Source organism: Camelina sativa, chromosome 19, assembly GCF_030686135.1.
Source record: "Camelina sativa cultivar CO46 ecotype springtype chromosome 19, ASM3068613v1".
In the NCBI taxonomy this organism is placed as follows: Eukaryota; Viridiplantae; Streptophyta; class Magnoliopsida; order Brassicales; family Brassicaceae; genus Camelina; species Camelina sativa.
Window position 1 is genome coordinate 25,702,986 of NC_141898.1, and position 70,268 is coordinate 25,773,253.

At 38.7% G+C, this 70,268-nt stretch overlaps 5 protein-coding genes, 1 long non-coding RNA gene, 2 other non-coding genes and 1 pseudogene across 16 annotated transcripts; 5 read left to right on the forward strand and 4 right to left on the reverse strand.

The window, feature by feature from the left end:
* Positions 1-377: 377 nt before the first annotated feature.
* Positions 378-3,497, reverse strand: LOC104767154 (casein kinase 1-like protein 5). 2 transcript variants are annotated; one of them, XR_015591223.1, is made up of 14 exons: positions 3,107-3,486; positions 2,985-3,025; positions 2,799-2,868; positions 2,543-2,691; positions 2,341-2,436; positions 2,181-2,251; positions 2,035-2,096; positions 1,856-1,919; positions 1,692-1,776; positions 1,438-1,575; positions 1,261-1,343; positions 1,103-1,166; positions 932-1,020; positions 378-854 (listed from the first exon to the last, which is right to left on the reverse strand). XR_015591223.1 is itself a non-coding variant. In XM_010491190.2 (14 exons), the coding sequence occupies exons 1-14, from the start codon at positions 3,180-3,182 to the stop codon at positions 627-629; spliced, it is 1,305 nt and encodes a 434-aa protein (XP_010489492.1). In that variant the 5' UTR covers positions 3,183-3,497; the 3' UTR covers positions 378-626. The 2 variants fall into 2 exon arrangements, 1 of the variants encoding a protein (XP_010489492.1); XM_010491190.2 differs by having other exon boundaries at positions 1,438-1,564; positions 3,107-3,497.
* Positions 3,498-9,802: 6,305 nt separating this feature from the next.
* Positions 9,803-12,730, forward strand: LOC104767155 (nucleosome assembly protein 1;2). Of its 2 annotated transcripts, XM_010491191.2 has the most exons (12): positions 9,803-10,019; positions 10,118-10,161; positions 10,371-10,466; positions 10,606-10,698; positions 10,941-11,028; positions 11,134-11,195; positions 11,284-11,468; positions 11,554-11,731; positions 11,820-11,863; positions 11,950-12,163; positions 12,266-12,283; positions 12,385-12,730. In XM_010491191.2, the coding sequence occupies exons 1-12, from the start codon at positions 9,974-9,976 to the stop codon at positions 12,451-12,453; spliced, it is 1,137 nt and encodes a 378-aa protein (XP_010489493.1). In that variant the 5' UTR covers positions 9,803-9,973; the 3' UTR covers positions 12,454-12,730. The 2 variants fall into 2 exon arrangements, with proteins under 2 accessions (XP_010489493.1, XP_087358418.1); XM_087502292.1 differs by lacking the exon at positions 12,266-12,283 and having other exon boundaries at positions 11,950-12,180.
* A 139-nt stretch (positions 12,731-12,869) lies between these two features.
* Positions 12,870-15,724, forward strand: LOC104767156 (DNA repair protein recA homolog 3, mitochondrial). Of its 6 annotated transcripts, none has more exons than XM_010491194.3 (8): positions 12,870-13,198; positions 13,431-13,488; positions 13,685-13,902; positions 14,064-14,151; positions 14,240-14,412; positions 14,516-14,662; positions 14,750-14,884; positions 15,071-15,724. In XM_010491194.3, exons 1-8 carry the CDS (start codon positions 13,142-13,144, stop codon positions 15,488-15,490), a joined length of 1,296 nt encoding a protein of 431 aa, XP_010489496.1. In that variant the 5' UTR covers positions 12,870-13,141; the 3' UTR covers positions 15,491-15,724. The 6 variants fall into 6 exon arrangements, with proteins under 6 accessions (XP_010489496.1, XP_010489494.1, XP_087358415.1 ...); XM_010491192.3 differs by having other exon boundaries at positions 12,903-13,198; positions 14,240-14,421; XM_087502289.1 differs by having other exon boundaries at positions 12,903-13,198; positions 14,258-14,421.
* Positions 15,725-16,169: 445 nt separating this feature from the next.
* Positions 16,170-21,148, reverse strand: LOC104768193 (cytokinin dehydrogenase 2-like; annotated as a pseudogene). The gene is made up of 5 exons (XR_015591224.1): positions 19,767-21,148; positions 18,780-18,908; positions 17,523-17,806; positions 16,566-16,833; positions 16,170-16,473 (listed from the first exon to the last, which is right to left on the reverse strand). The product of XR_015591224.1 is annotated as a cytokinin dehydrogenase 2-like (transcript).
* Positions 21,149-24,609: 3,461 nt separating this feature from the next.
* On the reverse strand, positions 24,610-24,716 carry LOC147921020 (small nucleolar RNA R71). The gene has a single exon (XR_015591907.1). It is a non-coding gene; the product is annotated as a small nucleolar RNA R71 (small nucleolar RNA).
* A 12,543-nt stretch (positions 24,717-37,259) lies between these two features.
* On the forward strand, positions 37,260-37,764 carry LOC147921021 (uncharacterized). Its single transcript, XR_015590779.1, has 2 exons — positions 37,260-37,409; positions 37,515-37,764. It is a non-coding gene; the product is annotated as an uncharacterized LOC147921021 (long non-coding RNA).
* Positions 37,765-39,009: 1,245 nt separating this feature from the next.
* Positions 39,010-39,612, forward strand: LOC147921022 (uncharacterized). The gene has a single exon (XM_087501347.1). It carries the CDS (start codon positions 39,010-39,012, stop codon positions 39,610-39,612), a length of 603 nt encoding a protein of 200 aa, XP_087357473.1.
* Positions 39,613-48,261: 8,649 nt separating this feature from the next.
* LOC147921023 (small nucleolar RNA R71) lies at positions 48,262-48,368 on the reverse strand. Its single transcript, XR_015591810.1, has one exon. It is a non-coding gene; the product is annotated as a small nucleolar RNA R71 (small nucleolar RNA).
* Positions 48,369-49,402: 1,034 nt separating this feature from the next.
* LOC104768194 (uncharacterized) lies at positions 49,403-52,137 on the forward strand. The gene is made up of 4 exons (XM_087501348.1): positions 49,403-49,949; positions 50,069-50,822; positions 50,946-51,669; positions 51,718-52,137. The coding sequence occupies exons 1-4, from the start codon at positions 49,403-49,405 to the stop codon at positions 52,135-52,137; spliced, it is 2,445 nt and encodes an 814-aa protein (XP_087357474.1).
* Positions 52,138-70,268: the final 18,131 nt, after the last annotated feature.

Sequence of the window (70,268 nt, forward strand, 5' to 3'; positions counted from 1 at the left end):
TCTAGAAACAAGTCATGATATCTTTTTATCCAAGAGATTAGTATTACACCAAAAAAACAATATTTTAATCTAACATGTAAGTAAGAGGTTAACGAGTCATAAATTTTGGACTCGGACATGAAATCAAAACAATTGTCTAATTGTATGATACAGCTTTAGTTACTAATTTGTCAAACAAATTCGATCGATTTGATGAAAGTTTTAAATATCTTCTTAGAAAATTTATTTGCAATCTTTTTATTTTATTTTTTAACAGAGTTTAATTTTCAAGATATGAAGGCAAGGACTACAACTAGTAATTTAATTTCTATCCCCAGTTTAAATTTATACCATTCCAGAAATTTTCATTTTCCATGAAACCACATTAATAGAACGAATGGGGCTAAAGGAAGATTATCATAGAGAAGGAAAATTCGAAAGGTTTCTCTATACAAATGGAGGAGACAAATGAATCTTTGAAGAATCATACTTTAAGTACTTTTGGTATATAAATCTATATCTCCCTGTCTCTTATATATCAATTCTCTAACTGTGAAAATAGGCTTTCTTCAAAAGAATCATAGACAACGTCATTGGGACGAGCATCAAGTGAATACCAGTTTTGTTTTATAGCTTCTTGTATGAATTCAGTCAGAGAGCTTTGCTTTGGTTTCAACATCGTCTCCATTTGAATGTGGGGCTGCTGCTGTCTCATCGCCTGCATTGTTATTGATCCGCAAACCATCAATGCCTTTGAGTGCCGTTTCATAGTTTGCATTGTCACTCCCGCCACTGAATGGTTCACGGCTACTCGAGTCCACAACTCGTCTTGATGATGATCCTTCTGATCGACCCAAGTTCAAGGATCCAAGTAGCTGAGAGATCACAATAAACATCCCGAATCAAAATATGGTACCCGGGATGGAAAAAAACAGCATGACAAGAAACTTACCAGCTTATCCTTTGCAACTGCAGATTCATTTACAATCTTGTCTTTCTGCTTCAGGGTAAAATCCGGATTTGTTCTCTGGTTTGGGACATCTACAGCAGACAAACACGCCTTAGGTATATACACACACCTATGTGGCTGCATTTTCTTCTTAATAAGCATTCAAAAGTATACCTGGACGCTTCTCAGAATTGCCGACCGCAGGGTTTAATCCAGAACTAGTTCCAACACCACCATCCTGACAACAGAAACATAAAAAATCTTGCATTATTCATCTGTGTTTGTACATGTATCATGGACGTCTCCCAAAATTAAAAGTATCAAGAGTGTACCTGGGGACGAGGTTGAGGGTTTCCAGATTGTGATTGCTGATACTTAAATACTGTCCAGTCAAACACAAAATCAAATTGAAAACCTGGATAAACAAAATACTCATTTGGTGTCAACAAATGCTTCTGTATGAATTTTAATAGCCTGATAGAAAGAAAGAAGAGATAAAATGAAATGACCTTCACGAATAAAAAGGTTGCGGAATAGTCTCTTCAAATATGCATAGTCTGGCTTATCATCAAACCTAAGTGAGCGGCAGTAATGGAAGTAGGACGCAAACTCTGTTGGATGACCTCTGCATAACGTCTGCAAAGACACTGATGCAAAGTTAAGAGTATTATCTATGATCAACCTTCTCTACTTCATAATCATCTCTTAGTACATGGGACTTGTATAAGTTTCTAAAAGTGTTCACCATACAAGAAGAACTTACTTCGATGGAGGTTGAAACCTTCTTTTCGCTGATCTTATCATATTTCTGTTTCTTGTTCCCAGCTTTCAGTCCCTGCCATGGGAGACTAAAAGAAAACAGGATATAAGAGATGGATTGGGAGACAAGAAGTGGGATAGAAAGAAAGGTTACTCAATGACTCTCACCTTCCCTTGAGGAAGTACATGAGGATATAACCAAGCGATTCTACATCATCTCTCCGACTTTGCTCTACCAAATGTGTATAAATGTACATATGAACATAAAGATTGAAATAAGAAAAAAGTAGCCAGGGGAAAGAGAGAATAAGATCCGTGATTAATCAGGAGGGTTTATAGAAAGCTACCGATCCCTAGGTGAGTGTTCAAGCTGGCATACCTAGGAGTCCCAATTAGACTTTTATTCTCCCTGAAGCATGTATACGTAAAATGTATGCATAAATAAACCCGAAGTCAGAAAAAAATCAGAATCTGACATCCAAATATTATGTACCTGTATGGGATGTGTCTATGAGTTGAGCTGTCTCTGTATTTCTTAGCCAAGCCATAGTCTATGATGTATACCTAGAGAAAGAGACTAAATAAAGTAAGATCCCAAAATCAAAGTTGAGACTAACGAAAATATCATAACAGAGTTTATAAAGAAAGATAACCTGATTTGCCCGTCTTCCCAAACCCATGAGGAAATTATCCGGCTTTATATCACGATGAAGATACGACTTAGAATGGATGAACTCGAGACGATTGATCTGACAGAAAGGTGTACAATAAAAGGTTCATGGAAAGAAACCTCAGCACTGAAAGAGTTGCATTGTTAGAAAAAGAGAATGGCATCAATCAATGAAAAAGCATTACCATTTGATCAGCTAGCATAAGAACAGTCTTCAAGCTAAACTTCCTATTGCAATAACCAAACAGGTCTTCAAGGCTAGGACCAAGCAAATCCATCACTAATACATTGAAGTCACCCTCTGTGCCATACCATTTCATGTTTGGAATCCCAGCTACATCATTCAACGAACATACACAAGAAGATGAATAACCCTAACCCTCAATAAACTATATATAATGAATGAGAATCCAAGACCACAGGGAAACATTGCATACTTACTTCCACCCTGAAGAACTCTATAAATCCTCGACTCGTATGACAATTGTGGATGCGCAGTCTTCACACTCTCCTGCGCAAAAACCCAAAATTAAAAAATCGAGCTTTATCATGATCCAAACCCCAAATGTTTCAAGTCAGTTCTCCAAAATGGGGACTTTTATACAGATTTTGAAACAACACACTCACAAGTTTAATAGCAACCTCTTCGTTAGTCTGAACATCAGTTCCTGCAATGACAACAGTCTCAAAAACTTAGTCTTTACAGACGAAGTAATTGAAAGGTATATAAGAGGGGGAAACGAACGAACCAAGGTAAATCTCTCCGAATGAGCCGCTCCCAATTTTGCGGCCAAGGCGGAACTTATTCCCAAAACGAGGTTCCATCCCCAATTGGAAAAGACCCTAACTTGTTGTGCTGTTCGTCTTCTACTATGTTGAGCCGATTTCAAACGCGCTGGAGAAAGTGAAGTGCAATAATAAAAAAAAAACTAAAGAGGGTTTCACAGAGTAGGTGAAATAGGGGAGTGCGTAGGTGAGGAAATTAGTGAGATTCCATGGGATGGGAGCTTTGGTTGGGCAACAAGAAGAAGAAGGAAGAAGGACCAAGGAAGAAGAAAACGCTGCGCGTGTGCGTGTGTGTCGCTTAGCCTGTACATATATTTTTTATTTTATTAAATAGGTCCGATATATTTTCATCCCGGGGAAAAAAATACTGAATATATATATATATATATATATATATATATATCTAGTTTATTTATTTTAAGGTTATTTCGCTAAAAAAAATGCATTTACCTAAATTCCAAAAAAAATATATATATATATATATTACTCAATTAATATCTGAAGGAATCTGAACCTTCATGGCGGCAGGGATGTTTTTCTCATATATTATTATTTTTATTAAATAGGTCTCACATATTTTCATTCAAAGAAAAAATAATACTAAATTAATATAATTTTTAAAAAATAATAAGATCTTTTGCTTTTACATTTACCTAAATTCTTTAAAGTTTTTGTTGTAGGTTATAACACATATGTATTATTGTCAAACTTCATATTTGCTTATTCTTTTTTAACATTTCAGCTGATTTTTAAAGATCCGCAGTTGAATAACATGTAATTTTGAAAATACCTCAAAATCTTCTAAAATATGAAGTTCTATACATTCTATAAATAACTGAAACAACAACTTGTGGTTAAAACTTTTTTTCACAATACATAGCATTAAATTTGATGTCCGAGTATAATCCACAGAGAAAAAATGGTGCAAGTGATTGAAGCGATGGTTCATGTGAAGTGAAGGGATGGTTCAAAAATATGAAAAAACTTATTTTGTGTATATTGCCAGTTAGCGTAAAATATGTAAACAAAGTTTATAATAATATGTTTTGTAATTTTTGATTGCAGAAATATAATAGCAAACAAATTTTCGTATTTAATCTAAACAATAAATGAATAATGTCAACTTAAAAAATTTGAGGGATTGGAAATAAATATATTATATGATTCAATTCAGATATATAATATACTTGCACCTTTTTTTTGCTCTGTAGATTATCCACCGCGGAAGTTCATTCCTAAACAAATCAATGAAGAAGCCAAGTAGGTTTGTAGTTGCTCATTCCTAACAAATTTATGAAGAAGCCAAGTAGGTTTGTAGTTGCTCATTCCTAATCAAATCCATGAAGAAGCCTAACTTTTTATGTCCTTGTTTTTGTTTTGTGGAGAGTCTCATATTTCCTCATCATCTTGTGCCTCTTTTTCTTCTTAGTTAAGTATGTTAATGAGATTCCTTCACAGTTTCTCATTACAATCCAAATCGTAGATTCATTAATTTTTGATATGAACGATTAAAAAGTTGGTGATGTGGTGTGTTTCTCTGTTTATATTATGCGTTTTTGGAGAGAGTCTCTACATCAAATCTGACCTTTCCGCTTACTATATGAATCTGAACACACTTCTCCTAATTCCAGCTGGCCTTGTCTGTGCATGGGGATGGACCGAATGTGGTCATCGTTGCTCTGGGAAGGCAGTGCCTTATCGTTCACTTGTGCCAACTCCTCGAGGCTGGTCCCATCCATGGCCGCCTGGTCAGCTTCCTCACCGACCAGTCGAACCATTTAACCCATTCCACTCCCCTTCCCCTGGTTCTCGGAGATCTTAACCTCCTTCACGACTACTGCACCGATGCTTTGACGCTTCTAATTCCACCACAAATTGACCCACTCACATTTGCTGATCTTTCTCAGTTACTCGTCGGAGCCGGCCTTGCTCTTGATCCCATTGTTGCTACCGGAGATTGGGGACAATATCCCCTAACGAACCAGCAGATGCTTCTCTCCGTTTGCTCAGCCCACATATCCTATCTCGCCTAACTCGCCCACAACAACAACTGAAATCGAAGGGTGAGTAGTTTCATCTATTGAAAGTGAATTTGTAGTAGATCCCAATTTCCTTTGATCATGTTTTTTTTATGTGTCTTTGTTGCAGGGAAGTCTAGGTGGAAGTATGGAATGTTTCCTGTAGAGTCATGTCTTGAGCTCCATGTACCATATAAACACCTTTGTTTGCTACTCCAGTCTGAAACTGTGTCACAAGCTTGAAACCTTTATTACATATTTGTTTAAGTTTTCCTTTAAAACCCTTGAGACTTAATCTCCTGTAACCCTTTTCTTGTTCACTTGAGTTTAAACTCCCATTGATCATCTTGATGCCTTCATTGTCTTGCAACCTGTCAACACAACACAAATCTCATAATCTTCACCTTGAACTAGTTTACTTCAGCTCATGAACTCTTTTTCAGTCACACACTTTTCCCTCTGATTCTCTTGCTAGCCTTTATGGTTCAAATTCGTGAACTGAGACATGAACCAAAAAATTTACTTAAACCAATCACAGAAAACTGAATAATCTTAGCTTTTTAACTTGGAGCTCTTGATTCACATTGTAAACAATCTTACCAACCCGATTGTATAACCTCTGTGTAATCTGAGATCACAACAACGTGATTATCCAATCAAACTTGAACATAACCCTTGTTCAACTCTGTCCTGCTAAAACAGAAACTTCATCGGCAGTTTAACTCTTAACTGCATTCTTTAAACTTGTCTCTCATCAACAAACTTGTGATGATCTTGAGACATTTCTGTACAGCTACTTCCACATCAAAATTGTGGGAGCGAGCAGGGTAGAGCTCTGGGGAAGAGATCGTATGCTCTTGGAGACTAAGGAGAGGGAACAATATTGAGATTTGGAGATGCGAGCCAAACAGTTCAAAACTATATCATCCGGAAGTGATGAAAACTTGTTGTAGAATTCCTCCTCTTCTTATTCTTCTTGTTCTCTTGCGGTGGCTGCTCTACAACGGTGGTTGTTAGCCTTAGGGACTGTTATTGTAGATGTGATTTCTAAATCTATATAGAGTTTTAAATAATGGAAATCAAAACATATGGATTTTGAAATAACATGTTTTATCATTGGATTTGAATCTTTATATTTTACACTTTCAAATCCAATCAAATCCATTTAAAACATAACGTGGATTTTGAAATCCAAAAACAAATCATTAAAATGAGTAACATGGGATTTTAACAAGTATTTGTAAATCATATAACCAATAACACATAATTTTGATAAGTATTTTAAAATCAATTATTGAATAATACATGGTTTTTGTTTAGATTTCAAATCCATTAAAATCATAGAACCTATAACCCCACCTTAGCTTTCTTCTAGGTCTTCTTAAATACAACCCCGTCGCCATCAGATCTCATCAGATCCATTAAATTTTAAGTGGTATATATACTATAAGAATTAGTTTATATCTACGAGTATATATAGTCGACTGGACGGAGCTAAATTTTCTGATATAATTTTTTTCAAAATTGCAAATTTTGATTTAAATACATTGAAAAAGAAATAAATAGATTTTTTATTTTGGGAAAAGTGTCCAAGAAAATCATTTTTCTGTTAATTCTCATAAATACCACTAAAATGAAGTTCTTTCCCCAAAAATAGAACTTTTATTTTTTCTCTTCAAAAATAATACTAAATTGTTTTTTCTAAAACTACTACAAAATTAAACTAAGTTTTAATATTAAAATTAATCCATAAATCCTAAAAACTAACCCTACCCCTAATTAAAAACTATACCTTATATGTAAAATTTTCAACCCAAACAGAAAAAATTATACATCCTTAAAAATCAGTAATTTTTTTTTTGTGTTTGTGGTATTTGGAATTTTTTTTTTGGTTGTACTTTTGGGAAAAAACTAAAAATGTAGTATGTTTGGAAAATAAAAAAACTAAAATGTAGTATGTTTGGAAAATAAAAAACCTTGAATGTGGTATTTGAATTCCTCTTTCCTCTTAAACCCTATTTTCTTATTTACTAGATAAGAACCCGCCCGATGTGCGGTTTAAAGTTTTGTAAATAAAATTAAATTTAACAAAAATATATTAAAATTTGTTGTATATTATTTATAAATTTTATTTTTGCTATAATATACTGATTTATATCCATTTACAAATTTTTTATTTATGTTACCATTAAAAACGTATTTTTTACACCTAAATATACTCTATGTTACAAATATATTCTTTACCACCACCTACAAAATGTCTGTATGAACACATTAAGCCAACTATTTGTCTTTTTACTTTCACTTTTACTTAGTTTTTTTAATTAATAAAATTATTGGCTCAAAAAATATTTCGAATAAAAAATATATTACAAAGTATACTAATCAATGATGTATTATCACAATAGTATATGACCAACCGTGGAGAGAACCTCGGCTCCGCCTTCTTCCCTTGTAGAGAGAATCTTGCGTCCAACCTCCTCCACCATGGAGAAAACCTTGGCTCCACCTTCCTCTCTTGGGGAGATAACCTTGCGTCTAACCTTCTCCACCTTCCTCCTTGGAGAGATAACCTTGCGTCCAACCTCCTCCACCATAAAGAGAACCTCAGTTTTGCCCTCCTCATGTGTGGAGAGAACATGTTCACTTCTTTTAGCTATCTCAAAATAGTTTGCTCCGACAACCAAAGAAACTAAAGATCCTTTTCTAACGTCATAAAATCTTTTGATAGTAACTAATGTTAAATGTTCCAATATATTCGTGGAAGTGTCTTTGACACACCATGATGTAGCTCAGAAAATATATTACATAGTATACTAATCAATGATGTATCATCACAATAATGTATGATCACCATGGAGAAAACCCCGTCTCCGCCCTCCTCCCTTACGGAGAGAACCTTGCGTCCAACCTCCTCCACCATGGAGAGAACCTTGGTTTTGCCTTCCTCCCTTGGGGAGATAACCTTGCGTCCAACTTCCTCCACCTTCCTCCCTTGGGGAGATAACCTTGTGGCCAACCTTCTCCACCATATAGAGAACCTCGGCTCTGCCTTCCTCCTATGTGGAGATAACTATTCACGTCTTTTTGATAGTAGCTAATGTTAAATTTCCCAATGTCTTCGTAGAAGTGTTTTTAAAACACCATGATATAGCCTATGTCTCTGTAATGCCCCAACCGCCACCTTGCTTAGTGAGCCCATGTCCACTCTCAGTCCATGGCCCCACCTTCCTATGTGAGCCCTATATATATTTCCGGCCCGTAGACCCACCCATATTCGATGGCCGATTTGTTACGTTTGGGAAGTTTTAAAAACTTGTTTACCGACCCTACAAATCAACAAATGATATTTTCCTGTGTTTTGTCCTCACTCGCACAGTTCCGACAATCACTTCCAGGAAGGTCGGTCACCCATCATGAAGTTGTCTCACTCTCAAGACCCTTGACCGAAAAGATAAATGCATTTTGGTGACATATGTGGCCAAATCAATTCTTTTAAACCTTTCCGCAAACCAGGATGTCACAGTCTTCGAACTCCTATGGATCTATCAACAACGATTTATGTTTTTTCCAATCTATCTACCTATGTTTGTTGTAAGCTTATGTTTAATTTGCCTATTTTATCCATCCATTAGGTTGATGAGCTTCGACTCGTCATCTCCCTTTGGGATTAAATGAATAATGGTAACAATTATGTTTGAAAAAAGGGTTTATGAAAACAATATAACAATACTACAATAAATTTTAAAATACAGTATTAGGAAACGAAGACGCATATATTAATCTTTTTTTGGGTCAATATATTAATCTTACCTATTCCCAATTGAAAAAAGAGAAAGTAGGAGAAAATTTTGGTTTAAAAAAATAAGAAAAATTTACCATCCCCTTAAAAATATTTCCCAATTAAACAAAGTTGAAAGCACTGTTTTTAAATAAATTATTTGTGTTAGATAAAAAATATGAGACGATTGATGTTTATATAGAAGTGAATATTTTCAAAATTTAGAATTAATAATTAACTGTATATTTTCCTTAATCCCTATTTCTATTTTTTTGTAAATTAATAAATTAAAATTAAAAATAAGTAAATAACATTATAATTTCAAATTTTATGAATATATATATATATATAATCTCCTTATAATTATTTTAAAAAACTTTATATTTTTTTTTAATTTTTGATAGTTATTAATATTTTAAAACAAATATTTTATTTTTGTTGTAATCAAATTCCTCCCTTTAAATATTAATTTTACACATGTCAAAATCTCAAATTGAAACTTGACACATGTCAAAATCTTGTTAATGGCTAACCTTTTGTTTTTATTGTAATCAAACTTTTTTTATTAAATATTAAATTTTATACATGTCAAAATTTCAAATTGATAATTTGACATATATTAAAATCTTGTTAGTGGCTAACTTTCAAAAACCAATAAAATTCTTTATTGCCATATAATTAAAATATATCAATTAAAAGTAAACTCAATATATTCTCATAATATATGCTATTATTTAATGGTTGTTTGGTTTTGGGCCTTGGCCATAATGACCAAACACGGCTTTGCTCTTTTTCAGTTGAAACATTAATTAACCCAAATAGACAAATATAATAAAATAAATAAAGATATTGTCGCCCTTATAAAAAAAGTGTCCAGTTAATTCGGTCTGGTCATTTTCTCAAAGCCCTTTTTAATTTATTATATATATATATATTTTCTTTTCCTTCTCTATTTGTCCCCAAAAATCTAGGGTTTTAAGGTTTCTTATCTTCCTCCTCCTCTTCCTCCGCCAGATTCTTTTCTTGCGAAGATGAGCAACGACAAGGACAGCATGAACATGGCCGATCTCACCGCCGGTAACATATTTTACTCTAGACCGAGGCCTTAGGTGGGTTCTCTTTTCGTTCTCTTGATTTATTGAAAAAAAGCTTCTCTTTTTGTGTTTTGCTTGTAGCTCTTAACGAGGAGGATCGTGCCGGGCTTGTTAATGCTCTTAAGGTCAGTTTTTTTTTTTTTTTAATTTCACGATATGATTTGGGTGTTATGACTAAATGGAGATTGGGTTTTAGGGATTGATTTGATTGTAATAGAATTCGGATTTGGTTTTTTTAGGGATTGTCTCTGCATCTTAACTTGATGGGTTTGTAAAGTTTTGTGACTATTGATAGCTATTGTACTTAGCTTCCTGATTTGTGTGTTTGCTGCAGAACAAGTTGCAGAACTTGGCTGGACAACACTCAGACGTCCTTGAGAACTTGACTCCGACAGTCAGGAAGCGTGTCGAGGTTCTAAGAGAGATCCAGGTTAGTAAAATTTTCAGCCTTTTAATTTGTAATCTTTGATTTTGTATTTTGTTTAGATTGCTGTTGTTGTGTTCTGATGATATTTGGTGGAGTGAACAATTGTTTGATTCCTTTTTGTTTTTGTATGAAACCTTTGCAGAACCAATATGATGAGATGGAAGCCAAATTCTTCGAAGAGAGGGCAGCTCTAGAAGCTAAATATCAAAAGCTATACCAGCCTTTGTATACCAAGGTTTGATAACGGTCTTTGATTCTTTGAGCTGCTTTTGGTCTTTAATTTCCTATTATTAGACTATCTTTGTAATACATGACACCTCAACTGCTGAAGGTTAAAAAATATGACTTCTCTCTGTTGGTACTTTCGTGAATCATTAGGGATGCATGTTCTTTACTTTTTTTTTTGTGTGTGCATCATTCGTGATTATAACTAATGGTGATGGTTTTCCTCTTTCCTAATTCCCCAATCACATACAGCGATATGAGATTGTAAACGGTGTGGTTGAAGTTGAAGGCGCAGGGGAAGAAGTAAAATCAGAACAAGGAGAAGAGAAAGCAGCTGAAGGTAATTTTATCAATTCTTACTCTGAAGTATGTTTATTTTATTAGTTTCTTATGATGATGATGAACACATGGCTTTTTTAAATGATATACAATTGTCTTTCTTCAGAGAAAGGAGTGCCAGATTTCTGGCTTATTGCATTGAAGAACAATGAAATTACTGCTGAGGAGGTTCGTTATTAGATCATTTCTTATTCTTTTTGGGTAATGAATTTGCGATTCTCCTTATCCTTATGTGTATTTTTTTCCATGGCTTTAGATCACTGAGCGAGATGAAGGGGCTCTCAAGTATCTTAAAGATATCAAGTGGAGTAGGGTTGAAGAACCAAAAGGGTTCAAGCTCGAGTTTTCCTTTGATCAGAACCCTTACTTCAAGAACACTGTCTTGACTAAGACATATCACATGATTGATGAAGATGAGCCTATCCTTGAGAAGGCCCTTGGGTAATCTTTTACTTTATTTAGTATATGCTCTTTTTAATTGTGAAGGCGAGAGAGTCTTTATTGATTGTTAACTGTTGTTGTTCAGGACTGAGATTGAGTGGTTTCCTGGCAAGTGTTTGACACAAAAGATTCTAAAAAAGAAGCCAAAGAAAGGATCCAAAAACACTAAGCCGATCACTAAGACTGAGGACTGTGAGAGTTTCTTCAACTTTTTCACTCCACCTCAAGTTCCTGACGACGATGAGGATCTTGATGATGAAATGGTATGTCCATCTCCCGTTGCAGTTTAACTTTTGATTCAGTACATCAGATTGTGTTAAACGTATATCTGATCATTGAAATCTTGCACAGGCTGATGAACTCCAAGGCCAAATGGAACACGACTATGATATCGGGTTTGTACCATTTTATTTCATCTTCAGATCTCTTCACTTAATTCCTCAGTCAAAAGATCTGAATCTACCCGCTGTTTATCCTGTAGATCAACCATAAAAGAAAAGATCATATCGCACGCTGTGTCATGGTTCACTGGTGAAGCTGTTGAGGCAGATGACCTTGATATGGAGGAGGACGATGATGAGATTGACGAGGATGATGATGAAGAGGACGAGGAAGATGATGAGGATGAGGAGGATGATGATGAGGATGATGACGAGGAGGAAGAAGCTGATCAAGGAAAGAAGAATAAAAAGAGGGTAATTATGTGATATTGGTTTACTTTATGTTTCTAACATACAACGTAAAAAAACTCTGAAACTGATTTGGTGGTTTCTCTTGTTCTTCGTTTTATTTTGCAGTCATCAGCTGGACACAAGGTTTTAACAATCAACCAATCTCAACAGTTGATATATGTTTCTTGGTTGATAATCCGACGACTGTCACTAACCAGAGGTCTCTATTTTTTTTTAATAAACAGAAGGCAGGAAGAAGTCAAGTTGCGGAAGGTCAAACAGGTGAGAGGCCACCGGAATGTAAACAGCAGTGAAGAATCTGAAGAAAAAAAGAGTGTGAGGTTGAGCCGAGGTTGAGCCGAGGTTGAGCCGAGGTTGTGTTTCTTTAGTTTGCAGAGTCATGGTCCGGTTTTATTATATATCAAGTTTTGGGTGGTTGGTTTGTTGAAAAAAAAAAAAAAAATTGGTTCTTCGGTTGGGTTTGGTCAAGTCTTTGATTTTTCATTTGTAATATTTTTATGAATTTGTTTAAGTTATAATATTTATGTCGTTCTGGTCAGATTTCAATCCAATTTAATTTATTTTCGACAATGAAAGATCACTTGGTTTATTCAAATTGGTTTTAGTCAGAAACTATGTATTTAAATGATCATTATCATAAATTCACCTAAACCGGTGAATATAATTTATCAATAATATACATAAACGAACCAATGAGCCGGTTTGAGCTAACAAAGACAGAAGACAAAACATGTAAGCCGGCGACTTTGGTAAAAAAACCGATCAAAAGATGGTTAGAAAGGAGGGAAACAAAACCTAAAACCCTAAAAACTCTTCCTTTTTTTTTGTTTTTGTTTTCTCCACTTCATAAAAGTGTGACTTCTGGGTAGTTCGAATTTCCTGTTTTTTTTTTTTTTTTTTTTTTTCTTTCTATTTGGTATTCTTTGGTTTTTCTTTACCTGTGGTTTAATAAAAGTGGAGAAGAAGCTTTAGTACTTCTCTATGGCGAGATTACTCCGAAACGTATCTTCTCTGAGACGGACTCTGTTCTCGTCGGAGGTATTTATTTATATTCCTTATTTTTCTGTATTTAGACCCAAGTGACTTGGGTATTGCCAGAAATTAAAAAAAAAAACTCTGTTACTGTCGTTTTCGTTGCTTATTTTGAGGTTAATCCCATAATCATAAGAAGAATTCCAAATTATGTCTATTTGTTTGTTTTCGGTCTCTTACTGTTTGGATTGATAAGTTAATTGAGAAGGGTTGGTTGGTTCCATGGGGGGTTTTGCAGGTATTTAGTAGCACTGTGGTTGGAACATCGTTTCAGCTTCGTGGCTTTGCTGCCAAAGGTGGATTGTCTTAAAGTTTGCTTTCTTTTTTTTTTACCTTTGTGTTTGAATTGATTTTACTGAAATCGGGATGAAGAGTAAAGCCAAATTCGTTTCGTTTTATGATTGCTTAGCTTTTTTTTTTTATTTTATTTTTTTATTTATTATGGTTGTTACAAGTGAGGTTTTTTGCTTTGCAATTTCTTTTCTTTTGAAGCTAAAAAGAAGAGTAAGTCAGATGGAAATGGATCATCTGAGGAAGGTATGTCCAAAAAGGAGATTGCTTTGCAGCAAGCACTTGATCAAATTACAAGTTCATTTGGCAAAGGCTCGATAATGTGGCTCGGTCGTGCTGTTTCTCCTAGAAATGTTCCTGTTTTCTCTACCGGATCTTTTGCCCTCGATGTAGCATTGGGAGTCGGTGGCCTTCCTAAGGTATATTTATCTCTCTCTCTCTCTCTTGGTGATTTAGTGTTTTCTTAGGTTGGTTCTATTTCCATGTTTATCTTTGTTAATTGAGATTTATGTACAAAAGTCTATGTATCTCTTTGAAGAGTCTACTAATATTATTGGTCTCCCCATTGTGAATTCTATAGGGGCGTGTTGTGGAGATATATGGTCCTGAAGCATCGGGAAAGACAACACTTGCTCTTCATGTTATTGCAGAAGCACAAAAACAAGGAGGTTGTTACATGTTTCTTTAACTCGTCAGCAATCTTCTTTACAGAGCCATATTGTATTTAGTATCCTAAAGAAAGTTCTTTGCATACAGGAACCTGTGTCTTTGTAGATGCTGAGCATGCTCTTGATTCGTCACTTGCTAAAGCAATCGGTGTAAATACAGAAAATCTACTTCTATCGCAGCCTGATTGTGGTGAACAGGCCCTTAGTCTTGTGGACACTTTGATCCGAAGTGGTTCAGTTGATGTTATTGTAGTTGACAGTGTAAGTAAGGTGATTTTTATGGGATGGATAATGGGGTTGATGCTTTTTCTTTTGGTTCTATATTTTGCTCTCTCATGAATTCATGTGATTTTTTGTTTCACAGGTGGCTGCTCTTGTACCTAAAGGAGAACTCGAAGGCGAGATGGGTGATGCCCATATGGCTATGCAAGCCAGATTGATGAGCCAAGCTTTGCGTAAATTGAGCCATTCTTTATCGTTATCGCAAACACTTCTGATCTTTATAAATCAGGTAAGAGAGAACTTTAGTAGCTGAGATCTGTTGAAAAGCTACAGTATTCGAAATGTAAAGTCTCTTATGTGAATGTTTTATATTCAGGTGAGATCAAAACTATCCACGTTTGGAGGATTTGGAGGTCCAACAGAAGTTACGTGTGGTGGAAATGCCTTGAAGTTTTATGCTTCTATGCGTTTGAATATTAAGCGAATTGGACTTATCAAGAAAGGCGAAGAGGTAAACTTCCGAACCCCGCTTACACATTATGTTCGTGATAGGGTCATATGTTCGTGATGTGTGTTTAAGTGATCACTTAAGTTTTTTATTGGCTCCTTAGTTTCGAACAAAACTGACCATCAGAATAACTTAATATTGTCTACAAACTGCTAGTGTTTTAAACACTGTGATTGTATGCTTGTGCAGACAACGGGAAGTCAAGTCTCGGTGAAGATAGTGAAGAACAAACTCGCTCCGCCATTTAGGACTGCTCAGTTTGAGCTTGAATTCGGCAAAGGAATCTGCAAGGTCACTGAGATAATCGACCTAAGCATAAAGCACAAGTTCATCGCCAAGAACGGAACATTCTACAATCTCAACGGTAAAAACTACCATGGGAAAGAAGCCTTAAAGAAATTCCTGAGACAGAACGAATCTGATCAAGAAGAGCTCATGAAGAAGCTCCAAGACAAGCTCATCGCCGATGAAGCTGCAGATAAGGAATCTGAATCCGAACCTGAGGATGAAGATTCCCTGAGAGTTGTGGTTTCAGCTGACAACACAGATGATGAATCAACAGCTCCTGTTGTTGCTACTGCTGCTGCAGTGGTTGTTGAAGCACCCTGATCAGAGGTGTCCGGTTTAGTATAATATTTTTCCTTTCGCCTAGAGTTTTTTCGGTTTAATCTGGTTTGGATTCGGTTACCGGCTCCTCATGTAATTTTTGTGCGAGTTAAAATCACATTTACATATTAATCGTTTGATGTGGGTGATACATTTTTGTAGTTTTTATAGGAAAATTTAATGTTTAACAGAAAGCAGAATATTTTTTCTTATTGATCAATTTTATTTCTATGCAAATATTATTTTTATTATATAGTTTTAGATTCAGACTTCCACAAAAGATAACGGATAATCATAAATCTCTTCAAACTTCTAGTTGAGCTAAAAGGTTCATTAATAGAAACAAATTTTCTCACCTTGTTTTGTTTTTTTGTTTTTCTTTTTTTTTAACAAAGATCAACTCATATGAGTTAATGTGAAAGAAAATCGTTTACAAACAAAAAAAGATATGGAGATATATGCGCTTGGCGTGGGAAAGCACCTTGCTTTGTCATGTTCTAAACTCTTTGAAATTTGGTACAAAACATTATTTATTTTAATTCTTATTTTTATAGAAAAATTTCCAGTTGTTTTTAAATTAAATTACCGATATTGTTTTCGGATAAGGACAAATATATCATTGAAAACCAGTCTACGAGACTACAAAAGTAAGCAGATTTATATTTCTATTAGAGAACTAAGACTTAAAAGTTAATCAAAATATGTCTTGCCCTGGAGATAACAGTTTCTTGGGATCAAATAGCTCTTTCTTCTTTGAAAAATCATTCCATTTTGATCCAAAATGCTCAATCCAATCGTCTTTTCTGGTGTAATGCATTAGATATTGCTTAATCTTGATACCTGAATCCTTACAAAACCTAATTATCTTCTCGTTAACGCTCTCCATTTCTTGCAAATTCTGTGGAGTAGCGGATTGTAGTAGTCCGATGACATAGATAACATCTTCATCGACCTCTGGTATCATCGCCGACATACGATTGTTCCATCTAACAATAACAACAACAAATCATTTCATCAAAAATTTATCTACTTATTGTTCTTCTTGAAGATTAATATGAATAGAGAGTAATGAGCGTACTTATTCCGGTTTTTTGGATAGAGGAGAGCGAGTCCCGAAGTTGATTTTTGCTTATAAAGAATGTTTTTGACAACACCGTTATGAAAATCGAGAATCCGAGATTTAGGGACGTATAGGTTAAGCCATGGATGAGGAACTTCCCATAAACCCAATGATCTGAGTTTATTTTCTTCGACTTGTACACGGTTCAAGAAATCGAAGTAGGACACCTCGTGCATTGATATGAACCCGGGCAAGTAACTTAGCTTTTCTTTAGTTTGTCAATCACCTACAAAATAAATAATATTAAATTGGTCTGAATAATCTACATATGCTTATGTATGTGATGGTGCAACCGTGCAATGATGATGATGATGATGATGATGTGTGTGTGTGTATGTGGTACAGTGATGATGTGTAATGTGATCAAGATGGTGAACAAGTGAGTTTCTGGCGCAGCGTAACAATGATAGACCTTGTGTCGTTGATCCCGTAGAATAGCCGAAAGAAGGGGTTTGTCGATTTGCTCGTTGATTCACAGAATAACCGAACAAAGACAGAACTTGAAGATCGTTGATTCAAAGAATAGCCGATGATCAAGATAAAAAAATAAGAAGCTTAAAGCTCTGAATATTATTCAATAAAACATGTCTCTCTCAATCGCAGTTGAGAGGCTATTTATAACAGAAGTAAATAAAACCCTAGTTCAAACCGACAAAGAACTAAACGTAAAGCCCAAGGTAAAGAAAGAAAACATAAAAGCCCAATGCGAAAAGAAAAATAGAAAGAAGACGTAGGATGCCCTGCATCAGTTTCAATGCATAGCCAAAGTTAGTATAACACTTCTGAAACTAACATTTTAAAATGATGATGGTAATGATGAATATATTAATGTGGTGCAATGAAGATCATATAAATTTTCTTATGGTTTGATATATAGAGGCAATGATGAATATGTAAATGTGTAGTGTGTAGTACCGTGTGGATGATGGGAAGATTGGGATCATCATAATACTTGGCTGCTTCGAGAACGTAGATGATACCGTGCTTCTTCACTAAATCAGCGACTTTAGATTGATGGGGCGGTGGGAAAAAAGAAGTGTCAACTACGCCGTTTGACATAAATATTTGGCCTTCTAAATAGTCAACTCCAATATCATTGGCCATTGATATCAAACGTTCTTGGTCCTTTGTAAAAGCTGTGAAGTCACTGTAGAGCATCCGAAACCATTTGGCCTACACAATTTCATTTGAAAAAAAAACTCCCTTTAATTTATACACACAAAAAAATTAACTCTATTATTTGCACATTTTTCAACATCGTGAACAGTTGAAAATAAAACAGAACGTCATCGTATATTATTATTATGACCAAATCTGTTTTACTAATGATCTGAGGTTATGTTTAAAATGATAACTAATTATAGTGTTAACCACGGTTGTAAGATTCTAGTTAGTCAACAAACTTATCATTAATACCCAAAGACTATACTATATAGTATTTACCAAACGTTGGAGTATATTTGACTAATTGAGGAGCTTCACTCTTATAGACAAGGATTATATGTTGACATCAAAAAGATTTGCGCGCATAAGACAAGATTGGACAACAAGTCCTAGGAATATAAACTATACATAATGAAATAAGCCATATCTTATTTATTCAATGCATAGATTTAGTTCAAATTTAAGCTTTTGACCTGAAGCTGAATTCCAAATTTCTACCAAATTAATTGTACACCTATTTTTAGTTTTCGGATACCATCTAACAAAGCTTCATAATTTCTGATCCATACGTCTCTAACTCTCTTTAGTGTAAAGTCATAACATAAATAGACATTATCCGATTTATTATAATTATATTATAATGTAATTATTTTCCATCCCGGTTTTGTTCAGGTAACTTATGACTAAATGAGACAAAAAAAAAGTCTTAATAACATTTCGCATAAAAATACTGAAATCATTTTTTTTTGCGAAAATTATGAATATACCACTTATCAAAGCTGGCATATATTCACACAAAGTTTACATATCCTAGTTTTTTTAAAAAGGCTGTGGAAACAATTCTTCTTGTTCTAAATGACTAAAACTGCTAAGATTTAAGTCTGATTTGCATAGTTTTCATCTTTTCATGAATAATGACTAAATAAACAGATATATTCAATGAATATAAAATAAATGGTAAGATGAGATAATACGTCTTTAACAAAAAAAAAATGAGATAATACGTACCCTTTTTAGGTGCATGGTCTAAAACAATTCTGGCCCGGGTTATAATTCCAAATTGACCCAAACCTCCTAACACTCCATAGAACAATTCTGAGTTTAGCTTTGGCGAGCATGTCAACATTTCACCTTTCCCTGAAATAAATATGTTAAATTTTTTTTTATCAGATGTCCCCGAAGGAACATAAATATATTAAATATCAAGCAAAAATTATGTTTAAAAACTCTGTATAATAATACTTAAAGAAAGATTTGCAACAAGTCATGATTTAAATTTTCAAATATACCACTACCACATGATTAAAATTTTGCCACCTTATGGGTTAAGAAATGATATATTTAAAAATTCAACATGTATTTTGTTTGTAAAAACATTCATTATGAGTTATGCTCTCGTACAGTTCACGTTAATTTATACAAATTATGGTGTGCATAAGTGTATTCCTTCAAATAAAATTTCAACCCAAGAAAAAAATGTCCCTTCCAAAAATGTAGGTTACCGTCATATGAATGTTGCTGGTGAAAATGTCAACCAACATAGTTATTTTAATTCGTTGACCTATTATAATTTGATTGTAGCTAAAAAACTGAAAAGGAAAAAAACAACAAAAAATCTAGAAAACCGAAAAGTTCCATATGCATGCGTCATGCATGTTTGTGCATTACAAAAATCCAAATTATCACGCTACCCATTGTGGTTAATCAGTCTTAATTATATCTATTAATGCACGACAAGATGTCTTATGTGTGTATGCTTCATTTCGTAGGAAATTCAAAAGTTCCTTGAAACAATATATATATATATATATATATATATATGTATATATATATATATCTTAGATGCGTTACGCATTTTGTTTTTCGAAGATTCCATATTGCGTGTGGTGCAAAAAGTTTTGCCGAACTATAAAATCTTAAACATTAAACATATGGTACACCAAAAGTACTATATATATTTTTAAAATGTATCAAATTAGTTTAGAAGATGCGTACCACTTATAACGTCCAACTCAAGGACGTTACTAATAAGAGGACCGTTTCGAAACACTTGACCACCGATTCCGCCATTTGACAGCGTTCCTCCGACGCTTATATGCAAGTAATCCGTCCAACAAACCGGCGAAACACCTTTCTCCGCAGTCTTTTTCAACACATCCACCCACAACGTCCCCGCCGCCACGTCAGCATACTTCTTGTCTTTCGAAACCACCACGTCAGAGAGACATGTCATGTTGACGACGACTCCTCCCGAGACGGAGGCTTGGCCTTTCAAGGAGTGGCCTTGGCCGCGAGCCGCCACTTGGAACGTTATTTTTCCGTTCGCGGCGTAGTGGAGGAGATGAGATATATCTGAGGATGAGGAGGGGCAGATTACGCCGCCGGGAGTGACGGTGGTGATGTTTCCGAAGTCTTGAGAGGCGGCGGAGATGGTGGAAGGATCGGTTAAAAGGGTGAGGTTAAGGGATTTAGGTAAATCAATTCTAATGTCTTTGGATGATTTGGTGAAGCTCGAGAATAAACAAACCAAAACTGTGATTAGAGTGATCATTAGACGAAGATTAGCCATTTTTTTTTTCCCTCGCTCTGATCGGAACTTGAAGAAGAGAACTATTACTTAAATAGCGATATTAATTTGTTGTATATATATGGATATCCTATTCCTATATACCAACTTGCGGAAGAGTTAGCCATATATAATTATGGCAAATAATATACGTAACATTAAATTTTGAAGTCAAAATGAAGATCTCAAATTACTTTAAAAAGAGTGAAATATTTAATATTTTTTTAACTCTTTGAATCCTTGGAGAAAAAAGATTAATCACATCCCCATATTTAGATATTTCATAAAGATAAAAATAAGTTTTGACTATATTTATGGCATATTTAACTATATTCTCTACCAAAAAATTCTTAGGTTTGTCCAGAAAATATATAAAAGAGTCAAACTGAATTAAAAACGCTTCGGTAATGTGCCCATGACCAGAAACCTTCCACCGAGTCATATATGAGATCCTAGAGGGGAGAAAAGTCGGGTAGTTCAAGGAGTGTATCCTGTTGTGAATGATTCGGTTGAAACTAAGCTCCCGATTGGATCCCGAATCAAGGCTGGCCAATGCCCAATGGGCACTCTCCTTGACACTGATTTGGATTGGATGGACAGTTTTGAAAGTGAAGAGCGGCACACAAGTGATGATGAGTCTTGTGATGAGCTTGGAGACACTAGCTAGACTCAAACAGAACAAATTAATTAAGGTTTGCTTCTTTTAATCAAAACGTTAAAAAAAAAAAAACATAGAAAGAAATCTAATGCAGCATTCGATCGTATTGCTGTTGGCCTCATAATGAGACATATTTTGAATTCTGTCTTCCTTCGGCACCAGCTGAATGTATCCACTGGATAAGTTGTTGGGCATTAGAGTTTTGTCAAAGTAGATAGCTAGCGGAACTGACTTGGCTATAATGATCGTCTGATACAAATATGTAGAGTACAAGATACAAATATGTAGAGTACAAGAGAACCAGGTTAAACACATGGGATGCGTTTGGATTAGAAAGATATAGCCCAATATTGCCCTCAAATTAGAGCGTAAAGATCACAAATGCTCAAATTGCTATGTAAATATCGAAATTGAACACTCCATACCTGTTTTAAAAATCCTCCTCTACCACCGATTACACCCTGTAAAATCGCTAGGCCCATCTTCTTCGCCTCGATTAATGACTAATCCCTACCTTGCACAAATTATCTACTTATGTCTGTCTAATTTGATTATAACCCGACTAAACCGATTATTTGCAGCTTAATTTTTTGTTTACCGATTATTTTTGGAGCCAATATATAAATCAAATATTTCTTTTTCTTTGTTATCTAACCATTCAATTTAAGAGTTTGTGATGTTTTATAATAACTAATGTACAAACTCTTAATGAAAAAAAACAATACTATAGTTTTATATTTTATTTGGTATTTTTCTTTTTAACACAAATAGAATTATAAATATATTTAGTACTATATATTTTTGTTTCATTATTAATTTAATAAAATAACCCTAAAACTAATTACTGATTAATCTCGTTTAATCTTCAATTTTCTTGTTAGACGCTAGCCATACCTCGACCGCCCGACTAGCGTCTAGCGATTTCTAAAACAAGGCTCCATAGTGAAAATGTATGCAACTTGATCTGTAATATGAACAAATTGTGGTGTGATAAATTAGTGATGATTAATTGATGGTAAATCATATACTGAACTAAACCAATGTGAATTAAAAGGATAATAATTGGTGATGAACCTTTTCATCCACCTTCTTCTAAAATAAGGACACAAAAATCTTTGTACATTATTGTAAAATTAAAAACCCAAAACGTTTTTATAAACCAAAACGACAGATAATTTCATTTTAATTAGAAAATCTAAACCCTAACTACCTCATTTGTAAATCCAAACCGATATATAATTTTGTTTTAATTTTAAAATCTAATTCTTAACCACCTCATTTGTAAACCCAAACCGACATATAATTTTGTTATAATTGTAAAATCTAAACCCTAACCACTTCATTTGTAAACCCAAATCGACATATAATTTCGTTTTAATTGTAAAATCTAAATCCTAAACACCTCATTTGTAAACCCAAACCGTCACACAATTTTGTTCTAAATGTAAAATTTAAACTGTAATTCTCATTTATAATCCCTAAACTGATATATAACCTCGTTTAATTGTAAAATCTAAACCAAACCAATATTTAACTTTTTTTATTAAAAGATACATAATTTGTTTCCTTAACTTGTTTTGCTTTTAATTTTAGTTTTGATTTACTTTTTAAATGAAATATTATATAGAAGATTCTGATTGGTTGAAAAAGGAGGAGGTGAACAAAAGAGTTCACCCCTAGGGGTGAACCTAAGTATTTTTCATATTAAAACCAATCTGAAGTACACTAAAATAAACATAATCAAATTTACTATGGTTTAAGCTTTGTTAAAACAAAACGAACCGAATTCAAATCCGGAAATAAACCAAAATGCCCAACTCTACCCTCAATGCATGATAAAATGTAAAAAAAAATACATTTCTTTATTTATTAAGCAGGGAATAGTATGTTATATAAACATTATTTTTTTTGTCAAACAAGAACTTCATTCAATTAAAACCTCAAAAGAAGGAAGTTCATACAATATGGTGGTTGGTTTTCTTAAGCAAAGGATTGGTGAGTCACATCTTTTTTCTTTCCTAGTACGGTTGTGCCACAACATTTTTGAGAAGGACTAGATAGTTTGGATTGTTCACATGTATAGGAAAGATAATCGTCTAACAAACGGATTAGCAAACTATATGTTCTCTTTACCACCTGGTTTTCATGTTTTCTTGGTGGATCCTACTATAGTTGAGTCTTTGTTGCAAGACGATATTCATGGCCTTAGGTGCCGTAGACGGATTTGAGTTTAATTTGTTTCTAATTTTTTCTTATAAATTATCGGGTGTTAACTCATGGTCATTCACTAAAAAAAATATGAAGCAAAGATAAAAAAATGGGAATAAAAATATAGGATCCATGAGTTCTCCAAGGTGATGCTCAACTTTAAGAGGCTTGCACTGTTTGAAAAATCTTTTGGGACCATAGCGGATTCGACCATGAAGATGGGCTTTTCGAAACCCTCGACTAACAGTGGTCAAAGATGGCTCGTGCAAGTAACACATAAGAGCTTTTGAAAGAGTGCTCCACAGATGGGACACATGTTGTAAGTTTAGAAAATAAGAGAGTTTGTCTTGTGTAGGATGTAACGATTGAGTATAGAGTAGTGTAAGAGAGTGTAGAGTGTAGATCGAAAGAGAGAAAAGTGTAGAAGAAGAATTCTTACTTCTTACTTCTTTTGGATCCTAGGTACAAACTAAATATAGACAATTACATCAGGAATATTCTATACAAGATGCTGTGCACATTTTACATAGTGAAAGTGACATGTCTACATTTTACCACTATACTGAACCAAACTATCCAAGAGTTTTGCATTCCTAGCCAATGGAAATTGATGATTAGGGTGTTTAGTGGTATAAAGACTTGATTTTAATGCATGCTTATCTTGTGATTGCCTTTGGAAATTGTTGATGATTGCTTGATTTGCATAGGATCTTTATCATGGAAGTGAATTGATTTACATAAGTGTTCTTAGCCTAAGGATTGTTCTTGACTGTTTGCTTAGATATCTAGGATTGTTTAGCTATCTCCCAAGTCACTTACCTTGCCCAAGGTTCACCTATTTAATCTTGATTTTAAGTCAGTTCTTAGTTTGTCCTTGTTTGCTTTGAGTTTGCATTGTTTGAATTGTCTTGTTTTCTTTCTTTGAATCAGTTTGTTAGTTAAGATTGTTACAAAAGGACCTATTCCTGTTAAAGTTTAGATTGAGCATCTTTGTGCATTCTTAGTGAGTTGATTAATGCAAATTGTGGATTGATAATTTAATTGAAGTAAAAGTACTACATCATGCTCCAAATACTCATACACAAAGAGCTTGCATAGTACCTCCTGCAGTTGCCAACAATAACTTTGAAATCAAAAGTGGGCTAATCAGTATGATCCAGTCCAACAAATTTCATGGTCTGCCAATGGAGGATCCTTTAGATCACCTTGATGAATTTGACAGGCTTTGTGGCCTCACCAAGATCAATGGTGTGAGTGAGGATAGCTTCAAACTCAGATTGTTCCCATTTTCACTAGGAGACAAGGCTCACTTATGGGAGAAGAGACTACCAACATGAGCCATAACCACATGGGATGGATGCAAAAAGGCCTTCTTAGCCAAATTCTTCTCCAATGCCAGAACAACAAGGTTGAGGAATGAGATATCAGGCTTTGCATAGAAGAACAATGAGACATTCTGTGAAACTTGGGAGAGGTTCAAGGGCTATCAAACTCAGTGTCCACACTATGGGTTCAGCAATGAGTCACTGCTCAGCACACTATACAGAGGAGTTCTGCCCAAGATAAGGATGTTGTTAGACACTGCTTCTAATGGAAACTTCCTCAACAAGCATGTAGATGATGGCTGGGAGCTAGTGGAGAATTTGGCTCAATCCAATGGCAACTACAATGAGGAGTATGATAGAACAGTGAGGTTTGTTGAGTCTGCACCAGATGAGAAGTACAAGAAGGACTTGAAGATTGTCAATTACAAGTTAGACAAGATTCTGCTTAGTCAACATAAGAACATTCACTTTTTTGCTGAGGAGGACACAACAATTCAAGATGGGGAGAATGAGGTAGCTGAGCTATGTTACATCCAAAACCAAGGAGGTTTCAAGCCCTACAACCAGTTCAAATCTTCATAAACATCATATGGTGCTGGGGATGGTCGGGTCCTAGGGTTACCTCAGTAGAAAGCTTCTTCTTGATGTTGAAATCGTCAAAAGTTGTGGTTTTCGTCGGAAATCGTAGAAAGCTTCTTCTCGATGGTGTCAATGGTGTAACCCATGTTGATAATCTTCGTCCTATCATCATCAATATACTCCATGTTGTTTAAGACTTGATTGTTGACAGCATTGATTTGTTCCTCCAAGCGTGTAACGTCCTTGGTGATAGTCTCGAGTTTAGCTCCAAACTCAATACTCTTCTTATCCATTTTTGCATTTAGAACTTTATCAGCCTCCTCTTGACTTGATATAAGCTCTTCCATCATCTTCATGAGCTTGTCTTCAATGTGAGAACTCCTTGAAGTGATTGGTTTTCGAGTGTCATAGAAAAAAATTTCTTTGACATCGACATTCATGACTTATTGCGGATCAAAGTGATGGTCCATTGCAAAGCATGGCACGTCTGCATGGTACGGTGTGAAAAATTGGTCAGCTGGCCAGTAAGCTGGTCCCATGAATGCTCGGCCTTGAGATGGTCGAGTGAGAGAGCGGCAACAAGGGCACCTAAGTGGTGGTACATGAACTGGTCGAGAGTGACCAAGGCAAGGACCTTGCAGCGAGTGAGTTTGCGGACCGGATGGGTCTCCGTCCGTGGCTCAATAATGTGTCATGAGTTGTGCGATTGTGAGATTCTCAAAATCTCCTGGGATAGTGTCGAGGTTCATCCTCAAGGTCTCCTGAAACAAGTAAAAATCAAAAAGAAAAATTAAAAAACAAGGTGTCCTAGACGTTACTCTAGTTCCTCGATTCTTGTAAACAAACAATCTCTCCCCAGCAACGGTGCCAAAAAGCTTGTGATGCGTGTGATATTTAGCTTCAAAATCTTTTGCCTTACAAAGATCATACGACTACTACAAGTGCACAGTTAATCAGTTGTAGTATTTAAGGATCGATCCCACAGAGAGAGAGTTGTTGTTTAGAAAATCCATCGGAAGAGATGCAAGGCTAGGGCTCAATAAAAATAGGGTTTTGGTTGTCACGGTTGTAAGTAAGCAATAACGTAAATAAAAAGCAAGTAAAATAAATGAGACAAGCGTTGGGCATCAAGGAAAATCGCAGGGGATCAATGATCTATATATTTAGGAAAGTTTAGGGTTAGTTTGTTTATCTATAACTCGGACTACGAAACATGAATGAACCGTTAACTTATAGATCAAAAGCTAACCGTCTAAGATCCCTATACTCCGTTACTCAACTTTCGCAGGCAACGACACATAAATCAAAGCATTTAAAACAAGTTCGATTATAATCCATGAAGCTTCATAGGTAAGTGGTCGTGTCTCTAGGCTGCTCCAATTATTGCACACACTAAACCCTAGGTTTTGAAGAGTATTTATAGGGTTTTTGAAGGCTTAGGGTTTTGTAAAGGTAGAAACGTCTTTTCTTGTTGAGTGCAGGACAAGGGGCGGCTGAGGAAGGTTCTGTACCGTCACTCCTCCGGGATGGGCCGCCGTGATGGTTGCTAATCGGGCCGTCATTAAAGTCCACTTGGTTTCAAACTTATCTTCTCGTCGGTTTATAACACGTCTCGGTAAATCGGGAATAACTTCCTGGTGAGTGAATGGATTGACTTGATTCCACTTTGAGGAGAAAAATGACTCTTTCAGCTTTCGCTTTCCATAGACACGTCAAAATGTGAATTATGGAAGTTCTTTCAAAGTGGCCCGTACTGTAAAGCTCTGAATATTTCCTGAAACACGTATTTTCCTTGTCTTTTGGTCATTTTTGCTATAAAACTTGTAAAACCTTGTTGAAACCTAAAATACTTGATAAGAGACATTAAAGCCTTGAAATCATATCAAACTCTTCCTAAATGCATACTAAAACTATAGCTAAAATGAGTAAAATAATGATGTTATCACAGTGAAAACTGATTTATTTTACAATTGGGTCGACACCAACCCTGTCAGCAGGCGGCTGATACTTGTTTCTCTGGTTTGTTTGTGTTTGTTTGTTGCTTGTTTAACATTGGAATCTCAGTTTCTTGTAGGCATAGCCAAGTAGATGGGAGGATTGCCTCACTAAGTGTTTATGACAATACTCATGCATCTCAATTTGTGTTTGTGGTGAAGGTAAAGGCAAAGTGTGATCGTGGAAACAAGGCGATAAAGAGGAGGATGTTCTAGAGGCTTGGTTGTTTGTTCTATGCTGTTGTTAGGTATCTATGATGGAATGTAGTGGTCTAGAACTGTTGTTTAGGTTGCGGTTTCATTGTTCTATGAGTTGCTATTTGGTATGGATGATTAGATATTATTGAATTATTTATTTGGTTATTTAAATCATTGGTTTAATATTTGGTTATTTCCGCTGTTTGGTTTGATTGTGGTTAGGTGGTTAGTGAGTATAAGATCACTAGATTATTATTATTATGTAAAAAAATGGGTCAGGTCGTTTCAGGCTTTCACTAATCCCATGAATCTGGATAGTGTCAATTTTTTTGGTACGTATGCAAGTAGATATTGTGGACTGATCATCTACCAAATATTTTTGTTATCAATATGCAACCTTGATTTTTCGAGAGTATTTAGTCAATTGACAATGGTGGTTAAACCATGCTATGTAATTGACATAAATGACTTTATATGTCAAAGTTCGTCTCGGGTCAACGAATTATTATGAGTACTTTCCATTACAATTTGTTTGGATCATAAACCAGAGATATTCTATCTGAATATGTTATACATGTAGAGTTGATCCACCACGGTGATTAAGATGGTATTTGAAAGAATGTTGGAAATATGTTGGATATAAATCTTTCTTGATGATTGAATATCTTGAGATGCAAAGACTGTTTTTTTTCAGTGAGTTAGTGAAACGACCTGACCCGTTTTTTTTTTTTTTTTGTTTTTTTTAATAATAAATAATAAATAATAAATAATAATAATAATAATAAACTACAACTAGTGGTCCCATACCCACTAGCCACCTAACCACAAGCACAACCAACAGCGGAAATAACAGATACCAATATCCAAACAACATGAAACAAGGAACCAGCAACCTAACAAGTTCTAAAGACCCAACTCTAGCAACCTAGCAATGCCAGACAACATCCAATCGAGTCCCTAGAACATTCTCCTCTTCATTGCCTTGATTCCACGATCACACTTTGCCTTTACCTGCATTACAAACACAAATTGCAATGCATGAGTATTTTATAAACACTCAATAAGGCAATCCTCCCATCTACTGGGATCTGGTATTTTATAAACACACAAGCAATAGAGATACTCTAACCATCAAGCAACAATCAACAAACAAACCAGGCTCTGCATTGACCGACACAAGGCTTGCATCGACCGACACCATTAGGGACAAACATCGACCGACACAAGGTATGCATCGGTCGACACAAGGTTCACTTGCATCGACCGATGTTTCCACTTGCATCGATCGACGCATGGTCGACAATACGCTGAAACCCTAGTTGCATTGACCAACGCCTCCACATGGCATCGACCGATGCTCCTAGCTCAAGTCGCGCCATCCTCGCACTGCATCGACCCACTCACATAGTGCATCGACCGACACACATGCCGAGCATCGTTTTTCCCCGAAGCTTCTCGCCGGATCTCCGTTCCTGCAAACAAAAGAAGCGATCCCAAGCCACAAGAAAGCTTCCTAACGCCTCATACAACATTCTAACAAGCCTAACAACACATAAACAAACAGATCAGAGAACCTCCAGCTTAGATAAGCCATGGTCATGCACTTACCTTTGCCAAGACGAATCTGAACCTCAAACAAGCAAAACAACGCTCCTAGGAAGCTCCTACAACGATCCCAGCTACAGATCTCTACAGGAACAGCCTCAAATCTCCAGGAAAACTCCAAGAACACCAAGAACACTCTTTCTCTCTTTTCTCTCTCTCAAAAGCGGCCAAAACAACTAATGAGACCAAAATAAACGAATTAAGGGTTTTTCCCCTTTTCCTTGCCCAAAACGCAGCGTTTCACTTAAACTCGTCCGCAGAAAACAACCTTTCATCGACTGATGCAATCCCTAAACCGGGATTTCGGTTCGCGGATGTTACAATTCTCCCCCACCAATTTAGATTCGTCCTCGAATCTCGAACAACCATCAGCCAAGGACTCCCGTGCAACCGTCTCCACGGCCCGCACTCCTCCGACTGAACTACGAAAGGTCACCTCTAGGCGATAGACTCACGCTCCAGGCATTATTTGCTCTCGACTTTTGGACTTTCTTTTACTCATAGGCCTAAACCTTGAGTTTTTATTGGCTCCTCATCAGACCTAAGTCTGCATGCCATAATGTTGGCTCCTCATCGGGCCTAAACCCGCATGCCATATGGTATAAGGATCCAATACTCGTCTCTCGGGTCGTCACCCTACAGCGCGCCTCCGGATCGTCATCCGAAGTAGATATACCAACCATACTCCCAAGTCACAAAGTCTCCGAATATGGCAGTACTAGGAGAACCAAAGTCCCCCAAGAGTCGCGAGCAAACAATTCTGAACACGTCTGAGTCCTATCCCTATCCAGGTTTCCTTCCCATGGCTCGCGTATGACATCACGATGTCCTACCAACCACATATCCCCTCACTGGAATACCTCATGACCAAACAAGGATCATCTCACTGCCCATCGGGCCGCCACAAAGGCCAAACAAATGTCCTAAACAGGACCGCCACCAAGGCCAAACAAATGTCCTAAACAGGACCACCACCAAGGCCAAACAAATGTCCTAAAAAGGACCACCACCAAGACCACTCATCCCGAAGGACCGTCACAAAGACCATCTGTCCCAAAGGACCGCCTCAACAGGCACTCTGGCTAAACAACCCGCCACAAAGGCCACACTCTGGCTAAACAGCCCGCCACAAAGGCCACACAATGGCTAAACAGCCCGCCACAAAGGCCACACAATGGCTAAACAGCCCGCCACAAAGGTCACACAACGGCTAAACAGCCCGCCACAAAGGCCACACAATGGCTAAAAAACCCACCACAAAGGCCACACAATAACTCAAAAGACCGCCGCACACGGCGCAATGACTGAAAAGTCCGCCACTAAGGCCACACAAGCCCTCTCCCAGGCTCTCCGCCACTAAAATGGACAAATTCTAACTCACATAAAACTTTCCATTTTTTGCACTTTCCATTTATAGGACTTCCAAAACAGGAAACTTTCCTCCGATACACTGCCTCGCGGAAACTTTGTACCCCAAACACCACCTCATCTTGTTACTTAGTCGCACAACCAACCACCCCAAGCGACCAAGTAAACAAGAGAGATGGGCTGGAATACTCCATTCCCGCTCCAACCACAGATTACAGATGGGACCAGGCTAGACAAGCTCAAGTCGCGGCTTGCTTCTCATAACACTTCTTAAACCTTGCCTTCATACTCGCCTCAGGCTCCCAAGTCTGCTCCTCAACACCATCACAATCCCAAAGGACTCTCATCGAAGGAATCTTCTTCTTCCGAAGTTCCTTGATCCTCCTCCCGAGAACCCTCACTGGTCTCGCCTCCAAAGTCATGTTAAGCTGAAGATCCTCAAGAATCTTAGCCAACAGCTGATCATCCTCGCGGAGACACTTCCGCAACATAGACACATGGAAAACCTTATGGAATGCACGCATAACCTCAGGTAACTCCAGTCTATATGCCACTGGTCCAACTCGCTCAATCACTCTGAACGGACCCATATACCTCAGACTCAACTTAGTCTCAGTCAATGACCTGTTCGGACCCCGCAACATGACCATCTTGAGGTACACTCTATCTCCAACCTGAAACTCAAGATCTCTCCTCCTCCTATCGGCATAACTCCTCTGCCGATCCTGAGCTTCCTTCATGTTCAGCTTGAGAACCCGAATCTTCTCCGAGGTCTCCTGAACAAAATCTGCCTCGTACATGCTCCTCTCCCCCACCTGAGTCCAGCATAACGGTGTACGACACGGACTCCCATACAAAGCCTCATAAGGAGCCATGCTAATACTCGCCTGGTAACTGTTGTTATAAGCAAACTCTACCAAGCTCAAATGATCTTCCCAATGGCCACCCCAATCCAGCACACACATCCTCAGCAAATCCTCCAACGTCTGGATCGTCCTCTCTGACTGTCCATCGGTCTGGAGATGATAAGCTGTACTCATATGCACCTTAGTGCCCATCTCTGCCTAAAATGCCTTCCAGAACACTGAAGTGAACTTGGAATCCCTATCAGACACAATGCTCGCTGGCACCCCATGCAACCTGACTATCTCCTTCACATACTTCTTAGCCAAGACCGCTGCTCCATCAGTCTTCTTAATGGCCAGAAAATGTGCCGACTTAGTCAACCTGTCCACAATGACCCAAATAGTATCAAACGTCCTGGACACTGGTAAGCCAATCACGAAGTCCATAGCAATCATATCCCACTTCCACTCTGGAATGGGAAGACTCTTCAGCAAACTACTTGGTACCAGATGCTCAGCCTTCACCAGCTGATATGCATCACACCTCGCAACCTAACTAGCCACGTCCTTATTCATCTCGACCCAGTGATAGTACCTCTTGAGATCGCGGTACATCTTAATCGCTCTTGGATGAATAGAGAAAATGCTAGCATGAGCCTCTCTCAGAATCTCCTGCCTCAACTCCTCATCCTTGGGCACACAGATCCGCCCATGCACCAGAATAGTACCATTAGCCGAAACCTGATACTCAGAATCAACATCCTTTGAGGCATTCACCAGCCCCAAATCTTTCTCCTGTGCCAACCGCACTCTGCTCAACATATCTGCTCTATCAGCTGCAACCAAACCCAACGGCTCCTGAGAAACCGCACACAGCCTCGACGCACTGATCTCCCCTACCAGAGACTCCATATCCTGATCCTGAGCCGAGGCCGCCCGCTTCCGACTCAAGGCATCTGCAACCAAGTTAGCCTTACCAGGATGGCAGGCTATCTCCAGATCATAATCCGCCACCAGCTCCATCCACCGCCTCTGCCTCAAATTCAGCTCGGGCTGAGTGAAGATATACGTCAGGCTCTTATGATCTGTAAATACCTATACCTTTGCACCATAAAGATAAGATCTCCAAATCTTCAGGGAAAAAACTACAACACCCATCTCCAAGTCATGAGTAGGATAGTTGGCCTCATGCTTCCGCAAATGCCGCGAAGCATAGGCAATCACCTTCCCATGCTGCATAAACACACAACCCAAACAAACTCTGGATGCATCTGTATACACAACATAGGGTTCTCCCTGCTCAGGCAAAGCCAACACCGGAGCAGTAGTCAACATCTCCTTCAGGCTTGCAAAGCCCTCCTCGCACTCCTGTGACCAGAAAAAAGGAACATCCTTCCCCGTCAACTTAGTCATAGGACGTGCTCTGCTCGCAAACCCCTGCACGAATCTCCTGTAATACCCTGCCAACCTGAGAAAACTCCTGATCTCCGTGGCATTCTGCGGTCTAGGCCAATCCCTGATAGCCTGAATCTTCTCCGGATCTATAGAAACCCCATCTGCAGACACAATGTGACCCATATAACCCATCTCCCGCTGCCAAAAACTTCACTTGCTCAACTTAGCAAACAACTTCTGCTCACGCAGCTTCTCCAGAACTGCTCTCAAATGCACTGCATGCTCCTCAGGACTCTTAGAATAAACCAGGATGTCGTCGATGAAAATGATGATAGACACGTCCAGAAACTCCTGAAATACGCTGTTCATCAATCTCATAAACGCAGCTGGCGCGTTAGTCAACCCAAAAGGCATCACCACAAACTCATAATGCCCATACCTCATCCTCAAAGCAGTCTTCCTCACATCTGCCTCATCTATCGGGATCTGATGATAACCCGACGCCAGATCTATCTTGGAGAACCAAGTAGCACCTCTCAACTGATCCAACAACTCATCGATCCTCGTAAGAGGGTGCTTGTTCTTCACAGTGACCCGGTTCAAACCCCTGTAATATATACACAAGCGGAAACTCCCATCCTTTTTCTTAACGAATAACACCGGCGCTCCCCACGGTGATACACTAGGACGGATGAATCCCTTGCTCAACAAATCCTCTAGCTGCTTCTTCAGCTCTGCCATCTCTGCTGGAGCCATCCTGTAAGGAGCCTTGGATAACGGTGTCGTCCCTGGTTCCAGTTCAATAGTAAAAGGATCAGACCGAGATGGTGGTAACCCCTGCAATGACTGGAACACATCCTCAAACTCCTCTACAATCAGAATACCGCTAATCATAGACTTCTCCACTGACTCTGACATAGATATAGTAACCAAATAAGTCTCACAGCCCTTCTCAATTATCTTCCCAGCCTGAATAACCGAGATCACGAGACTCCCCGAAGTCGGTCTAATGCCCTGATAAACCAACTTCCCTCCTGAGCCCTCAAACTCCACTCTACCCCAATGACAATCCAGATGAACCATATGCTTATGCAACTAGTCCATCCCCAAGATAACGTCATATAGCTCCACTGGGCTGATAAGCAAATCCGCAGGCCAAGACTCTCCCATGATCTGAATATCGATACCCCTCGCTCTACCAGTGACCCTCAGAAACCTGCCTCCAGCAACTCTGACAACTCCTGTACACTCTCCGGGATCTCCCACGATACCCGCACTCACTGCACACACCGGGGTAATGAAGCTATGAGAAGCTCTAGAATCAAACATAACATGGGACTTAAACCCGCCCACCAACAAGGTCCCTACACAAACCTCATTTGTTGAGAACCTAACACTTTATCTCAGGACAACATAAAATCTAAACTTACTAAGAATTCACAAAGATTAAGTACCATAAATTATACCTGTGATCGCTCCGGCACTGTTTCCACCAGTCTCTATAGTCGTGTAAATCTGTGGCGCCTGCTTAATCCGTGCCACCTGCTGCCCTTCCGGCTGCACCTGCTGCAACACTGCCACTGCTACCGGCTGCAACTTGGGACAATAGGGCCTGATGTGCCCTGGCTCCCTGCAATGATAGCACACACGATATGCTGCCGTCGGAGCACTGCTCTTGGGACAACTAGAAACCTTGTGATTCTTGCCTCCACACCCAAAGCAACTCGGACCACCCGGCCTCTGTGTAGCCTCCCATCTCCTCTTGGTTCCCTGCGCAGGCTTGCCGCCCCTGGTAGAACCTCCTTGATGCTGAGCCTTGCTAGGCTGGACTGCTGGGCTAGCCGCCACTGACTATGCCCGGATATTCTCCTCAATCCCTGCTGTAGTCTCAACCAGCTCTGCACGCGTAGCATAACTCCGCCCTCTAGAGTGAACCCTCAAATCGTCACGTAGGGCCCTCAAAAACCTCCTGATATGAGCCTCCTCAGACTCCATATCCCGTCCCCCATACCTCAGAAGTCGACTGAACTCCAACTCAAGCTCCCGGACTGACTGAGTTCCCTGAGCTAGCTGAAGGAACTGCACCTCCAACCTATCCAGTGCCTATCTAGGGAAATACTTGCGGTTGAACTCCAAGACGAAGTCAGCCCAAGAAATCTCCCTCTGCACCCTACTGGCTGCCACAGAACTCCACCACAACTGAGCATCACCAGTCAAATGGTGGACCCCAATGTCCACCCAAAACTCCTCAGGACATCTCAGATTATGGAAGTTACGTTCCACACTCGTCCTCCACGCCTCCGCAGCGGTAGGATCAGTACCTCCCAAAAACCGCTCAGTATGAATGCGACCCATCTCTGTCAGCATGCTGCTATATCGAGAATGGACCCCCACATCCACAGCCTTTGGCTGCCGCTCCTCCGCCACCACTGGTGGCACTACCTGAGCCTGAGCCGGTGCCACTGGCGGCAACCGCTCTAACAACTGTGCCAGAAAACCCGCAAGGTCGACACCCGGGACTCCAACCACCTGGGGCCCTAACATCACCGGCTACTGGAACATCAACACCGCCCCCTCCGGCCATACTCACGGAATCCCCCTGGACACCCTGCGACTCGCCAACACCCTCTGTTGTCACACTCTGGTCCTCGGTCTCACTAACAACTAGGGCTCTCCCCCTACCACGACCACGTCCGCGTCCGCGACTACTGCCGCGTCCGCAACCACGTCCGCGTCCACGACAACGTCCGTGTCCGCGACCATGTCTGCGTCCGCAACCACGTCCACGTCCGCGACCACGTCCGCGTCCGCGACCACGTCCGCGTCCGCGACCACGTCCGCGTCCTCGACAACGTCCGCGTCCGCGACCACGTCCACGTCCGCGACCACGTCCGCATCCGCGACCATATCCGCGTCCTCGACCACGTCCGCATCCACGACCACGACCACGACCAGCAACAGCATCCTCTCTAACCATCTGCACTACCATGAACAGAAGGCTAAACACACAATTATACATAACACAAAAACTTATACTCATCGTGGAATCACACTGTAGGCTCGAAGAGGATATTCTAGGACTTCATGCCACACACAATTGACTAACCCAAACATCACATTAGAAACCTAGTGAACCCAAACCTAGAACCGTAAGGGCTCTGATACCAAACTGAAACGACCTGACCCATTTTTTTTTTTTTTTTTTTTTTTAAATAATAAATAATAATAATAATAATAAGCTACAACTAGTAGTCCCATACCCACTAGCCACCTAACCACAAGCACAACCAACAGCGGAAATAACAGATACCAATATCCAAACAATAATCCAATAACTAATAACCAATAACCAAATATAACAATACTCCAATATCAAACAACAGGAAACAAGGAACCATCAACCTAGCAAGTTCTAAAGACCCAACTCTAGCAACCTAGCAATGCCAGACAACATCCAATCGAGTCCCTAGAACATCCTCCTCTTCATTGCCTTGATTCCACGATCACACTTTGCCTTTACCTGCATCACATACACAAATTGCAATGCATGAGTATTTTATAAACACTCAGTAAGGCAATCCTCCCATCTACTGGGATCTTGTATTTTATAAACACACAAGCATTAGAGATACTCTAACCATCAAGCAACAATCAACAAACAAACCAGGCTCTGCATCGACCGACACAAGGCTTGTATCGACCGACACTATCAGGGACAAGCATCGACCGACACAAGGTATGCATAGGTCGACACAAGGTTCACTTGCATCGACAGATGTTTCCACTTGCATTGATCGACGCATGCTCGACAATACGCTGAAAACCTAGTTGCATCGACCGACGCCTCCACATGGCATCGACCGATGCTTCTAGGTCAAGTCGCGCCGTCCTCGCACTGCATCGACCGACGCACATAGTGCATCGACCGACGCACATGCCGAGCATCGTTTTTCCCCGAAGCTTCTCGCCGGATCTTTGTTCCTGCAAACACAAGAAGCGATTCCAAGCCACAAGAAAGCTTCCTAACGACTCATACAACATTCTAACAAGCCTAACAACACATAAACAAACAGATCGAGAACCTCCAGCTTAGATAAGCCATGGTCATGCACTTACCTTTGCGAAGACGAATCTGAACCTCAAACAAGAAAAACAACGCTCCTAGGAAGCTCCTACAACGATCCCAACTACAGATCTCTACAGGAACAACCTCAAATCTCCAAGAAAACTCCAAGAACACCAAGAACACTCTTTCTCTCTTTTCTCTCTCTCAAAAGCGGCCAAAACAACTAATGAGACCAAAAGAAATTACTTAAGGGTTTTTCCCCTTTTCCTTGCCCAAAACACAGCGTTTCACTTAAACTCGTCCGCAGAAAACAACCTTGCATCGACCGATGCAATCTCTAAACCGGGATTTCGGTTCGCGGATGTTACAGTCATTCTTTCCAACATTAGGGGGGAGGGGGGAAATAAACAGCTGGAAAAGAAATATATTTGAAAAAATTATATTTATAAGGAAATAAATCAAAAGATTATATTATTTTGCATATTTAACCAGGTAATAGACTGTTTTTTTCAGTGAGTCAGTCTTTCCAACATTAAAAGAATAAAATAAATAGCTGGAAAAGAAATATATTTGAAGAAATTATATTTGTAGGAAAATAAATCAAAAGAATATATTATTTTGCATCTTTGACCAGGACAAAAAATATTAAACATATTTAGTGTTGTTATATATAATTTATATAATCAGTCTAGGTGAAGAACAACTCATTAAATTTTTTTTGAGGGAATATCACTAAAATAATTGCTATCACTATGAAAACTTTAATGGCATTTTGTTCTACTATCATCTTCATCATATCTTTTGTTCATTGTCTTCATACCACTGCTGAAAGTACGGGTAGTTGTTTATTATTTTTCATACCTTCATTTTGTAATTATCATCATGATGACTTCACTCTTTGTTAATGGGTATTGATTATTTTAATATTGTATATAGGTTATCAACCTAGCCAATTTTCGCGATCACCACTCAAATGCTACAAGGATAACAAGTGTGCAAATGAAGTCTGTAATAATACTTGTCATAGAATAGGATATAATCATGGTTTTTGTCTTACAAAATCAAGATGTTGTTGTGAGACTATTTGATACTATAAGTAACTAGCACTTCTACGATGAAATGATATAATCTCATGTAATGGTATCTGGTTAAAAAAATAAATCTATAATTTTCACATGTTTTTGAATTTACAAAGAAGATCTAGAGTGGAGTACATAAACTTTACCAGATCAAAGTTAGATTCATTTTCAAGTCATAGATTTTCTGCAAGTTTAATAAAAACATATAAGTTAATAATTGAATATCGAAATGCAGAAAATTAAAAATTAAAGTATGTGTTCCATATATTGACTATGTTATTGTGAATCTTATATTCCCTCCGCTTCATAATAAATAATGTTTTATAATAAGTAATGTCTTAAAGAATTATTTTCTTCATATTCTTTGATGTTTTTATAATGACTTAGATTGTTGGGGCATTTTCAAAAATACCCTTTTGAAAATACCATTATTCTGTACCCTTTTGAAAATATCCCTTCGCTATATACTTTTGCAAAAATACCCTCTCTTGTTTTCCATTTTCAATAATACCTTTTTCTACATACAAAATGACTAAATTATAAACTCCAAACTCCAAATCTCAATTTCTACCCCCTCAAAACAATACACTAAATGTAAAATAGAGAATCCAAACCTTAAAAATAATTATGTAAATCAATCTAACATATTGTAGTCGTGCAAAAGAGAGAAAAAGGCTTAAAATGGCGAAAAATGATATTTTTGAAAAGGGGTATCTATAAAAGGGTATTACTAATAATTTCACTTAAAGGCTATGTAAAATCTGTTGTTATTTAATCAAGCTTTTTTAAAACTTTGTTAAATTTCAGTGTTATTAGTTTGTGATTTGTAAAAAACCACTTAAAATCTTAATAAATCTAGGGATTTTAAATACTGAATTTTATATAGACAACAAAATTTTTGTGTTATTCAACTAAAAAAAATAATCTAGGATTGTAAACAAATTCAGTTATTATATTATTGGTTTATTAATTTATACACATTTTCACACAATAAAGTAATAGAAAGTATCATTAAATGGAGATACTGTTTGGGAAACTAATCAATTAGATTATAGAAAAATTTCTAGCAATCCTTTAAAATCTTTCACTTATTCATTTTCTATGATTTTATTGAACTCTTCAAAATTCTTTAGAATTAGAACCATATAACACCCCTTAAGTTAAGCTAATATTAAGGTAATTTTACAACCATCAATACTGGTCAAGTAATGATATTTAGAGAACTTTTTCAATACTAGTAAATTAATATTTACAATCATAAAGTCATTTAGCCAATGTGCTACAACAGAAAAAAGCTTCTAAAATATAGAGATTTAGCTTCAGGTTTTATAAGATATGAGGCGCATGACAGCATGACTACTTCTTTTGGGTTTGATAACTGGTCACCTTTAGGAGTTTTGATTGATATCACCGGTACTCGCGGCTGTATTGACATGGGACTGAGCCTCCAAGTCACAGTTGCTGAAGCTATCATGACTCATAGAAGATGCAGGCATAGGACACCGTCTTTAAATCAGCTGGAAATGCTCCTTGATGATATTCGTACACAAGGGCTAGGACAGACGGCAAATGTAGTTCATTGGAGAGGAAAGGGTGATTGTTATAAAGCGGCCTTCAGCACAAAAGAGACTTGGGACGCAATCTGTGCTCCAAAGACAAAGAGGGATTGGTCTAAAGGTGTATGGTTCTTCCATGCGACACCAAAAGATGTATTTGTTACTTGGCTTAAAGTGCAGAATCTTCTCTCCACGGGAGATCAGATGATGAGTTGGAATGTAGGAGCCAATGCAGCTTGCGTTTTTTACCAGCAGTATGTTGAAACCCGAAATCATCTTTTTTATTTCATGTGTGTTACAGAAGAGAAGTCTGGTCTGGCCTCATATCAAAGCTTCTTTCAACAAATTTCACCACAGTATGGCACTGTATTGTTGAGTTGCTATTGGATTCGTTCCTAGGACATGATCGACTGTTTTTATTAAGATTTATTTTTCTGCTTTCCATTCATTCACTATGGAGCGAGAGAAATGTAAGACGTCATGGGGAACCTCCTTCTTCCATCACACCAGCTTGTGCGACGACTTGAGGAAAATGTTTGAAACAGGGTTTACTTGATTCAGCTTCAACGAGATGGAAAGTTTGATGGGTTTTAACCTGGCTTGCTTCGCGATAACAATTTTATCTCTTAATCTCTGTCTAATTTTTTACACTTACAGCATTGATGTAAAGAGTTTCAGAAACGCTATTGTAAACCGTATTTTTTTCGAATAAATTTTACATTGTATTTAATAAAAAAATATTGACAACCATAAGCTTTTAAGCATATTTAATATGCTGAAAATACATATTTAATTATATATAAAATAATTGATATTTCTTGGCCAGTATTGAAACTATTGATTATTGAAACATAACAAGCTAATAAAATAATTTTTAAAACATTTATAGGGAAATAAATTAAAAGGATACATCTTTGATCATGAAAAACAAATATGAAACATAATTTGTGTTCTTATATTATAAATATAATCAGACAAGGTGAAAAGCAACTCATTAAAAATAAGTTAAGGGAATATCACTAAAATAATAGCTGTCACCATTAAAACTTGAAACACGCCGACCTGTTTTTTTTTTTAATATAAGAAGTAAATAAATAACCTAAAATATTTTTTAAAATATCCAGAAACTCAAATCACGATAATAGGCAGCAGAAAACACCAATAATAATAAATAAAGAATTAATAAAAATCATAAACCAAGAGTTAGCAACTTAAACTATAGTTCTAACATCAACATTCCATTTCTAACATTCTAGCAGAAACCAAAGCATAACTACTAAGTCACTAGAACATCCTTATCTACTAGACTGATAATCAAGTATGCCGACATCAACTCACCGCCACCCGAATATCAATACCCCTTGTCCGTCCAAGAACTTCTAGTAATTTGCCTCGTAGGAACACTTCCACAAGATATCTTATTCAAAAAATAGTTTTTTCGCTTGGCAATTCTCCACAGCAAATCATCAATATGAGCGTAATAAAACAACAAGTACCATACGTTCGCATATTCTGATTCACCGCATCTAATGCTTGGCAAGCCGCCAACTCAATCATAAGTCCTCTGCCGATCCTGAGCTTCGTTCATGTTCAGCTTCAGAGGGTGTTGGCGAGTCCATATATGCTCCTCTCCCCACCTAAGTCCAGCATAACAGTGACTCTACAAAGCTTAGGTGATCTGCCCAATGGCCACCCCAATCCATCACACACATCCTCAGCAAATCCTCCAACGTTAGAATTGTCCTCTCCGACTGCCCATATGTCTGAGGATGGTAGGCTGTACTCATATGCACCTTAGTGCCTATCTCTACCAAAATGCCATCAAAAACACCAAAGTGAACTTGGAATCTCTATCAGACAAGATACTTGCTGGCACCTCGTGCAACATGACTATCTCCTTCACATACTTCTTAGCCAAGACCGCTGCTCCATCGGTCTTCCTGATGGCCAGAAAATGTGTCGACTTAGTCAAACAGTCCACAATGACCAAAATCGCATCATAGGTCCGAGATATTGGCAATCCAACCACGAAATTCATCGTGTTCATGTCCCACTTCCACTCTGGAATGGGCAAACTCTTCAACAAGCCGCCTAGAACCTAATGCTCAGCCTTCACTACTTGGCAGACATCGCACATCGCGACCCAACTAGATACATCCTTCTTCATCCCGACCTAGTGGTAGTACAACTTGAATTCACGGTACATCTTTGTCGCTCCTGGGTGAATAGAGATTATGCTCGCACGAGCTTCCCTTAGGATCTCCTGCCTTAACTCCTCCTCCCTTAGGATTGTGACATACTACAAGAGTTTTGTGTAAGTGTTTGCGAGCAGAGCACGTCCGATGACTAAGTTGACAGGGAAGGATGTTCCTTTTGTTTGATCACATGAGTACGAGGAGGGCTTTGTAAGCCTGAAGGAGATGCTGACTACTACGCCAGTAATGGCTTTGCCAGAGCAGGGAGAACCCGATGTGGTTAATACAAATGCATCCATAGTTGGTTTGGGGTTTGTGCTGATGCAGTATGGGAAGGTAATTTCCTACGCTTCACAGCAGTTGCAGAAGCATGAGGAAAACTATCCTACACATGATTTGGACATCTTATCTTTTTGGTGCAAAAGTGCAGGTGTTAACAGATCATAAGAGCCTGTAGTATATATTCACTCACCTTAGCTGAATTTGAGGCAGAGGCGGTGGGTGGAGCTTGTGGCAGATTATGATTTGGAGATAGCCTACCACCCTCGTAAGGCTAACTTTATTGAAGATGCTCTGAGTCGTAAGAGGGCAGCTTTGGCTCAGGAGCATGACATGGAGTCTCTAGTAGGAGAGATCAGTGCGTTGAGTTTGTGTGTTGTTTCTCAGGAGCCGTTGGGTATGGAGGCGGCTGACAGAGCAGATCTTCTGATCAAGGTGCGGTTGGCTCACGAGAAGAATTTGGGGCTGGTGAATGCATCAAAGGATGTTGATTCAGAGTGTCATGTTTCGGCTAATGATACTATTTTGGTGCATGGGCGGATTTGTATGCCCAAGGATGAGGAGTTGAGACAGGAGATCCTGAGGGAGGCTCATGCGAGCATGTTCTATATTCATCCAGAAGCGACTAAGATGTAACGTGATCTCAAGGTGTACTATCACTGGGTCGGGATGAAGAAGGATGTGGCTAGTTGGGTCGCGAGGTGTGATGTGTGTCAGCTAGTGAAGGCTAAGTATCAGGTTCCAGGCGGGTTACTGAAGATTCTTCCCATTCTAGAGTGGAAGTGGGATATGATCACGATGAACTTCGCGGTGGGTTTGCCAGTGTCTCAGACTTTTGATGCTATTTGGGTCATTGTGGACCGGTTGACTAAGTCGTCACATTTTCTGGCCATTACGAAGACTGATGGAGCAGCGGTCTTGGGTACGAAATATGTGAAGGATATACTCAGATTGCATGGGGTGCCAACGTGTATTGTGTCTGATAGGGATTCCAAGTTCACTTCGGTGTTCTAGAGACGTTTCAGGCAGAGATGGGCACTAAGGTGCATATGAGTACAACTTATCATCCCCAGACAGATGGGCAGTCAGAGAGGATAATCCAGTTGTTGGAGGATTTTCTTAGGATGTGTGTTGGATTGGAGTGGCCGTGGGTGGATCACCTGTGCTTGGTGGAGTTTGCTTACAACAACAGTTACCAGGCGAGTATTGGGATGGCTCCATATGAGGCTTTGTACGGGAGGCCATGTCGTACACCGTTATGCTAGAATCAGGTGGGGGAGAGGAGCATTTATGGTGCTAGTTTTGTTCAGAGAGCTCAGAGAAGATTCGGGTTCTCAAGCTGAACATGAAGGAAGCTCAGGATCGGCAGAGGGGTTATGCTGATAGGAGGAGGAGAGATCGTGAGTTTCAGGTCGGAAACAGTGTGTAACTGAAGATGGCCAGGTTGCAGGATCCAAACAGGTCATTGACAGAGACTAAGTTGAGTCCGAGGTATATGGGTCCGTTCAGAGTGATTGAGCGGGTGGGACCGGTAGCATATAGGTTGGAGTTGTCTGAGGTTATGCGTGCGTTCCACAAGGTTTTCCATGTTGTCTATGTTGCGGAAGTGTCTCCGTGAGGATGACTAGTTGTTGGTTAAGATTCCTGAGGATCTTCAACCTAACATGACTTTGGAGAAGATACCAGTGAGGGTTCTCGAGAGGAGGATCAAGGAACTTCAGAAGGAGAAGATTCCTTTGATGAGAGTCCTTTGGGATTGTGATGGTGTTGAGGAGCAGACTTGGGAGCCAGAGTCGAGGATGAAGGCAAGGTTTAAGAAGTGGTTTGAGAAGCAGGCTACGACTTGAGCTTGTCTAGCCTCGTCCCAGCTGTAGTTCGTGGCTAGAGCGGGAATGGAGTATTCCAGCCCATCTCTCTTGTTACTTTTTCACCTAGGGGTGGTTGGTTGTGCGACTAAGTAACAATATGAGGTGGTGTTTAGAGTACGAAATATCCGTGAGGCGGTGGTTAAATAGGGAAAGTTTCCTAAAATAGAAGTTTTCTAAAAGTGGAAAGTTTCTAGATGTGGAAAGTTCTAAAAATTGAAAGTTTTATGGGAGTTAGAATTTGTCCATTTTTCGTGGTTGTGAGCCTTGGAGGGGCTTGTGTGGCCTTCATGGCAGACTGGGGAGTCATTTGTGTGCCGTGTGCGGCGGTCTTGTGAGACATGTGTGGCTTTCATGGCGGGTTGTTAGCCAATTGTGTGGTCTTTGTGACGGTCCCTCGGGATTTTTGGCCTATTTAGACGATCCTTCGGGATGTGTGGTCTTTGTGATGGTCCTTCGGGACGATTGGTCTTCGTGACGGTCCTTCGAGGCGAGAGGTCTTTGTGACGGTCCTTCGGGATGAGAGGTCTTTGTGATGGTCCTTCGGAACGAGAGGTCTTTGTGATGGTCATTCGGGGCGAGTGGTCTTCGTGACATTCCTTTAGGACATTTGTTAGCCTTGGTTGCGGTCCTGGGTAGGACATTTGTTAGCCTTGGTGGCGGCCCTTGTGGCAGTTTGATGATCCTTGTGTGATCATGAGGTATTTTGGTGAAGGGATATGTGGTTGGTAAGACATTGAGCTGTTTTATGCGAACCACGGGAAGGAAACCTGGTTAAGGATAGGGCTTAGACGTGTTCAGGATTGTTTTCTCACGACTCTTGGGGGACTTTGGTCCTCCTGGTACTGCCATATTCTGAAACTTTGTGGCTTGGGAGTATGGTTGGTATATCGACTTCAAATGACGATCCGGGGATGCGCTGTAGGTTGGGGTTAGGGAAAACCCTTATGTCGAGTTTTGTCGTCTAATGACTAGTTTGGCCATTTTTGAGAGAAAAAAGAGAGAAAAAGTTCTTGAGTGTTCTTGAGGATTTTGGGAGATTTGAGGCTGTTCCTGTAGAGATCTGTAGTTGGGATCGTTGTAGGAGCTTCCTAGGAGCATTGTTTTGTCTTTTTGAGGTTCAAAATCTTCTTTGCAAAGGTACGTGCATGAAAGTGTCTTAGCTAAGCTGGAGATGTCTCTGATCTGTTTGTTTATGTGTTGTTTGGCTTGTTAAAATGTTATTTGGGGCTTTGGGAAGCTTTCTTGTGGCTTGTGATCGACTTTTGTTGGTGTAGGAACGGAGATCCAATGAGAAGCTTCGGGGAAACACGGTGCTCGGCATGTGCGTCGGACGATGCACTTTGTGCGTCGGTCGATGCAATGCGAGGACGGCGCATATTGACCTAGGAGCATCAGTCGATGCCATGTGGAGGTGTTGGTCAATGCAATTAGGGATTTCGTGCAATGTCGAACATACGTCGGTCGATGCAGTGTGCGTGTCGGTCGATGCAAGTGTACCTTGCATCGGTCGATTCAAGCTTATGTCGGTTGATGTAACCCCGGTTGGTGTCGATCGATGCATGGGTTCGTGTTGTTTGATGCAGAGTCATGGTTTGTTATTGTTTGGTTATTGATTGTTGGTTGATGGTTAGATATGTCTCTATTTTTTGTGTGTATAACCTAAAAGATGGGAGGATTGCCTTACTGAGTGTTTATTAAATACTCATGCATTTCAATTTGTGTTTGTGGTGCAGGTAAAGACAAAGTGTGATCATGGTATCAAGGCAATGAAGAGTAAGATGTTCTAATGACTCGATTGGTTGTTGTATGGCTTCTGTATGTGATTCATGTTGTTTAGTTTATTGATTTGATGGTTATGAATTATTATTGGTTTATTGGTTTGATGTTATTGGTTATTTCCGTTGTTGGTTGTTTGTGGTTAGGTGGCTAGTGGGTATGGGACCACTAGTTTAGATTATTATATTTATTATTATTATTATTATTATTACTTATTATTTATTTTTTTAAAAAAATCGGTCGGGTCGCTTCACTGCTCTTCTTCAAGACAATGGAGCTTCTTCTCCATGGCTTCAGCATCTTTAGATCTTTGATCCTCTATGCTTCTAACTGTAACAGCAATGTCATCCATTTTTCCCGAAAGATCAGATTGGGCTTTGTCAACCTTCTCATGTAACATCTTCATAGTTGATGTTCACATATTTTACCTTGTCTTACCTTAGTTTATTTACACCTTTTGCATGTTTTACTAGCTTGTTAGGTCATCATTGAGTAGTTTTAGGGCTGTTTATGCATTAGGGTAGATTTACATTGCATTGCATTACTTCTTGCATAATAGGTGATTTAGGATCTAATGGAGCATGGATAAGTGCTGAGGGAGAGTGAAGCCATCAAGAAAAGCAGACAAAGGAGCTAGAGCATAAGAGAATCAAGGTCCGGAAGTTCACTCGACCACCACACTCGACCATACACTCGACCGTGTGCTGAGAGGGACTCGACCGACTGAAAGGAGCAGAAGAAGACCTGACTCGACCATGCACTCGACCGAGCACATGGTCGAGTCAACCGAGCCGTCTCTCTATTTTGTTCTGTAGCCATTTTAGGGCTTCCCTACTTTTCTATGTATACCCTTTGTACTCTATGGCCGCTGACAAGTCACTTTATAGAGAAAAAATATCTGAAAACCTAGTTTTTACCCTTTTTGGGATTTTAGCTTATAAGTTTACATCATCAACACTTTTTAGCTTTTTCTTGAGATTTTCATCTCTTGTTGCTTCTGTAATTTTTTGGGTATTGAGAATCTAAGTTTATTTCTTTGTACAAAGTTGTAGATCTTCATCATATCTTTCTAATAATGCAAGTTTCATCATTTTCTGGGTTTTTGATTTTGTTCATCATGTGTTGTTCATCTGAGTAGTGTGTTAGGAACTTAGGGATGGATTAGGCTGGGTGAGAGTTATGGTGGTTTAGACTGATCAAGCTTGATTGTTTAAATATCTCTTCTAGATTAGGCATGCTCTATGTTGTTCTTATATCTGAGAGGGTAAGAACAGATCCTAGGTTGCTTAGCATCATACCAATGTTTAAGCTTCTGGATAATACTAATGCTAGAGATTACTATTCTTATCCCAAGAGATTGGTTGTGTAGGAAGGTTTTTGACATGTGATGATCTGGATCTAGGAGTATCTAAGCTTGATTGTTATTTTCATGAGAATGGATTAACAAGCATTGGAAGATCATTGTCTAGAGATAGCTCACTGTTGATTGAGGTTTGTTGGTCAGTTTAGATTAGTATAGCTCAAGTCCAGCCCATGAATCCATCCCTAGGACCTTCTGTGTTTATTGATTTCTTTATTTGATTACTGTTATTCGCTTTTTGTTTGATTTACTTTCAACCCGCTCTGTTTGATTGTTAAGTTTTGTTTCTGTTCTTCGTAGCTTCCCACTTGACCCAGTACTCGATCGAAGCCTGCTCGAGTCTGTTTCTAAGTTCTTGCTTTATGTCTAGCATCTTTCTAGTTTCATTCATGTTTCATTGCATATCTTATTTTCAGTTATTATCTTGCATTTGATTTGTCATCTTAGTAGTTTTACATTCTGCATTTACATTTCTGTCATCAAATTGTTGCACCAAAACCATTTTCATATTTGGCTTAACTTAGATAAGTGTTTACATCTTGACTGCTTGCATCATACTCATTATGGATTGACATCTCTTATACTGCAACTGCATAAGAGTAATTGAAACCTCTTGCATTCCACCTGATCATACCTCTTAGGGTTTTAGCTTGTGTTTGTTGTCTGATTGCATCATTCATACATTCATAAGTATTCCAAACCCCCAAAAAAGAACATGTTTCAATTTGGCGCCGTTGCCATTTGAGTGGTTGTTTGTGACAGTCAGGATTTACACAAGTTTAAGATTAAGTTCTATTGTTACACTTGATCATTACTGATTTGAATCTTCATCTGCTTGGTTGTTTTGAGTTTCAGGTACCAACTCGACCCTGCACTCGTCTGCACGATCGAGTCACCAAGCCGAATTCAGTCAGTCTTCTAGTTTCCGTCACTTCGATCCTCAACTCGAGCCTGTGCTCGACCAAGTGTCAGTTTGAGTGGCTGATCGAGTCACCAACAAAGGTTCACTCGAGCCATTGCTCGACCGTCTGTTATTTTGAGTAGGTGATCGAGTCCGTACATGCAAACCATATCGAAAGGAAACAAGAACCTTGAAAGATACATTGAGCACATCAACCATTTACCAAGGGATTTGAGGCAAAAGAAAACCAAAATCCTTAAGGAACAAGAACACCAACTGCTCATGGATCCACCCATGCAGAGACCAAGACAAATTGGAGCAGGTGATGCTCCAAATACTCACACCCAAAGGGCAGGAATAGTTCCACCTGCAGTAGTAAATAATAATTTTGAGATAAAAAGTGGGCTGATTACTATGATTCAGTCAAACAAGTTACATGGTCTGCCTATGGAGGATCCCTTAGACCATCTTGATGAGTTTGATAGGCTCTGTGGCCTGACCAAGATTAATGGAGTAAGTGAAGACAGTTTCAAGCTCAGACTCTTCCTATTTTCACTTGGAGATAAAGCTCACTTGTGGGAGAAGACTTTACCAACAAGAGCAATCACAACCTGGGATGGCTGCAAAAAGGCTTTCCTAGCCAAGTTCTTCTCTAATGCAAGGACTGCTAAACTGAGCAATGAGATATCTGGTTTTTAACAGAAGAATAATGAGACCTTCTGTGAAGCATGGGAAAGATTCAAAGGCTACCAAACCCAGTGTCCTCATCATGGGTTTAGTAATGAGTCCCTACTTAGGACACTGTACAGAGGAGTTCTACCAAAGATCAGAATGTTGCTGGATACTACATCAAAGGGGAACTTTCTCAACAAACATGTGGATGAAGGACGAGAACTGATAGAAAACTTGGCTCAATCAGATGGGAATTACAATGAAGACTTTGATAGGACTGTCCGATTTGTTGAACCTGCCCAGGATGAGAAGTACAAGAAAGATTTGAAGACTGTGCATGACAAGTTAGACAAGATTCTTCTTAGTCAGCAGACAAACATTCACTTTCTTGCTGATGAAGACGCAACAGTTCAAACTGGGGAGAATGAAATGGCTGAGTTGTGTTATGTTCAGAATCAGGGTGGTTTCAAGCCTTACAACCAGTTCAAGAACAACAATCTGTCTTACAGAAGTACTAATGTGGCAAACCCACAAGACCAAGTCTATCCAGCTCAACAGCCCTAACAACATAACAATTATGTACCCAAGCAGCAAAACCAAAGTTTCCACGCTCTAATGTGTCCCCCACCAGGGTTTCAGACTAATCAGAGCCAGGAAACAGATTTAAGAGCTATGATGCAACATATGCTACTTGGACAAGCAAATGGGCAGCTAGAGACAGCAAAGAAGTTGACTGAAATAAATCAGAGGCTGGAATCTTCTTAAGATGATGACCATTGAAAGTCAGATGAAGGGAAAAACAATTGAACAAACAACTGAGTTTGCTAATGCCATTAATCTTCGAAGTGGCAGACAACTACCGGAAAGGATTGGTGTTTTGCCAATCACTGAGGACAGTGATATTCAATATGAGGAGGAGTTTCAATAAGAAACAACTCAGACTGAAAAACAGGTGGAATCCGAGCAACCACTCGACCAGCCACTCGAACCCTCACACGATCGAGTACCTGACCGAGAAGGAAGTCGAGTACCTACCTAGGAAAAGCTCAAACCAGCTGCTACCAAGGAAAAAGAAGTGCGGTTCATTCCACCCCCTTATAAGCCTCCACTACCTTTCCCAGGAAGATTTAAGAAACAGATGGTTGAAAAGTATAAGGCACTGTTTGACAAACAAGTTAGAGAAATTGAGCTTAGGATGCCTTTAATAGATGCCTTTGCTTTGATTCCTCCCTATCAGAAATTCCTGAAAGATGCTGTAATGGAAAGGATCAAAGAAGTTCAAGGAATAGTAGTTCTTAGCCATGAGTGCAGTGCTATAATCCAAAAACAGGTAAACCCACAGAAATTAAGGGATCTAGGTTCTTTCACATTGCCTTGCTCCATTGGTCCTCTGACTTTCAACAGATGCCTTTGTGATTTGGGAGCTTCAGTCAGCCTAATGCCTCTGTCAGTTGCAAAGCGCCTAGGGTTCACAAGGTACAAGCCATGCAATATATCCCTGATCTTAGCTGATAGATCAGTAAGATTGCCACATGGTGTTTTGGAAGACTTAACAGTAAGAGTTGGAACAGTAGAAGTCCCAACAGACTTTGTAGTTCTAGAAATGGATGAGGAACCTAAAGATCCTCTGATCCTAGGAAGATCATTTCTAGCCACATCAGGAGCTATTATAGATGTAAGGAAGGGTAAATTTGATCTCAACTTGGGAGAGGACTTCAGGATGACATTTGACATTTTAGAGACCATGAAGAAACCAACAATTGGAGAACAATCTTTTGGGTTGAAGATATGGACAAATTGGCAGGAGAGCTGATGGAAGAATTATCAGAACAAGATCACCTTAAAACTGCTTTGACCAAAAGTGGGGAAAAAGGATTCCTATATAGAGAAACCAAGGCTTACGAAGAAATGTTAGACTCTTATAGAGAATGTGATATTCCAGAAGCCTTTGAGAGGTTACCAGCATCAAGAGAGGAAGTATGGTCAGTTCAGATAGTAAACACAGAGAACTCGACCATGCACTCGAGTATGCACTCGATAGAGCAGAAGAAGCACTCGGCCGAGCACTCAGCCGAAACTCTCACTGATGACTCGTCTGAGCTAAAAGCACCAAAAGTGGAACTCAAACCACTCCCATCTGGGCTAAGGTACGTATTTCTAGGAATTAACTCTACTTATCCAGTAATAGTAAATGCTAGTTTGAGTAATGAAGAGCTTGATTTGCTAGTTCCTGAGCTTAGAAAGATTAGGAGAGCTATAAGCTATTCCTTAGATGATATCAAGGGAATTTCACCTAGTCTTTGCATACATAGAATTCATCTTGAAAATGAATCTTACTCCAGCATAGAACCCCAAAGAAGACTTAATCCAAACCTTAGAGAAGTAGTAAAGAAAGAGATTCTCAAGGGAGGAATTACTGTAATTAAGAATGATCAAGATGAATTAATCCCAACTAGAACCATAACAGGACATAGGATGTGTATTGAGTACAGAAAACTTAACTCAACTTCTAGAAAAGATCATTTCCCTCTCCCATTTATTGATCAAATGCTTGAAAGGCTAGCTAATCACACCCATTACTGTTTCTTGGATAGATACTCTGGATTTTTCCAAATACCAATTCATCCTAATGATCAAGAAAAGACAACATTCACATGCCAATATGGTACTTTTGCTTATAGAAAAATACCATTTGGACTATGTAATGCACCAGCTACCTTTCAAAGATGCATGATGTCTATCTTTTCTGATTTTATTGAGGATGTTGTTGAAGTTTTCATGGATGACTTCTTTGTCTATGGAGACTCTTTCTCTTCTTGTCTAGGTAACCTATGTAGGGTTCTAAAAAGGTGTGAAGAGACAAATCTGGTTCTAAACTGGGAAAAATGTCACTTCATGGTTCAAGAAGGGATAGTTCTTAGACATAAGATTTCAGAGAAGGGGATTGAGGTTAATAAGGCAAAAATTGAAGTCATGGTCCAACTTCAACCACCAAAGACAGTAAAAGACATAAGAAGTTTCCTGGGACATGTTGGGTTCTACAAGAGATTTATCAAGGATTTTTCCAAGATTGCTAGGCCCTTAACAAGGTTGCTGTGCAAGGAAACTGAGTTCAACTTTGATGAAGAGTGTTTGAAAGCTTTTAAGGAGATCAAAGCTGCTTTGATATCAACACCAATAGGTCAAGCCCCAAACTGGGATCTACCATTTGAAATCATGTGTGATGCTTCTGATTTTGCTGTGGGAGCAGTGCTAGGACAAAAGAAGGACAAGAAGCTGCATGTTATACATTATGCAAGCAGAACTTTAGATGAAACCCAAGGGAGATATTCAACCACAGAAAAGGAACTTATGGCAGTAGTGTTTGCATTTGAGAAGTTCATAAGCTACCTAGTGGGTTCCAAGGTAATTGTGTATACTGATCATGCTGCTTTGAGGCACATTTACTGAAAGAAAGACACCAAACCTAGGCTGTTAAGGTGGATCTTGCTTCTACAAGAATTTGATATGCAAATAGTAGATAAGAAGGGTATAGAGAATGGAGTAGCTGATCATTTGTCCAGAATGCGGATAGACGAGGCTATACCAATTGATGATTCAATACCTGAAGAAAAGCTGATGCAGCTGGAAACTACTCGACCCACCACTCGAGCATGCACTCGATCGAGTGTGTTTGGACACCCGATCGAGCAGGACCAGATGGAGGAATGGATGGCAGTTGACAGTGAAGACTTGCCCTGGTATGCTGACATAGTGAACTATAAAGTTTGTGAAGAATTTCCAGAAGGCATAGACCCTTATAAAAAGAAGAAACTGCTCAAAGATGTCAACAATTACTATTGGGATGAACCCTATCTCTATAAGAAGGGATGAAGTGGAAAGAGTTTAGGAGGTGCATTGCAGAAAATGAAGTGGAAAGAGTTTTGAAGCACTGTCATGGTTCAACTTATGGAGGCCATTTTGCAACATTCAAGACTGCCTAAAAGGTTCTACAAGCAGGACTATGGTGGCCAACTCTGTTCAAAGACACTCACAAGTTTATTACAAGTTGTGATGCTTGCCAAAGGATGGGAAATATTACAAGAAGGAATGAGATGCCCCAAAACCCAATTCTGGATGTGTGGGGAATTGATTTCATGGGACCTTTTAATCCTCCTTCAAATGGGAATGTCTACATATTAGTGGCAGTGGACTATGTCTCCAAGTGGGGAGAGGCTATTGCCAGCCCTACTAATGATCACAAAGTGGTTCTTAAACTTTTTAAGACCATAATCTTCCCAAGGTATGGAATTCCAAGGGCTGTGATTAGTGATGGAGGAACACACTTCATCAACAAGATCTTTGAAGGAATCCTAAGGAAGTATGGAGTTAAACACAAGGTGTCTACAGCCTACTACCCTCAAACAAGTGGGCAAGTTGAAGTGTCAAACAAACAAATCAAGGCCATTCTATCAAGAATAGTAGGAGCAACAAGAAAGGATTGGTCTAGTAAACTTGATGAAACACTTTGGGCCTATAGAACAGCTTTCAAGACACCTATAGGAAGAACACCTATAGGAAGAACCCCATTCCAATTTCATATTCAAATGGTAAAAACTCTCCACCTTGTTCCCTTGTCCCCTCCACTCCTTTATAAGGGCATAAATTCGAGCATAAGCACCACACAATCTCTCTTGCATAAACATTTCAGATTCTTGATAGAAACAATTCAGTTCTTTCATTCCTTTTGGTTCACTAACCTATTAATTCGAGTTTTGAGTTTATTCTTTCAAGTTTCTTTTGAAATGACCTCACAAGAAAGAGCTACTGCCCGCCGAGAAGCTGCTAAGCTTGTAGCTACCAGTTTCCTTGAGTTTCAAAAGGTACCTTACAATCCAAGAGAAACTGGGGAAGACACTCGACCAGGACTCGACCACGCACTCGGTCAAGTGTGCGGTCGAGTGACTCATCGAGTCATAGAGCGCAGAAGAACCAAATTGAGGAAGACGATTGGGTCATGAGTGAGAGTGAGGGCGAGTTGGTGTTTGACTTCTCTAAGTAAAGAAGACATAAGGGAAAAGGGAAGAGGCCAGCTCAAGAACACCAAGAAGAAGAGAATGGAAGTGAAGAAGAAGAAGAGGTGGAAGAAGAATCTGGTTTCCAGATCCCAAGCCTACTCTATGAAGCTTTCATGAAGATGAGCATCCAAGGAACAAGATATCCACATAAAGAAACCATGGAGAAGTTGGGTATTGCTGAAGATGTTGAGTTTCTGTTTGAGAAATGCAACTTAAGCATATTCATGGGTTTGTGCTTGGAGGGGTATATGGAAGAGAGTTGTGAATTTCTATCCACCATCAAGCTTCATCTCTTCACAAGCATGGACCAAGACATGGGAGCTGGTTACATTGACTTCACCATCAAGGGCAAGAAGTATGAGCTGTCACTCAAGCAGCTAGCCACACTCTATGGGTCTGAAGTTGGAAGTGAAGAGGACATGGTCATACCCAAGGAAGAACCTTTTGCTGCTTGGGAGACAATTGGAGACAACAAGCTTTATTCTTCTTCCAAGACCAAGAGTTCAAAGATAAGGAGTCCAGTCCTAAGGTACTTCCACAAAGCTTTAGCAAATACATTCTTTGCTAGGAAGGAAACTGGAAACTTGAATGAGGGAGAGCTTAAGATGATTGATGTAGCACTCTATGGAATCATCACACAAGCAAGAGATGGGATTGTTATCCTTGGGAGCAGTGTGGATACAGATTTGGATATGGTCCTCATTGACCAATTCATCTATTATAGAAGCTGGGTTAGCAAGCTGCACAAGTGGAAATCAACTGGAGTTCTAACTATTGGAGGTATCATCACTCCAATCCTTGTAGCTGAAAATGTACCACTTCAAGGAGAGAAAGCCAAACCAAGATGGATAGACACCCAATATCTCACTTCCACCCTCATTCTAGCAAAGGAGTTGCATCATGGGAACTCTTCAACTTTGAGCATCCAACAGTGGGGAAGACTCAACTTGTTCTACCTAATCAAGCACTCACCACCATAAGAGAAGGGCTGAACATTGACTTTTGGCCAGCTGCTGAATTCTTATTTGATGGTGCAGATCAAGAAAGAGAAGATCAAGCTAGAGATGTGGTGATGGCTGATGGGGAAGAACAGTTTTATTTTGAAGAGTATGAACCAAGCCCAAGAGATAGTAGAGGGGTTAGAGAGACAAGCAAAAGGGTAACACTTTTACAAAAGTGGAACAAGTGGCATGGGAAGACTGTGGATAAATTGAAGAAGAAGATGGGTAAGATGGCTAAGTCCATAAAGGGTTTAAAGAAGGAAATTGCTGAGTTAAAGAGTGGAGATTCATCACCAGCACCATCAAGCCCTTTGAGGAGGAGCAGCTCAACTAGAGCATTGTCCAGAGCTGAAAACCCGGTGATACCAGCTAGAGATTCACTGCATGAGCCAATTCACAGGGAGAGAGGTTCAAGCCGCACAGAACTTCAGTTTTCGAGGCACTCGAGCACCCACTTGACCGAGCACCTCCGATGTACTCGATCGAGCACCTGACCAGACCTCCTTATGGCTTTCCAGCTCCAACAGGTTATCAACCTTATCCCTATGGTCCAGCTTACCCACCCTTTCCACCTCAGTACTTCATGGACCCAGCCCTTTTGCAACAATACTATGAGCACCAAAGTCAACAATTCTACCCACAACAGGCCACTCGACCAGCCAGCTCGACCCAGCACTCGACCGAGCACTCGATCGAGTTGCAACAGATGGCCATAGTCGAGTACCCTGTTTCTCCTCTTCCAAGTCAGAGTCAAGACCCCAGCTACACATTTAACAGCAAGAAAGAGGATGTGGACAACTTTTTCCAAAATCCCTAAGGTACCAATTTCACCTTTACCTTGTAAATACCATTGCATTTCTTGTTTTGTTTTATTTAAGTCTTATTAGAATTTGCATTTCATCTAAGGCATAGATAAACCAAAAAAAAAAAAAAAGAAAAAACAGAGTGTTCATGTAGTTTGCATTGCATAATAGGATCTTGTTTAGCATGTTTCATATAGGAATGTTTCATATTTGCATTAGGGATCTATGATGAGTTTAGCCTTGTTAGCTTGCTTGAATTCACTAAACTAGGATCAATGCCCAAGTTAATAGTACTTTGATGCTAGTTGAGTGGCTAGAAACATAAGATTGAACCAAGTCTAGAATTCCTATATTTCATTCTGTCTAAACTGAAGTATGTTGTGATATGAAACCATTTCCTATTTATAAGAACCTAATATTGGCTTTTAATTATCAGTTTGTGCATTGCTTCAAACTCATGGATAATTTATACATATTTGGATCATCTTTTCCCATTTTCACCACTCTTGTTGATCCAAATAGCTGATTTCATCATTGAATCAGTTTCCCCTACCCTAAACCAACCCTTCTTTCAAGCCATGTTAAATCTTGTGTGTGTAAGGCCTATTTTGGGGTTGAGCTTGGTAGAAAGTGTTAGGTTTGAACTGACAAGAATAAGACTTATGTAGTTCTAGTTTGCATTTTTCAAACTAGATAGGACTAGGTGGTTTAAATTCTGGGTTTGGGACTTGGTGAGTTCAAAAAGAAAAGAAAAGAGTGAAAAGAGAAAGGAAAGGGTAAAGTCCTTAGGAGGGAAATGTTTTAAAGAAATTCTAAACTCTAAGTGAAAGAATGGGAGCATTAAAAGTTCTGAGTAAGGTTCTGGTCAAAGAAAAGAAAGAAAGAAAAGAAGAGTCTAGTGAAAAGCTTTATGACTTGGGAAAAAAGTAAGAGTAAGAACCTTAAGCAATTAAGAAAGAAACCCCATTTCACTAAGAGAAATCAAGTAAAAAACCCCTCCTAGGACAGAAAAACAAAGATAAAAAGGGCAAAAGAGAAAGGATGAAGTTAAAGGGTAGAAATAGGACATCATGAGTTTAGAATGATTAGGAACAAACACTTTGGGTGCCTTTGGGTAGAGAAGGTTCTGTTCTTGTATTTGTCTAAGTGATCTTACCTTTAGCCTTCTTCTAAAGCTCAATCCATTTTTTTTTGTGAGAGAACCCTTGTTATTGATAAGCCCCACTCAAAAGAGAGACCATTTTTTTGTCTCTAAACCCTTATTACCAAGCCAAATGAGTTTAAGCACTGCATAATCTGATTCATGTTCTTGTTAAATGAATGTTAAAGGAAACGCATATGGAAGTTTAAGGCTTGAATCAATTAAGGTTGTGAAAGGCTTGTCTAAAATATTTAAGTACAGCTCATTCACCTTGCATCCTAGTACTAGTCTATTAGCATGTTTAAGGTTCTGAGATCCCACTTTCAAACCTCACTTTCCTACTCAAGTCTTGTTTGTTTTCTTGAGGGAAAGCAAAGACTAAGTTTGGGGGTGTTGATGTTCACATATTTTACTAGCTTATTAGGTCATCATTGAGTAGTTTTAGGGCTGTTTATGCATTAGGGTAGATTTGCATTGCACTGCATTGCTTTTTGCATAAACAAGTGATTTAGGACCTAATGGAGCATGGATAAGTGCTGAGGGAGAGTGAAGCCATCAAGAGAAGCATACAAAGGAGCTAGAGCAGAAGAGAATCAAGGTCCGGAAGTTCACTCAACCACCACACTCGACCAGACACTCGACCGTGTGCTAAGAGGGACTCAACCGACTGAAAGGAGCAGAAGAAGACCTGACTTGACCACGCAATCGACCGAGCACATGGTCGAGTCAACCGAGCCGCCTCTCTATTTTGTCCTGTAGCCATTTTAGGTCTTCCCTACTTTTCTATAGATACCCTTTGCACTCTATGGCCGCTGACAAGCCACTTTATAGAGAAAAAATATCTGAAAACCTAGTTTTTACCCTTTTTGGGATTTTAGCTTTTAAGTTTACATCATCAGCACTTTTAAGCTTTTTCTTGAGATTTTCATCCCTTGTTGCTTCTGTAACTTTTTGGGTATTGAGAATCTAAGTTTATTCGCTTTCTGTTTGATTTACTTCCAAACTCAATACTCTTCTTATCCAATTTTGCATTTAGAACTTTATCAGCCTCCTCTTGACTTGATATAAGCTCTTCCATCATCTTCAAGAGCTTGTCTTCAGTGTGAGAACTCCTTGAAGTGATTGGTTTTTGAGTGTCATAGAAAAAATTTTCTTTGACATTGACATTCATGACTTATTGCGGATCAAAGTGATGTTCCATTGCAAATCATGGCACGTCCGCATGGTACGACGTGAAAGAATGGTCAGCTGGCCAGTAAGCTGGTCCCATGAATGCTCGGCCTTGAGATGGTCGAGTGTGAGAGCGGCGACAAGGGCGCCTAAGTGGTGGTACATGAACTGGTCGAGAGTGACCAAGGCAAGGACCTTGCAGCGAGTGAGTTTGCGGACCGGATGGGTCTCCGGCCGTGGCTCAATAATGTGACATGAGTTGTGCGATTGGTAGATTCTCAAAATCTCCTGGGAGAGCGTCGAGGTTCATCCTCAAGATCTCCTGAAACAATTGAAAATCAAAAAGAAAAATTAAAAAGCAAGGTGTCCTAGACGTTACTCTAGTTCCTAGACTCTTGTAAACAAACAATCTCTCCCCGGCAACGACGCCAAAAAGCTTGTGATGCGTGTGATATTTCGCTTCAAAGTCTTTTACCTTAAAAAGATCATACGACTACTACAAGTGCACAGTTAATCGTTTGTAGTATTTAAAGATCGATCCCACAGAGAGAGAGTTGTTGTTTAGAAAATCCGTCGGAAGAGATACAAGGCTAGGACTCAATGAAAATAGGGTTTTGGTTGTCACGGTCGTAAGTAAGCAATAACGTAAATAAATCGCAAGTAAAATAAATGAGACAAGCGTTGGGCATCAAGGGAACTCGCAGGGGATCAATGATCTATATATCTAGAAAAGTTTAGGGTTAGTTTGTTTATCTAAGACTTGGACTACAAAACACGAATGAACCGTTAACTTATAGATCCCTATACTTCGTTACTCAACTTTCGCAGGCAACGACGCATAAATCAAAGCATTTAAAACATGTTCGATTATAATCCATGAAGTTCCATAGGTAAGTGGTATGTGCTTCCTATGACATGACACACATCTAAGCTAGGTCAAGCACACATGCAAGTTTTTGGCGACATAGATAGTTCATGAGGCTAACTTAAAGCATTAAGCAAAGACATAGAATTAAAATATAGAATAAACAGAATAGAAATCTAACAAACCTTAAACATAGCCACCTAAACTAAGATAATATCCTCCGTGACGGGCCGCCATGATGGTTGCTAATCAGGCTGTCATTAAAGTCCACTTGGCTTCAAACTTATCTTCTCGTCGGTTTATAACACGTCTCGGTAAATCGAGAATAACTACCTGGTGAGTGAACGAATTGACTTGATTCCACTTCGAGGAGAAAGATGACTCTTTCAGCTTTCCATAGACACGTCAAAATGTGAGTTATGGAAGTTCTTTCAAAGTGGCCCGTACTGTAAAGTTCTGAATATTTCCTGAAACTTATTTTCCTTGTCTTTTGGTCATTTTTGCTATAAAACTTGTAAAACCTTCTTGAAACCTAAAATACTTGATAAGAGACATTAAAGCCTTGAAATCATATCAAACTCTTCCTAAATGCATACTAAAACTATAGCTAAAATGGGTAAAATAATGATGTTATCACAGTGAAAACTGATTTATTTTACAATTGGGTCGACACCAACCCTGTCAGTAGGCGGCTGATACTTGTTTCTATGGTTTGTTTGTGTTTGTTTGTTGCTTGTTTAACATTCGAATCTCAGTTTCTTGTGTGTATAGCCAAGTAGATGGGATGATTGCCTCACTAAGTGTTTATGACAATACTCATGCATCTCAATTTGTGTTTGTGGTGAAGGTAAAGGCAAACTGTGATCGTGGAAACAAGACGATAAAGAAGAGGATGTTCTAGAGGCTTGGTTGTTTGTTCTATGCTGTTGTTAGGTAGCTATGATGGAATGTAGTGGTCTAGAACTGTTGTTTAGGTTGCGGTTTCATTGTTCTATGAGTTGCTATTTGGTATGGATGATTAGATATTATTGAATTATTTATTTGGTTATTTAAATCATTGGTTTAATATTTGGTTATTTCCACTGTTTGGTTTGATTGTGGTTAGGTGGTTAGTGAGTATAAGATAACTAGATTATTATTATTATTTAAAAAAATGGGTCGGTCATTTCAGGCTTTCACTAATCCCATGAATTTGGATAGTGTCAATTTTCTGGTATGTATGCAAGTAGATATTGTGGACTGATCATCTACCAAATATTTTTGTTATTAATATGCAACCTTGATTTTTCACGAGTATTTAGTCAATTGACAATGGTGGTGAAACCATGCTATGTAATTGACATAAATGACTCTATATGTAGGGAAATAAATCAAAAGAATATATTATTTTGCATCTTTAACCAGGAAAAAAATATTAAACATATTTAGTGTTGTTAAATATTATATATATAATTAGTCTAGGTGAAGTTAAACTCATTAAAAAAATTTTGAGAGAATATCACTAAAATAATTGCTATCACTATGAAACCTTTTATAGCATTTTGTTTTACTATCATCTTCATCATATCTTTTGTTCATTGTCTTCATACAACTGCTGAAAGTTCGGGTAATTGTTTATTATTATTGAAACTCGTATCTTTCTTGTGTGTTTGTGAAATGGAATTTGAATGAATGATATGATGATGAACAATGGTGAAAGCAGGGTGTTTCAATTCCCCTTATGCAATTGTAGTATAAGAGGTATCAATCATAAATGAGTGAATGCAAGCAATCAGGATGAGCAATACTTGTCTAAGTTAAGCCAATTATAGAGGGTGTTTGTCACTAACAACCTATTGAAGAATGTAAAATGCAGAATGTAAAAGCTGAATGGACAAGATACTAAATGTAATGGAACAGAATGATTATGGCAATAATGAAACTAGAACAGAGATCAAACTATAGTAATGCATGTAATGAACTAATGCAAGGAAAGTGATGAACAAGAAACTAAATGAATGCAACAGAAATGCAACTAGAATGAAATAAGAAACAAGACAGGACAGACACAAATCATAAACAAGAGTTCTGGGAATGAACTCGAGCAAGCAATTGATCGAGTGTAGATCGAGTGCAGGGTCGAGCTGGACAAAAACGTAAAACAGAGCAATGCAGACAAAACAGAGCAAGACAAAAGTAAATAAAACAACGATCAAACAACATGATTTAGACTAAGAAATCAATAGACCAGGAAGGTCTTAGGGATGGATTCATGGGCTCAACTTAGATTGTGGTTATCTAACTTGATCAACAAACCTCAATCAACATGAGCTAATCTCTAGACATTAATCTCTAAGAACATGTTAATCCACTCTCATGGCAAAAACAATCAAGCTCATATATTTCTAGACTTGTTCTCACAAAGTAAAGAATCTATACAAGCAAGCATTAAGCAATATGTCAAGAATCAAACAAGACTTCTAATCTCTTAGCAAGCCTAATGATAATCTCTAGATCTAGCCTTATCTATGCACCTTAGACATTGGTGTGATGCTAAGAAGCTTGAGATCAAACCCTACCCTCTCAGTTATAGGATCAGCATTAAGAACATTTAGCCTAGAAGAAATCTACAACAATCAAGCTTGACCAAATCAAATAACCACAACATCCATTCAGCCTAAACCATCCCTAAGAGCTAAGGAAACTACTCACAATCACACATGATGAACAGCAAAGTCATAAACCTAGAAAAACACGAAACTTACATGATTAGAAAGATAAAACAAAGATCTACAATATTGGAGAAGGAATCAAACTCGAATTCTTGGTACTTTGAAAGTTATGAAACAAACAAGTATGAAGAATTTTGTGTTTTCTCCTTCAAAAGAGGTAAAAGATCTAAGAAAATAAAAGTGCAAAAAGCATAAATTCCCAAAAGGGTAAAATGCTAGGTTTGAGAATATCTAAAAAGCTGCCCCCCTTGTGGCTGCAGGGTACAAGGTCCTTAAATAGGAAAAAGGAAGGGAAGCCCTAAAAATGCTAAAAGACAAAATAGCCAGGTGGCTCGGCCAACTCGACACGGTGCTCGGTCGAGTGACCGGTCGAGTTGGGTTTTCTTGTGCTCCTTCCACACGGTCGAGTCACTCTCAGCACACGGTCGAGTGGGCAGTCGAGTTGGACTCCGAACCTTGGTTCTTCAGCCTTAGCTCTCTTGCTTTCTCCTCATGATTGCTTCACTTCTCTTCAGCATTGCTTCCATGCTCCTTAAGCTCCAAAATCACCTGTTTATGCATGAAAAGATGCAAATGCAATGCAACTAAACTCTAATGCAAGAACAGTCCTAAAGCTATGCAATAATGGTCAAAATGGATAGCAAAAGATGCAAAAGATGTGAATATATTAAGGGAAAACAGGGTAAAATATATGAACATCAACACCCCCAAACTCAGTTTTTGCTTGCCCTCAAGCAAATGAACAAGACATAAGAAGGTAGGTGAGGTTTGAAAGTGGGATCTCAGCTCCTAAAGCTTGCAAATAGACCATCTAGAATCAATGTCTAAGTTACTAGTACTATGATGCAAGTTGAATGAGCTATACTTAAAGATTTTAGACAAGCATATCACAACCTTTACTGATAAAGACAAGTGATGTTCATATATTTTACCCTGTTTTCCCTTAATATATTCACATCTTTTGCATCTTTTGTTATCCATTTTGACCATTATTGCATAGCTTTAGGACTGTTCTTGCATTAGAGTTTAGTTGCATTGCATTTGCATCTTTTCATGCATAAACAGGTGATTTTGGAGCTTAAGGAGGATGGAAGCAATGCTGAGGAGAAGTGAAGCAATCATGAGGAGAAAGCAAGAGAGCTAAGGCTGAAGAACCAAGGTCCGGAGTCCAACTCGACTGCCCACTCGACCAGACACTCGACCGTGTGCTGAGAGGGACTCGACCGAGTGGGAGGAGCACAAGAGGAGCCAACTCGACCGGTCACTCGACCGAGCATCATGTCGAGTTGGTCGAGCTGCCTGGCTATTTTGTCTTTTAGCGTTTTTAGGGCTTCCACTACTTTTTCTATATAATGGCTTGTACCTGCAGCCACCAAAAGAGTCCAGCTTTTTAGAGAGTCAAAAACCTAGTTTTTACCTTTTTTAGAATTATTCCTTTTGCACTTTATTTTCTTAGATCTTGTACTTTTTTTAAAAGGAGAAAAAGACTAAATTCTTCAATATTGTTTGTTTCATAACTTTCTTAATATTGAGAATTTGAGTTTGGTTCTTTCTTCAATATTATAGTCTTTGATTTATCTTTCTAATGATGCAAGTTTCAGTATTTTCTGGGTTTATGACTTTGTTGTTCATCATGTGTTCTTGTGAGTAGTTGCTTAGGATCTTGAGGATGGGTTAGGCTGGTTTGTGTTTGAGGTTTGTTTGATTTGGTCAAGCTTGATTGTTGTAGATCTCTTCTAGGCTAGATGTTCTTAATGCTGATCCTATATCTGAGAGGGTAGGATCTGATTTCAAGCCTCTTAGCATCACACCAATGTCTAAGGAGCATAGATAAGGCTAGATCTGGAGACTATCATTAGGCTTGCTAAGAGATTAGAAGTCTTGTTTGATTTTTGACATATTGCTTAATGCCTACTTGTGTAGATTTTTTACTTTGTGAGAACAAGTCTAGAGATGCATGAGTTTGATTGTTTCTTGCCATGAGAGTGGATTAAACATGTCTTAGAAATATATGTCTAGAGATTAGCTCAACTTGTTTGAGATTTGTTGACCAAGTTAGATGACCTCAATCATAGTCCAGCCCATGAATCCCTCCTGAAGACCTTCCTTGTTTATTGATTTCTTAGCTTAAATCCTGTTGTTTGATCGTTGTTTGATTTGCTTTTGGTATTGCTCTGTTTTTCTTGTGTTGCTCTGTTTTGCGTACTTGTCCAGCTCGACCCTGCACTCGATTAGCACTCGATCGAATGCTTGCTCGAGTTCCAACCCAGAACTTGTGTTTATGATTTGTGTTTGTCCTGTTTCACTCTAGTTGCATTTCTGTTGCATTCATTTAGTATCCTGTTCATTACTTACCTTGCATTAGTTCAATACTTGCATTATCATAGTTTCTATTTCTGTTTTAGCTTCATAATTGTCATAATCATTCTGTTCCATTTGCATTTAGCTCCTAGTTCTTGTAGTTTTACTTTCTGCATTTTACTTTTCATCATAAGATTGTTAGTGACAAACAACCTTTACATCCGGCTTGACTTAGACTCATATGCACATCTTGATTGATCACAAGCACTCAGATTGGATTGACACCTCTTATACTACAATTGCATAAGGGGAATTGAAACACCCTGACATCCATTCATTCATAAGTCATCATTACATACATCATTCATCACCACACCCACAAAAAGACATGTTTCAATTTGGCGTCGTTGCCCATTTGAGTTTGTTTTGTGACATTTAGGATCATTATTAGTCTAAGATTAAGTTCGTTCATACACTTGTGAAGTTACTGAACTCGAATCATCTTTTGCTTGGCTGTCTTGAGTTTCAGGTACCCACTCGACCACCCACTCGACCACCACTCGACCGAGCAGTGATCGAGCACCTGATCAAGTCAGAAGCCGGATCCAAATAGCCATCACTTCCCAGTCGACTCGACCACCCACTCGAGCCTGCGCTCGACCGTGTACTTGTTCGAGTCTGTACTCGAGTTTGTTGATGCACATGAAACTGACTTTCTTTGTGGTGTATGAATGAATGATGTATGGAATGATGATGTATGGAATGAATAGAAGTCAGGGTGTTTCAATTCCCCTTATGCAGTTGCAGTATAAGAGGTGTCAATCCTATCTGAGTGATTGTGAACAATTAAGATGTGCATATGAGTCTAAGTCAAGCCAATTGTAAAGATTGTTTGTCACTAACAATCCTAAAATGAGATATGAAATGCAGAAAGTAAAAACAACTAGAACAGGACACTAAATGCAAACAGAACAAACAACTTAAAGCTATAATGAAACTAGAACAAAGATAGAAACTATGCTAATGAACTAATGCAAGACAAGTAATGAACAGGAAACTACGTGAATGCAATGGAAATGAAACAGGAATGAAACAAGACAATCACAAATCAAAAACACAAGTTCTGGGGATGAACTCGAGCAGCACTCGACCGAGTGTAGGTCGAGTACGTGGTCGAGCTAGACTTAAACGTGAAAACAGAGCAACACAAGAAAAACAGAGCAATGCTAAAACCAATCAAACAACAAGCAAGCAATGATATTTAGACTAGGATTTCAATAAACAAAGAAGGCCTTGAGGAGGGATTCATGGGCTGAGCTAATCATTGTGGTTATCTAACTTGGTCAACAAATCTCAAGCAAACATTGAGATGATCTCTAGATATACTATTCTAATACATGTTTAATCCACTCTCATGGCAAGAAACAATCAAACCTATGCAATTCTAGACTTGTTCTCACAAAGAAAAGAATCTACACAAGCAGGCATTAAGCAATACATCTCAAACCAAACAAGACTTCTAATCTCTTAGCAAGCCTAATGGTAAGCTCTAGATCTAGCCTTATCTAGGCTCCTTAGACATTGGTGTGATGCTAAGATGCTTGAAATCAAACCCTAACCTCTCAGATATAGGATCAGCATTAAGATCATCTAGCCTAGAAGAGATCTACAACAATCAAGCTTGACCAAATCAAACAAACCACAAGATCAACCCAGCCTAACCCATCCTCAAGGTCCTAAACAAACTACTCACAAGAACACATGGTGAAATATGTCAAAAACCCAGAAAATAATGAAACTTGCATCATTAGAAAGATGAAACAGAGATCTACAATATTGATGAAGGAATAAAACTCGAAATCTTAATACTTTGAAAGTTATGAAACAAACAAAATATAAGAATCTAGTCTTTCTCTCTCAAACAAGTACAAAATCTAAAATAAAAGAAAAGTGCAAAAGGAATGATATCTAAAAAAGGTAAAAACTAGGTTTTAGACTCTCTAAAAAGCTGGACTCCTTTGTGGCTGCAGGTACAAGAGCTTTATATAGAGGGTGAGGTGGAAGCCCTAAAAATACAAAAAGTCAAAGTAGTCAACGGCTCGGTCAACTCGACCAGTGCTCGGTCGAGTGGGGGGGTCGAGCTGGCTTCTCTCGTGCGTTCTCCACTCGGTCGAGTCCTCCTCAGCACACGGTCGAGTGGTGGTCGAGTGGTGCGGTCGAGTTGGATTCCGGACCTTGATTCTACAACCTTAACTCTCTTGTTTTCTCCTCAGGATTGCTTCACTTCTCTTCAGCATTGCTTCCATGCTCCTTAAGCTCCAAAATCACCTGTTTATGCATGAAAAGATGCAAATGCAATGCAACTACACTCTAATGCATGATTAGTCCTAAAGCTACACCATAATGGCCTAAATGGATACCAAAAGATGCAAAAGTTGTGAATAAACTAAGGGAAAACAAGGTAAAATATATGAACATCAACACCCCCAAACTTAGTCTTTGCTTGCCCTCAAGCAAATAATCAAGACAAAAGAAGGTAGGTGAGGTTTGAAAGTGGGATCTCAGCTCCTAAAGCTTGCAAATAGACTATCTAGAATCAATGTCCAAGTTACTAGTACTATGATGCAAGTTGAATGAGCTATACTTAAAGACTTTAGACAAGCATATCACAACCTTCACTGATTTGAGCCTTAGACATCCACATGCATTCAAATCAACCATTTCCTTTAACATTCATTAATCAAGAACATGAATCAATTCTATGCAATGCTTAAACTCATTTGGCTTGGCAGTAAAAGGTTTAGAGACAATGATGGTCTCTTTTTAGAGTAGGGCTTATCAATATCAAGGTTCTCTCATAAAAAAAAAAAAAAAAAAAAATGAATTGAGCTTTAGAAGAATGCTAAAGGTAAGAACACTTAGACACATACAAGAACAAAACCTTGTCTACCCAAAGGCACCCAAAGTGTTTATCCTATCAATCTAAACCCAATTGGTCCTAGTGCTACCCTTTAACTTCTTTTCTTCTTTTTCACCCTTTTCTCTTTTGGTTTTAAAGTCTTAGGAGAGGTTTCTTATTTGATCTTTCTAGTGGAATGGGGGATTCTTACTTATTTGCTATGGTTCTCTTTTCTTCTTATTCTTAAGACATATATAAGCATTTTGCTAGACTTCTCTTTTCTTTCTTTCTTTTCTTTAACTAGAACCATCTTTAAACAACCTTATTCTTCCCATTCTTTCACTAGACTTTAAATTTTCTTAAACACATTCCCCTCCTAAAGACTCTAACCTTTTCTTTCTCTTTTTCCTCTTTTCTTTTCATAATAGTCAAGTCCCAAACCCAACAAGTGAACCACCTAGTCCTATCTAGTTTGAAAAATGCAAACTAGAACTACACAAGGCTTTACTCTTGTCAGTTCAAACCTAACACTTTCTACCAAGCTCAATCCCAAAAATAGGCCTCACACACACAAGAATAAACATGGCTTGAAAGAAGGTTTGGTTTAGGGGTAGGGGAACTGATTCTTAATGAGGAAATCAGCTACTTGGATCAACAAGAGTGGTAAAAAGGAAGAAGATGATCCAAATATGTATGTGGTATCCATGAGTTTAAAGCATTGCACACATTGATAATTGAAAGTCAATATTAGGTTCTTATAATTAGGAAATGGTTTCAAATCTCAACATGCTTCAATTTAGACCAAATGCAATGTAGGAATTCAAGGCCTGGTTCAATCTTATTCTAACCACTCAACTAGCATCAAAGTACTATTAACGTGGGCATTGATCCTAGTCTAGTGAATAAACAAGCTAATAAGGGAATACTCATCATAGATCCCTAATGCAAGTACTATACAATCCTACATGAAACATGCTAAACAAGATCCTAATGTGCATTGCAAACTACATGAACACTCTTTTTTTATAAAGATTTTTGCAAAAAATTTCAAATTTTTAGGGTTTTTCTATGCCTTAGATGCTATGCAAGTATTAACATGATTATGCTAAAAATTTGAAATAAGAATCACAAAACACAATGTCAAATGCTATCTGAAACCCTCCCCCAAACTTAAATCACACAGTCCCTGTGTGAAAGAAATTTGATTGAGGATTCAAGATGAAAAACAAAAAACAAAACACAATGTCAAATGCTATGATATCTACAAGGGAAGGTGATAGTGGTACCTTAGGGATTGTGGAAGTAGTTGTCCACATCCATCTGCATGCTGTCATAGGAGTAGTTGGGGTCTTATTGGTGACTTGGAGGTGGAGATTGGGGCAGCTCGACGATGGGGATCGACCGGGACTCGGTCGAGTACGTGCTCGAGTGGGGGGGGTCGAGCTGGACCACGAGTCTTCTTTTCCTCTTCTATCTGGCCTCCCTTGCTTCCCTGATCATGAAAATACCAAAACAAAAATCAAAATACCAAAAACCTTAAACAATATGTACATGGATACCTTAGGGACTTCCTCCCTAGTGAGCTTGTTTAAAGTCACTAAGCTTGACTTTTTATTGCCTGTTCAGGCTTGGTTTGGATTCCAAGGAGGTGATGATATCCCCCCTGGTTCTATTTGATAATCTTGGTGTTGTTTCTTGATCACTACCTCCTTAACATTTGAGCTTTGCTTCTTCTTAAACTTGAGTCTTGGTCTTGCCTTCTTTAAAGACCTCTTGTTGAGCTGAACTTGAAGATGCTTCATCAGATCAGTCAGCTCTTGAACTGAACCCTTAAGATGTTGAATTGATTCCTCATAAGATGTGACCTTAGCTGTTGAAGTCTCTTCTTCTCTCAAAATCCCAAAATCAGCCTTATCTTCAATCTTAAATGGTTGACCTCCAATGGTTGGTAGGTTAGATGGATTTGTAATATCAAAGTCCATAGTCAAACCTTCAGATATGTTCAACCTTATCAGCCCCTCCTTAACATCAATGATTGCTCCTGCTGTGGCAAGGAATGGTCTCCCAAGCAAGATTGGATCCTCTACCTCCTTATCCATCTTTATTATGATGAAATCAGTGGGAATTCTTGCCTTGCCTATCTTGAATAGGAGGCTCTCCAATTTACCAACTACATCTTTGTGTGAACCATCAGCTAGACTTATGTAGAGATTGCTTGGCTTGAATTCAGTGTGTCCAAGCTTTTCTGCTATAGAGTAGGGCATGACACTAACAGATGCTCCAAGATCACACAAGCATTTGTTGAAGTGAAGGTAGCTGATGGAGCAAGGTAGATTGAATGGACCTGGATCTTCAAGTTTTGTTGGTACAATAGCTGTCCCAATCTCTTCTTGATCTCTCCTGTTTTGATTATGAGCTTTCTGCTTGTATATGTCAAGTGACATGCCTTTGTAGAGAGGATATGGGGCATATTGTTCCAAAGCTGGTCCTCTCTCTGCTTCCTTCTCTTCAATGACAACCTCCTGTTGAATGGCCCTCACTTCCTTCTTTTCAATCACAACCTCTTCCTTCAAAGCCATGACTTCTTCCTTCTCAATGACTTCCCCTTGTTGTAAAGCTAACTCTTTCTCTTGTTGCAAAGCCAACTTTTCCCTTTTCTCAATAATTTCTCTGAGTTCTTTCAGCTTTTGTGCTTTGAAACGTCCTGGGAATGGTAGAGGTGGTTTATAAGCAGGAGAAATGTACTTAGCAGGCTTAACAGCTTCTGGGACATCAACTCGACTGGAAACTCGATCAGTCACTCGATCGTGTGTGTGTTCGAGTGGGGGGTCGAGTTCTTTGTCAACTTCAGCTTGTTTTGCACAATCTTCACTTTGAACTTCAAGAAATGACCAATCCTCCCCATTTTTAACTTCATTGTCCTCAGTGACAACTGCCTCATTGAGATGAATGGCCTTGGCAGTGCATTCCCTTGGGTGTTGAATGGTTTGGTGTAGAAGAGGAAGTAGAAGTCATGCAACTCTCCATGTTCGTGATTGTAGAGCTCAGTCTCTCCAACTGGTTATTCAGTCCAGTAGAATAAGAATTCAATGTTCGGTGCAGCTCAGCAAACTGCCTTGCTTCCTCAATCTGCGTAGTGGCTTGCCCAAGCAACAGTTGTTGCATCATAGTTCTTAAGTCAGGTTCTTGAGCTTGTGAGGTCTGGAACCATGGAGAGGGATACAATTCAGCCTGGTATACTGGTTGATGTTGCATGGGTATGTAATTGAACATACTGTTGTGGTACATCATTACTGACTCGAACAGGTACTCGGTCGAGCGCAGGCTCGAGTGGGTGGTCGAGTCGACTGGGAAGTAATGGCTATTTGGATCCGGCTTCTGGCTCGATCAAGTGCTCAATCACAGCTCGGTCGAGTGGTGGTCGAGTTGGTGGTCGAGCTGGTACCTGAAACTCAATCACATACAAGCAGTAGAAGAAACGAGATCAGTAGTGAACAAGTGGATAAACGAACTTAATCTTAGACTTCTTTTGATCCTAATTGTCACAAAAACACACTCAAATGGGCAACGGCGCCAAATTGAAACTGACTTTCTTTGTGGTGTATGAATGAATGATGTATGGAATGATGATGTATGGAATGAATAGAAGTCAGGGTGTTTCAATTCCCCTTATGCAGTTGCAGTATAAGAGGTGTCAATCCTATCTGAGTGATTGTGAACAATTAAGATGTGCATATGAGTCTAAGTCAAGCCAATTGTAAAGATTGTTTGTCACTAACAATCCTAAAATGAGATATGAAATGCTGAGAGTAAAAACAACTAGAACAGGATAGTAAATGCAAACAGAACAAACAACTTAAAGCTATAATGAAACTAGAACAAAGATAGAAACTATGCTAATGAACTAATGCAAGACAAGTAATGAACAGGAAACTACGTGAATGCAATGGAAATGAAACAGGAATGAAACAAGACAATCACAAATCAAAAACACAAGTTCTGGGGATGAACTCGAGCAGCACTCGACCGAGTGTAGGTCGAGTACGTGGTCAAGCT

Coding starts and splice junctions, on each gene's coding strand:
- LOC104767156 (XM_010491192.3), top strand. CDS start 13,142: ATGGCGAGATTACTCCGAAACGTATCTTCTCTGAGACGGACTCTGTTC. Junction 14,152..14,239: donor AGAAGCACAAAAACAAGGAG/GTTGTTACATGT, acceptor CTTTGCATACAG/GAACCTGTGTCTTTGTAGAT. Junction 14,422..14,515: donor TAGTTGACAGTGTAAGTAAG/GTGATTTTTATG, acceptor TTTGTTTCACAG/GTGGCTGCTCTTGTACCTAA.
- LOC104767155 (XM_010491191.2), top strand. CDS start 9,974: ATGAGCAACGACAAGGACAGCATGAACATGGCCGATCTCACCGCCG. Junction 11,196..11,283: donor ATGAAATTACTGCTGAGGAG/GTTCGTTATTAG, acceptor CCATGGCTTTAG/ATCACTGAGCGAGATGAAGG. Junction 11,864..11,949: donor GAACACGACTATGATATCGG/GTTTGTACCATT, acceptor TTTATCCTGTAG/ATCAACCATAAAAGAAAAGA.
- LOC147921022 (XM_087501347.1), top strand. CDS start 39,010: ATGACTACTTCTTTTGGGTTTGATAACTGGTCACCTTTAGGAGTTTTG.
- LOC104767154 (XM_010491190.2), bottom strand. CDS start 3,182: ATGGAACCTCGTTTTGGGAATAAGTTCCGCCTTGGCCGCAAAATTGGG. Junction 1,777..1,855: donor ATGTACTTCCTCAAGGGAAG/GTGAGAGTCATT, acceptor GTTTTCTTTTAG/TCTCCCATGGCAGGGACTGA. Junction 1,167..1,260: donor ACCCTCAACCTCGTCCCCAG/GTACACTCTTGA, acceptor TTCTGTTGTCAG/GATGGTGGTGTTGGAACTAG.
- LOC104768194 (XM_087501348.1), top strand. CDS start 49,403: ATGGTTGAAAAGTATAAGGCACTGTTTGACAAACAAGTTAGAGAAATT. Junction 50,823..50,945: donor ATTGATCAAATGCTTGAAAG/GCTAGCTAATCA, acceptor TTTTGCTTATAG/AAAAATACCATTTGGACTAT. Junction 51,670..51,717: donor GCTACCTAGTGGGTTCCAAG/GTAATTGTGTAT, acceptor ATTTACTGAAAG/AAAGACACCAAACCTAGGCT.